The sequence below is a fragment of the Cryptomeria japonica genome, chromosome 7 (assembly GCF_030272615.1).
Source record: "Cryptomeria japonica chromosome 7, Sugi_1.0, whole genome shotgun sequence".
NCBI lineage: Eukaryota > Viridiplantae > Streptophyta > Pinopsida > Cupressales > Cupressaceae > Cryptomeria > Cryptomeria japonica.
In genome coordinates this window covers 457,707,527-457,779,615 of record NC_081411.1, presented here as the reverse complement: position 1 = coordinate 457,779,615, position 72,089 = coordinate 457,707,527, and positions in this window count along the sequence as shown.

Below are 72,089 nucleotides of genomic sequence, written 5' to 3'. Positions count from 1 at the left end.
ACTTGACAACAGTATATTTTGATTCTTTTTCTAGAAGTAACCTTTGGACAACTCCTTTAATTGGGATATGAGCCTCAGTCATATCCATGTTTAACTCACCCCCAACATCTCTACAAAAATTTCTTCCCAACAATAGCCCATAGAAGGTTGGTACATCGGCTACCAGTACTGTCATCTTGATTTTCTTTTCTGGGAATGAAGCAAAGGCAAATTGTGCATCCTTGATTTGACCAATTAAAGGAACTTGTTTGTTATCCATAGAGAAACACCTTCCAAATGTTTTGGTCAAAGTTAAACCAAGGGCATTGGCAACTTTTGACGGCATAACATTATCAGATGCCCCAGAATCAATTACACAATTACTAAGCTTGTAGCCATTTATTAACAAAGAAATGTAAAATGGTTCTATCTTCTTGATAGGAGAAGGGGAAGATACTAGATTGTTTTGAAGAAAGTTTGATTTTGGAATATTGCTAGGGGTAGTATCTTTTTCTTTAACAAATTTGACCAAACGGTCAAATTGATCTAGGTTAGATCTCAAAAATTCAACTTCAGACATTTGTATTTTGGTTTTCTTTGCATGATCTAAAATATCAAATGACTGAAAGGAATTCATCATCAAAGATGGGTTTGGATTCTCATTTTGAGAATTAAAAATATTTGGTACACTAGTCTTCGATGCATGTGTAGAAGAATTGAAAGGTACACAAAAATTGATAGCAGTCGAAGAATCACTTACATTTTTATCCTTCGCAGCGTCCATTGAGATAGTGTTGTCCTTTGTAGGATCTAGTATGGGAGTCCCACGCTAAGCAATAGAAATCGGCAAACATTGAGAGTCCTTTATTTGAGTAGAATCATCACTCTTTGCAAGGACAGGTGGTTGAGTTGCCTATGTTTGCGAACGGGTGAATAATGCAAAGACGTCTCCATCATGTGTGTCTGGCGTATCATATTCTTGATATTGCATAAACCTTATATTAGAGTTGCCAGCCAACTCTGCATCACATTATTGATGCGAATTAGCATCTTCTTCACCAAAAGGAGGAAGATCATTATGTTTAGCTTCATAATATCCAGTAGCTGAACTTTGGGGTGGTGCTTCAAATGCAAGCCTCTCTAGAGCAGGATGTAATTTGTTCTGATTACGCATGGCATAATTGGAAGCATTGTTTGGATATGTCCTTCTTGGAACATCACGATAAGAAGTATTTACTTGTGAGGAAATTTTCTTCTTAAGCACCAACAACTCATTTGCTAGCTTCTGTATCATAGGATCAGTAGAACTAGTTGAAGGGAGAGACGCATCAATAGCTTGATTACTCCTAACCTTGTTAGGGTCTCTCCTTATTTTTCCAGCAAGGATAAGATCATCTTCAACCGATATGGTCATTTGTTGAGCTACAACCAAATCTATAGGATTGTTCCTTCACAAAAGGAAACTCACCTTTGGCAATTGGGAGTTGATGAAAAAGCATTTCAATTTTCCAGCAGTGGATCTTGAAGCAACTGGAATACGATTATGTAACTTGTCAAATTTTTCTACAAACTCATGCATGGGTTCCTGAGGCTCTTTCTTCAACTGAGTTAATTGTGCCTGTAGGCTAGGAATCTGGAAATCATCAAAGTAAGTAGTATTAGTAATCTAGCTCAATCACGAAAGCTCAAATGCAATGATCAATCCTAAAAACACTCAATAAAGACATAAAAACAAGACATCAATTCAAATGCAAACCGTTGCAAACTTGGATGACTCCTTCATGTGGCTCCATTGTCCTTTTTTCTCCTTCAAATAGATTTGTTTGTGGGTCTCACCTACTAGTGCATAAGCATGATATGAAAGCAAGTAGACAAGATTGTAGCACAAGAATACTCGAAGCGTGATTGATTCGACCAGGTAGGGATTCAAAAAAGTGATTCATTCGATAATGTGATTAGTTGGGATTGAAGAAATTCATCCAATTTATAGACAAATTGGAGAAAAGACAAAATTAGCATGAATGTGATTTGAAAGGAAATTTCAAATCAAGAATGACAATAATGACAAATTATGACAAATTGACACTTTCTATGCAAAATTGATTGATTGATAATTATGACAAATTATGACAAATTGAAATGTCATTCCCATGAAATTAGGAGGAAAATAGGAGAGAATTGAAAAATAGATGAAATAGAAATTAGGAAATTAGGAATTAGAAATTGATGAAAATTAGGAAATTAGGAATTAAGTAAATTAATTAACAATTTTTCATTTATTAATTAATTCACAAAGAGAGGAATAATTAGTTAGCCAATTAAATAAACATTTAATTGTGACACAAAGACTTAGGATAAATAAATAATTTATTAATCCTAGAGGGGGAAATGACAAACAGGGTTAAATGAATAAAATCATGAAACCCTAAAAGATGAATTAAAAATGCAAGGATGACAATTAGGTCCTAATTGAAGATAATTGACGTCGATTCGATTTGATCATGATTCTGACTTGATAAAAGACCAATGTTGATAAATGATTTGATTGATAAATGCACCAATTGACGAGGAACAATGACTAATTGATCCAAATTGACATGATTGAGAAGGACGACGATCGATGACAAATTGATCGCAAAATGACAAGATTGAAAAGAGGACAAGGATCGATGACGAATCATGACTGAAAATTGCTATCGACAAGACCTAATTCGAAAGTGAGACAAATGAAGAATGCGGAAGAAGGACTTGATGCTCGCAAATGATAAACACCAAGTGTGAATCATAGGAGAAATGTTAATGCGACGCAAAAACCCTAAAATAAGGCAATGCGCAAATGTTAAAGCATGATTCCGCAAGCATTGACCATTTTTAGACGTCTACGTTCTAAGAGTTGCCCAATTTGTGATACAAGCATTAGTAAGATGATAGAACCAATCAGTAGTAGCTCCATGCAAAGTCTCAATGAATAATCTCACTGAAGCATCTTTGTGCTCAACACCTAGGTCTCCACATGCGATGTAGAAGGCAGCAATGTGTTTGTTTGGGTGCTGAGAACCATCCCCAAAAAATTTATGTAAATTTTTTCGCATACCTTTGGGAAGTTCATGCAAAGGTGCGGTCAGGTTTAGAGGACCAAAAGAAGTGCCCCAGTGGCCAGCAACGACCATCCTTAATGAATTATAAGATGGTATTTCAAAATGATTTGCAAGTGGAAAAACTGAAACTTGCAAATTCGACGCCTCACTTGGTATGGGAGATCGCCGTGCAGATGGAGGAAAACTTCATGTTCGCTGCAAGGGAGAAAGTGTCCATGGAGGTGTCACAAAGGGAAAATCAAACCACTGCAATACTTCAAAAGTGGGATCAACAATTCCTATTAATCGTTGCCCACGAGTGTAACTTTGATCAGCCAGATTATGATTTGAAGAAAAACAACAATATGGAAATTACAATGAAAGTGCACTGCAACCCAAAAGACAAACCGGTTGCACGTCGCTCCCCAGCATAGTTGCCAAAAAACTGTTGGGTGAATATTTTGTCACCAGCGTACTAATAAAAAAATATATAATTCACACAATGCTATGCTAAGAAATTAATCTCTCCTCTCATCAAGGGGAGGTTCCCTATGAAATTTCTCCTCTAATTAATAAGAAATTAAATTTGTGAGTTGGTGTTGGGCATATAACTCTCTTTTTTCAGAGTTTATGTATTCTCCCTTCACCTAGTTACAATTTCTCTACCTCTTCAGATACTTAAAGAAAAGAACTATTAATCTAACAAACTACACCAAGAGTTACTATTAAGTAGCACAAAGTCTCCTTTATGGTAACACTAACTCACACTGATCGTTACAAATTAAACAATTAGAAACTTAGCATAAAGCTCAAAGTCTTCAAGTATAGATTTCTAATCCATTAAACTACAAATAACCATAGCAATACAAAGCTTGCCACAAATTACTTAATTTATCAGCAGATTTCTCAAGTATGCTAAGAGCATAAAGTCTACTTTGCAAGATTTGAGAGCTCTCTAACCATGTAGCAATATCTTAAAGATCAAAGAAGTAAAGATAATATAGATTCAATGGACATAGGAACATCAAATTATATAAATGAGTTTCTTGATACAACACAAAGTTTGTAATCAACAAAACTATTTTCTTTATTCATTTGATAGGATTTTCACCACAAAAAGCCCAAAGTCTTAGTTGGGATAAAAAATCAGAAAAGTTTTGCTAAGCATGAAAAAGATAAAATATTTACAAAAAGGTCCTCCTTATATAGGAGAAGAAGTTGAGAAAAAGGTGGGCACAGTTGACTTGTTCAACCACACAGTCCCATTTACTACAACTACTACATAAAGAAAACGTGCAACTGCACAAAAATTGACAACATCTATCGGTGCAGCTGCATGAAGAAAGAGTGCCAAAAGAGGGTACTTCATTCTTGATTCTCTTCTTCATTGGATTTCTGGAAAACTTTGAATTTAGAAAGGATGGCTTTGACCTCTGCTTCATTCGGCATCAAGGTAGAACTTGTGATGATTTGGACATGGGACATTGTATCTTGAACCTTCACCTGTTTCTTTTTAACATCCTTCAACATGGATGTGAGGACTTCAAAGCTAACCTGAATTTCTAACAGTTTATCAAAGGTATCAAGCGAGAAATTTTGTCCTATGGATTAGTCCATCAAGGAAAGGAATTCCTGTGTGATGACTTCAGCAGTGATGAGATTTTGATCGCTATCATATAAATAGCAAGGGAGATCACCAACTTTAGAAAAAATAAGGTCAACCTCGTCGTCACCTTCTTTCTTCTCCTGGTCCAGCTCTGCAATCATTAACTTCATTGTCTCTTGTTTATGAGACAATAATGACAAGATCTGAATGTACTTCTCCCTTGTGGGAATTACCTAGTTCTCAACCTAAAATCCTCCATTTTTCTCCACAAGGTAGTGATTTTCACAACTTCCTCAATTTCCTGTGATAAAGAGGTTTTGAGTCTTTGCATTTGACTCTGGATCACTTCATAATCAGACAATAGTTCCACTGTTGAGCTCAGAAGATGAGAGCCTTTTGACCTTAGCCGCGAGATCCATTTGTCCATGACCTGACCTTTAGCTCCAACCTGTTCAATCTTTTTGAGAGATTTGGTGTCTATTGATGATCCTATAGGTTTAACCTCTTGAGAAGATTGTGTTACCTTTAAAATGACATTGGTCAGCTGTTCACACTTCTGCTACAAGACATTTTTCTCATCCTTCTCTTGACCCAATCTTCTCAATAAAGAATTAAGGGTTGTCTGAGAATCTAATTTCACACTCTCATGTGTTTCCACACTGAGCTCTACAAGGAGCATGGTATAATCTTCTGATTGTATGTTGCCTTTGTCCTTGTCTGATGATGGCACCATAACTTCAGCATATTTCCTCTTGGAAGCTAGGTCTACAACCACCTGAGATATTGTCTTTGGGTTTTTCACTCCCTTAGGCTTTGGAGGAACTAAAAGTTCAAAGTCAAATTCATCAGGAGATATTACCTATTTTTTCCTCTTAGGGGCCACTACTTCCATCCAAGGGGGTAGTTCTGGATTGGATGATGGAGTAGTAGCTCCATGCTGACTTGGGGTCGAAGATTCAGGGGCAGGTTGACTAGAACTTGGAGCAGTTGTGAGTGTTACTTATGGTGCTGATATTGAAGCATTTAGTGGAACATTTGTTCCTGCTACCTCTTCAATTATAGGTGGGAGAGTCGAGGGTGTTGTGAGTGTAACTTCAACACTTACCAATGGAGGAATTGCTGTGATGGTGGTAGTAGTGGTGGGTAAATCTACTGAAAACTGTTCTGCAAGTGCATCTTGTAAGGTTTCATTAAAATCCATCATGGTAGACTCAAAATTAGATGAAGGGATATCATCTAAATTAGAGAAGTTGGTTATTATAAAAAATTGACCAACAGTCTCTGATTGTGCGTCAAGCCCATACTTAGATCTCCATCCTGATGAAAATCTTCATCCTCTTGGTCAGAGTTAGACTTTGAGTCAATAGAATGGATGATTACCTGTGAGGTAATCGGGGCATCAACTTTAGCTGGGCATGATATTTTTTTTGCCTGTAGTATGTACCTCCTCTTGTTGAGGAATTTCACCTTCTTTGACCTCTTTTCCCTTTCTAGCTTCACTGGTAGGCGGTTGTTCTGACTCCTTTGTCACTACTTCCTATGGTGCAGATGATGATTCACCCTTCTTTGACCCTTTAACTGTAAATTTTATTTTGGGCTCTTTACCTTTTGATTGTATCATAGGAGCTAAGGATAGTGCTTGTGAGTCTGCCCTTCTCTTTGTTCTTGTTTCAACTATTCCTGTGGGAAGTTGTTTCATCCTGAGATTCTTTTTTAGCAACCAAGCATTGGTGTTTGCTAAGATGGGAGAGATCCTCTGATTAATGGACTTTCTTTCCTTCTTTGACTATTGCACAAGTGGAAGTGGGGAGTCTGCAATCTTCTTCTCATAATAAACAGGGTCCACTATGTCATCTATGTCTTCCATAGTTATTGGGATCTTAGCTAGATCCAGATTTTCAATTTGTTCTAGAGTAAGGCCGCTGAAATCCATCCTTCTTATATCTTCCTCATTCTGACAATCCGCCCGAACATCCTCAAACCTATAAACATAAGTGTGAGTCCTTTTGAGCTTGCTCTTTATACCCCAAAAATCAAAATCAGTTTGGGCCTTGAACCTTCTCATGGTATTCTACTACATTTCCTCCTCCATATTTTTGTCCTTGGGGTTGGTTAGCACTGAATACCTGCCAATTGACTCTCAGAATTTCAGCCTAGTCTTATTTTCTTGTGATTGTTTCACATGCACATTAATCAGTTGTCTGAATAGCTCCATAAGGATGAGTTTGTCTGAAGGGAACCTTGGAAGAATGAAGGGCTCACCTAAGAAACATTCAATTCGGATATAGGTGAATGTGGGAAACTGTAGAAATACACACCCAAAATGAGACACCCTACTGTAAGCGGCCTTTATTATTCTTCTCTTCTGCAGGCCTTTATAAAAAATGCACTTCCATACAACAAAGAAGGCGTCATTAACCCTCCTGTAATGATTATCTTGATTTTTGATAGTTAGCTAGTCATAGTACTCCCAAACGAGCACCACTCTTCTATCATCCTTGGTTGACAAGCCTAGATATTGCCTCATTGAAGAAGCTGCGTAAACCAAGTATGAGGTCATGTAAAACTTCAGTGTTACCTTGACCTCTTTCAATTGGGCGCAAAGCGCATCACTGATCTATTCTCCCCAATCAATTCTTTTAGCTCCCTTTCTAATTATATTTATGTAGTAAGTCATCCAGCTTTGGAAATAATGAGAGTCTTTTAATCCTCTCACTCTAGATAACATATTAACCATGTCATTATATTCTTCATTCAAATCACTCATGTGGAAGGACTTAGGCCATCGTGAGGTGAGGGAAGTTCTTGCAGCAGAGAGATAAATAGTATTGATCACTTTTTTTCATTTATCCTCATGTGTCTTGTAGTACTCTTGAGCACTCTCTTGAGAAATATCAGCTGCTTCTTCAACTGATGAACCTTTAAAGACACTATTGAAGAATACACTATCTAGAATCATGATGACATTTTGATCTTCATCTTTCACTTGCCTTGTGCTTGGATCAAAGTGATCAGCTACTGCCAGTACAAATTTAGGATCATGAGGCACAACTGGGAAAGATGCATACTTATACTACTCAGATTTGATTAAACTGGTTAGACTTGCAGGAGCCCTTTGAACTTGGCCAACAAATTCCTGCATATCAACATGCCCAATTTCGGTGTCTCTGATCTCTTGAATATTTGAGTCCACTCAACTCTCTCGATTCAGATTCAAGTACCTATCATACTTGTATTTCATCTTTTTTGATGATGCTTTACTTGGAGAAGGTTGTCCTGAGGAAGACTCGGGTTTGTTGTGAGAGAGATTTGACATTCGTGCACAATGACTGCATTCAACACTGATGATTAGCTATTCATCATTTATCAAAATTATTTTTTCTCAAACGGATCAAAAAACGGGACTCAAAATAGGCTTAGGAGTAAAACTTCCAAAAACAGCAGGTCGGGGAAAAAAGTCCGACCTGCTTCTTTACAAACAAAAATTTGCACATCAAACTTTAAAGTCCGATGTGTAGACTCGGGACAAGTTAACAACACATCTAAATTTAAGTCCGATGTGCAATCTGGAAAAAACAACCTACACACCAGAGTTTAAAGTCTGATGTGCAGACTTGGGAAAAACATCAGCACATCGGACTTTAAAGTCCGGTGTGCAGGAAAAACAAGCACATCAAACTTTAAAGTCCAATGTGCAATCTAGAAAGGATTAGAGGCACAACCGACTTTATCGGGTTTTAAAACCCGATATGCCAACCTATTCCCCTCCGCATATCGGATTTTAAAGTTTGATATTCGAAGGTTAAGATCCTGCATATTGGACTTTAAAATCCGATATGAGGAGGGACTAATATTCAGCTGCACACCGGACTTTAAAGTCCAGTATGCAACTTTAGAAAAGGGGATCCGAAGGACAATCAGATTTTAAAGTCTGATTGTTCTCCGGAACAAAGGAGGTAATCGGACTTCAAAATCTGATTGTCCTCCGGATACAAAACTGAAAAAGACAAACAAAAACAAAAAGAAAAGAAAAAACGAAAACAAACAAAGCGCAAACCTAAAGAAGAAACCCAAAAAAGATAAGATAAAACCTTACCTCTTCCAAAAGACAATCAAAAAATCTGACAAGGGGGCAATTTGATTGAGTCAAGGTGAGCAAAACCAAGTTGCAATGGAGAAAATGGAGGAGGGTGCGTGCAAGACAAACGAAAATGAAAACACGAAAACACGAAAATTAACTTAAAAAGCTTTTCTAAACAAACCCTAATTAGCAATAAATGTATCATTAATGCAACTCGCAGTCGTAGTTCGGACTTTAAAATCTGAACTGCAGGCAAAAAAGCCTACAAATACACACCGGACTTTAAAGTCCAAAGTGTATTTGGCCAATAGAACATTGCAGTTCAGACTTTAAAATCTGAACTGCAGGTAAAACTGCAAACTTAAGAAACAAGGAAAACAATAAAAATGAAAAGAAAAGAATGAAACGAACTAACCGACCAAGTCGATTAAGCTCTCCCAGAGGCCATAAGGTATGAAACGGACCAATTTCATAAGGTTGCCTCATGATTTTGGCTGTGCTGAAATCAAGGACAACAAGTTTTTCACCATTCAATGTCTCCACTTCTTCAATCAGTGCATCAATATTTGCCTCATCTAAAGAGCTGATGTTAGAGATCTTTAATAATTGCTCAGTCAGTTCTTTCCTTTTACCTTTCTTTAATAATCGCCAGTCAGTTCTAGCTTATCCCTTATTTTAGCAAGTTCTCTAGCCATCTCTCTATAACTCATATCCACCATAATGGCTTTAGGGTTTCCTTCTAAGCGGTTAAGCCTTAAGGAAGTTAGGCTCTGATACCAATTGATAAACTTATAAAGCACAGAGAGAGGGGGGTGAATCATTGAAAGCAAAAATAGTAACACTTTATTTTCAGACCGGTAAAAAATTTAACAATTTTACCAATGAATTTGCATATAATCCAAAGTATTATAAAGGAATTCACCACAATCAAAACATTCACCATAATACAAATATTTATACGTGGAAAACCCAATTGGGAAAAACCATGGTGAGATGGAACTGGCAAGTTAACTATTTGCAGAAATAGATAACTGATTGGTTAAGGTCTACAAATGCTCTGTTAGGAGCAGATCCTGTTAAAGATATCAAGCCTTGTTAGGAGCTATACCTGGTTAAAGGTAACCTCAGGGGAGGATTTAAATCCAAGTTAATGAATCAACTTGTTAGAGGATTTATACAATGAAGCTTTTTAGAGCTTACCTAGTTAAGGGATTTTACTATTGTAGTTAGAGAACAATAGCAGGAATGATCTAAGAATATCACCTTTTGCTAGTTTAGATCCTTTTCTTGCATACATTACTGCATCACCAACATACTATGCAATTCCTTCAACAAATCACATCTGCTCCAACTCATATCATAACTTGTATCTTTTATACGAAATAACTCATCACAATATCTTTTTATAGATATTATATTTCATGTCATCTTATGAACCTTGACACAATTTCCTAAGTTCAGTGAATGTAGACAATCTTCCTTAACACGACACAAATTACTGCCATAGTGTGAGTCGATGGTAACACATCACAATCGGTGATAACTCATCACAAAAACTAGGAAACCGGTTAGAACACCTATACCGGTTAAGTGTTGACCGCTCTGAACTCACAAACTAATTCACTTGAATTCATATTGGGTGATTGTCTCTATGCACCTCTTTGACTTTATCTACTGCATCTCAAAATCGATAACTTTGGAACTAATCAAAATTGATTGACTTAACTACATATATCAGTTATCTACATATACTAGTTTAAACATCTTCATACATATGATATTGATTAACAATACAATGACTCAATAGTACCGGTTTACCTTAACTAGTATACTAAGATGACTATTACAATTAGAACATATGTGTACCATCAATGGCAACACATGATGTCATCAAATACAAAAATCATCATCAAGCCAATAGATGACAGTATGGAATCAATGATGCCAAATATCTGGTCGTGCATTAACATGGGAAGGTGTGGCTTCATTGGTTAAAGAAGCTCATTGTAATGGAGATTCTAGTGTTACACAAAGAGAAATTGATTTAGCATATGGTTTAAGAGAAACATGTACGTATAAATATATTAATCACCCATATTATTTAATTTTCTTCCAATTGTAATGATGTACATATTATATATTTAACATTTTGCAGGTAAGACACCACAAGGCTATGTGGTGCAATGGTCATAAATTTCACATCAAAAAGTTGGATGACATGAAGAAAACTTATGATTCTGGAATAAGTGCAGTATTTCAGGTGACTAATGTTTCATCTAGAAGTGACATACATCCTCGAGTCTCAGAAAATTGATACTATGGGATTTTGGATGATATACTTGAGTGTGACTTTAAGTCCTTCAAATTAGTTCTTTTCATCGTTCAATGGTAGAGGCTATGATTGAATGAAAATGATCCTGACAGAAATTTTATTGAACATGATAATGGATTTACAATGGTTAATACAAGGTCATTTGAGCGAGCTGGAAATAAGCCCTATATTCTTCCAATCCAATGTGAGCAGCTATTTTACTCAGAGGTTCCTCATAAACTGGGTTGTTCATTTTTTGTTAGACATGATCCAAGAGGAAGGTCGGTAAAGTATAATGTGATGAAAGAAGAAGATACCGAAGAAGTAGAAGATGAAGTAGATGATGATCATGATCAACAGTTTGTTGATGATGTTCACGATCGACAGTTTGTTGATGATGTTCCTGACGGAAATGTTCATGAAGAAGAAAATGATGATGATGATGGTGATGATGATGATGATGATGATGATGATGATGATGATGATGATGATGATGTGATGATGATGGTGATGATGATGATGATGATGATGATGATGATGATGATGATGATGATGGTCATGATGATGAGTTGGATGAAGAAGAAGATCAATGACATGAATGAAATGTATTGGTATGTGATTAGAATATTATCTATTTGATATTGATTTCTTGATAGAAATTTATTTCACTTATATATATGGTCACATAATTAATTCATTGTGTTTTAAATTATAATGTCATTACATAATTTATTCATGATGTCCTAATAGTAGAACCATGCCACCCGTAGGAGATGGAGACAGATAGAGTGTCGACTAGCCCTCATTTTATTTTAGAGCATGTAGACTGTGGTGAGCAAGTTGAGCATGATCCAGGTAGACAATATCAAGAACATGATGGGGCCCCACCAAGTAAAGATGACCACTATTATTCCTTTAAACGAATTTAATTGCAATTGGTTTATTGATTAATGTAACCTTTCGTGTTTCAACTCCAGAGGATTTAGAGGGTGTTCAGAATGTTGAGGATGAGGCTAGACAAAATGATCAGGAAGATGATGTGGCCCCATCAGGTAAAGAGCACCCCTGTAATTTTCTTTTAATTAATGGAATACTTGTAATAATAATAATAAAACTCATGAATTTAACCCATTTCTTTATTATTGCAGCAGACCCCCTTTGCATATGTGTCCTCATTGTGAGTACAAGACTAGGCATACATTAACTAGATCATGAGCACATGGTAGAAGAACTGAAGAGGAGACAAATGATGATGACAATTATGGTCCAATAAGTCTTTACCTCCAAGCTTAAAAAAAAAATTAAAAAAAATGATTTAATCTTATTATATGTTAACAACTGGATTTTATGTGTTAATGAATTTTATTATGTGTCAATGAATGTTAATTAATGATATGTGTTAATGAATGTTGGTGAATGTTACTTGTTAGTGAATGTTAATGAATGATATGTGTTAATGAATGTTGATGAATGTTACGTGTTAATGAATGTTAATGAATGTTATGTGTTAATGAATGTTACATGATAATGTATGAATGTTATGTTTCATTAATGGATTAAAGAATGTTAGACGTTAACAGGGAATTTAGAGTGATATTAGGGGGTGAGGGGAGGGGCCAAATGAGCTTCCACCCTCACGTGGTTGGCCTTGTTAAATAGAGAATATTAAACTATTCTTGAAACAAAGAGAATATCAATAAAGTAACGCACTTTTCAATATTTCATTATGCTCCACTGTTAATCTTATTGATGCTAATAATCTTCTTTGCAGGTTAGATATTCAGTGTTGCAGGTTGTGAACATGCTTCTACAATACAGTTCCTCATTACAAGTGAATGTATGCCTCATTGGTTTTGTGAGTTTATTTTGTTCTAGAATATACATACTTTCTCTGTTCATTCCTTAACATTTGTTCATTTTGTTTTAGAATAGACACATTGCCTCATTTTTTTCATTCATTGTTCATTTTGAGTTTATTTTGGGTCGAATTTGAAGAAAGAGAATGGATAAAAGGAGGTGGAACTTCTTGAAACTGACTATTAAACTAAGTTATTGATTCTTCACTAAAACCCCTGGATCCTGATTCTGATTCTGCCTGGGTCCTGGTCCGAGCCTGATTCCCCTTGGATTCCTCCAAGGTCCTTCTTAGGTGGTTGGGTCCTTAGTGATTATTTATCATCTATTGTGCCTAATTTTGGGGCAAATTAATAAAGTAGTGTTGGCTGCAAAGTGTATAGTTTAAATTGATATCTCATATACGCTACAACCTTTTGTAAGGGGTGTGATCTGACCCAAACTGCTATTCAAATTGCAATTATCATAAATACACACATTGTCATCATTGGTGCAATCTTATCTTTATTTCTATTTTTGTTGATTTCTTCAAACTGCCATAAGGATGTGAAACTTCTATTAGTGATTTCTTATTGGTCAACTAATTATCATATTGATTAGTAATCAGCTCTGAGATCTTTCAATAGTTATAGTGATATTATTTATCACTAGATTTTGTCGTCCTACTATCTTGATAACTAGATCTGATATTGTCAATATTTTTTTGAGGGTTTCAAGACCTAATTGACCATCATTAATCAAATCAGTTTCTACATCTATGCAAATCACTGTATGAGTATTTACTTTGATTTCATTTCAGTCTGTCATAAACAAAATAAATTCAAGATTACATTTTCTCTTAGCTGCTTTTATATCATTGGAGTAGATTTTATATCATATATATATATATATGTGTGTGTGTGTGTATAGACGTACTCGTACCCATACCCAAGGATTTTTTTTCCAATTTCGTGAATCTGTACCCGATTTTGTATCCATATGCATACCCGAATCAGTTAGCTATTAAATTAAATAAAAACCATCTTATCTCATGTATGCCCTATGAGGGGCTTCTAACTGATGTAGAACTGATGAAATTGTCCTCAAAACTCCACCTTTTTAGGCCTCAAACCGATGATGAACCTAGAAATCCACATTTTCTCTAAAAACTAATGCCTGAACTGATGAATGATACTAAGAACTTGCATTCTAACTTGAAGTTCACTTAACTAAAACTCCCACCCTTTAGTTATTTTCATGTGCATGTTTATGGTAGTCCAATCTACTAAAAAATACTATCATGACTGCACTTTCATTTCTCATAGAAGGTGATCATATCTCCATGTTGCATTGTCTAATCTCAAACCTACTGTCACGTGCCTCTATATTTAGAAGCTGATTTCTATCACAATCCTTATTCTTCACTCCTCCTTACTGGTCTGCAACACTGTATCACCATTGTATTGAGCCTTTGTGCATGCCTTATGACTATTACATATTTGACTACCTTTGAGTTGTTTTTTTCTTTGATAGACTTGATCTTCTTATCTCTCTATGACTGTAATTTATCTTTGATTTGCTTTGTGACAAGGCTTTTATGGACTACAATTGGCATTGATGGAATCTCCTTGTATTTCCCTTAAGTTTGGGGCCTTGAAATGGAGTGTACGCCTTATGATGGCACTATCTACTTTGTGTTCTACAATATTCTCATGTCTCCAATTCAAATGATTATCTTTTATGACTAGATATATCTTTGTAAGTTCTTTCTTTGTTAATCATTATCTCCTCGATCTGTGTATGCCTAAGACTGAAATATTGTTCTTGATAGTCTTGTTGCTCACTATTTTGTAGAGTTTTCCTTAGGCACGTGCACTATCACATGTTTCCCTTTAAATGAGGTCTAGGACTATACCTAACCCTATGCTATTATCCATGACTGCATATTGAGTTCTAGGTATCTATCTTTATAATATCCTCATTTGCTAGTAGTTTTAAACAACAATATGCCTATCTATATGATTATTTATAAGTGCTTTATGTACTGGCTGCAAGACATTTTTGGCATTTACTATTATGATTCCTTATGATAAGTCTTCTCATGCATTCTTGTAGCTATTTCATCTTTATCTTCTTGATAATGAAGTACCTGTTGTGCTTAATCCTTTGTAAGCTCATTGATAATAATGTTGCTGATATTAATCCTTTGCAATCGGCAAAAGTGGTAACACCGACAAGTAGAAGCATGTGATCGAGATAGCATACATTGTTTAAGTCCATTGGTAGAACACACACTAGCAGCAATTGAGAAATCTTGTCTCATCGATAGCCGATGAGGCTATTGGTATGACTTATCCCAGTGGACAATGGCAAAAAGTAAAATGCATCAGCAAAGGTTACGACGATAAAGGTTCATCGGTGTAGACAAAAGCAGTCGGGATTTTTTTTTTAAATTGTTGGGGAAGGTTGAAATTCTGATGAGCACCACAAGAGAACCGACGATGTTGCCATACTTGCGATGACAAAAATGTTGCAGGATACAACCTCCTCTGTCATCTTAATCGTAGAAATTGTGACATCTCTTTCAAGATGGTCCATTGACAGAACACACTAGCGACTATCGTCCCTGTGAAGTGTGATACGTGCAGCTGCAACACAAAACACTCAATAGATCATTACAAGCATGGTTAGCAAGTTTAAAAAAAAGGAAGATAAAACCATGGCAAAGCAATCTATTTGTTGGCATTTCAATAGAAGGAGATTGTTGATATTCATTAAGGATATTGAGAAGGTTGTTGAAGATTATTTGATATAACTGAAAAAGGATGATAACTATCTTTATAACATTATTTTGTCATTGATGTCAAGAAATTGATTTTCTGATTCAGAATGATGTTGCCATATCTTGAGAAGATTGATTTGAAGAGAATTATTATGTCGGTAAAAGACACAGAAAGAATGTGATGAATAAGGGGAGAAATAAGATATTCAATGGGCAATTAATACCGAGTTAGACAATGATGAGATCATGATGTTTAGACTATTTTGATATCCTACATATGTTGTTGATTGTAAGATTAATACTATACTATGTCACTGAGCAAAGAACCTAGTCAGTAAACCCTAAGGAACCTAGTCGGTAAACCCTAAGGTTATCGATATCGGTTAATGAAGGCAGAATGTCTACCAAGTAAAGTTTAGTATTTAACGAGTTGCAACCCACTTATGACAGATCGCATTGGATGGATAAAAGAATTATTTAATGAAGGACAATGATTAGTTGGAGATGTATAAATTATTGGTATGTTGTGCATGAAGTTTGTTAAGGATCTATGGCAATAGAAGATTGGAGCAAGATCTACAATGCAGATTGAACCACAATAACCTTGTGCAAGTTCCAAGAAAGGAATGCAAGTCCCTAGGCAAGGTAAAATATTTTTAGATCGAAGAATACATTGAACCTGGTCAAGTTTGAAGATCTGATGGCTAAGATTGATCATGGGAAATGTGATCAAGGAGATTAAGTGGTTAGCAATTGTTTATAAATAAGAAATTATTGATAAACAATGTATGCGGGCAAGTGTAAGCACAGGGATGCTACATAGTGATTACCGAGCACAAAAGCTTGAAGACCTGTTTGAATAACAGAGTAGGGAACCCAACAAAGGGACAAGATAAGTCCTTTGACTAGATTGTTTTGAGGAAATAAGAATCTACTTTAGCATTTTAGATGTGAAGTTGCAGATATATTTTTATTACTGTTATTTTGTAAGTGACAGGAAATCTTTTAACCGCGTGGACTTAACAGTCTTATTTGTAAACCCTTTAGCAAGGTAATATTCTAGTTGAGTGTTTGAAATCCTTTGACAAGATCACTTCTAACAAAGTGAAGATCCTAACAGATCTGAGGGAAATACCTTAACCAGGTCACATCTAGCAATGTGTTTGTAATCTTTAACAGGATTTTCTTTTAACCGAGCATACTCTAGAAGAGTATATTTCTTAGTGGGTCTGAAATCCCACAGTGTTTTTTCCCTATTTGAGTTTCCACGTTAAATCTGGTGTTATATGTGTTATTGTGATTATGTGTTTATGAGTTAGCATGTTTAGCAGTTTTTGGTTATATTGCTGAAGTATAGGTTACCGAGGTTGAATCTGTTGATTTTATGGAAGATTAAGTTTGTATGATTCACCCCCCCCCTCTCATCTTGTTAGCTATTGGCATTTGTACTTTACATTTAGTATCAAAACATACAATTGGTATCAGACCTTTGGACTCCAGTAGAAAAAGTTTAAAGGTACTTGAGGCAAAGATCCGAAGATGTATAAAAGGGATGCACCAAAGCTGAACAAGTCAAGTTTCTCCACATGGCAGAAAAGGATGAAGTTGCATTTATCAGGAATTGGAGAATATGCAACATATTATTTGGAGAATGATTACACACCACCAAGCACCAATCCAATGACCTTGGAAGAGATTAAGGCAAATCAAGAACATATTCAAGCTATGATTGAAATAACATCAGCATTGACCGACTCAGTGTTTAATAACCTAGAAGGCTATAATGATGCAAAAGCAATGTGGACTAAGCTCATATCTGTGTATGGTGATGATGAACATGTTCAAAGAGAAAAAGTAGATAGTCTAAGAGGACAACTTGAATCCATGAGAATGAATGAAGGTGAGAATATAACCCAATACAATACAAGGTTAAAGGAGATTTTCAATCAAATTAAAGGAGCAGGAGGAACTATTGAAGAAAAGGATGTAACAAGTAAGTTGTTGAGAACCCTTCTACCTGATTATGCTATTCGAGTCTCTGCAATCAATGAATTGAGGTTTGTACCTAACATGCCAGTTTCTTTGGATGCTACTATTGGTAATATACATGCATTTGAGTTAAGTAATTTTGATAACAGTTCGTCTTCGATAAATAAAGTTTAATCTGCATTCAGTTCTTTTCATATTGGTGAATCTAATGATTACAGTGATAGAATGAGTAAGTACTCTGAAGGGAATCATAGTGGAGCAAGTGAAAAATTTTGTAAGAACATGGAAGAAGTACAAATACTATATGAGGAAATCAAGAAGCAAGAAGAGTTTGAAGAATTATTAGCCAGAAGGTTACCAAGAGGCAAAGGTAAGTATAAAGGAAAGCTACCTTTAAAATGTTTCAATTATGATAAAATAGGACATATGGATTCTAACTGTCTTGACAAAGAATTTAGTGAAAAGAGAGAATACCAAGATAACAGGTAGAAAGACAACCAATATAGAGGACATCGAGACTTCAGAAGAAGAGATAGAAAGACATGTCTAGTAGCTGATGAGGAATCCAATGATGATAAATCTGATGAAACTGATATAGAGGAAGTTGTTTATGTGGATATTAAAGATGGATCTGATGAAGAAAGGTATGAAGAAAAATCCCTAATATCTCACATAAATAATAATGATTCTTGGATCATAGACAATGGATTCTCACATCATATGAGAGGTGATAAACACAAGTTTGTTAAATTAGAAGACTATGATGGAGGCTATGTAAGATTTTGTCATAATGCACCATGTCTACCGAGTCTGGAAAAACCTGAGAATACTATGTGCTGAAGAGGCCAGATGGGTAAGATGACAAGATCAAGCTTTACAAGTAAGTCCTACACTTCTACAGGAATTTTAGATCTAGTACACACTGATCTTTGTGGTCCCATGAAAGTTCAAAGTTATTATGGTGATAAATATTTCATACTATTTGTGGATGATTACTCAAGGATGATGTCAGTTATGTTTTTAAAAGAAAAATTAAAATCTTTTCAAATGTTTAAATGGTACAAGGCAAGAGTTGAAAATGAAATAGGAAGACAATTGAAATGTCTTAGATCTAATAGAGGAGGAGAGTTCACTTCTGATGAATTTAACTTATTCTGCAATGATCATGGTATAAAAAGGCAAGTATCTGCACCGAGAACACCTCAGGAAAATGGGATAGCCAAGAGAAGAAATAGATCAATTGTGGACTGTGATAGAACCCTGATGATAGAAAAGAGGGTACCTCAAACATTTTGGAGAGAAGCAGTCAACACTGTAGTTTACACCCTGAACCGAGTACAGCTGAAGAAAGGAACTATGAAGACAGCATTTGAAATATGGTATGACAAGAAACCTAATGTAAGTTATTTTAAAATCTTTGGAAGTAGATGCTATATTCACAAAGATGACAGAAATGGAAAGTTTGATCAGAAAAGTGAAGAAGGAACATTTCTTGGTTATTCTTCTAGAAGTAAAGCATTTAAATGTCTGATCAAATCATCTAACAAAATAGTCGAAAGTTTAAATGTGAAAATTGATGAATTTGCAGAAAGAAATGATGAAAGAAATTCCGAAGAACCAGAAGATTATGAAGAATTTGTTTATGTTCAACCAAGAAGTCCTACCGAGAAAGTTGTTGAAGAAAATGAAGATAATGTCTAGTTACCGAGTGATGAAGAAGATCATATAGAGCCTACCAAACCTATATTAGCCAAATATGTTAGAAGACATCATGCATCAAGTCAGATTATTGGAGATAAGGATGATCCAGTGATGACAAGGAACAAACTAAGATAGAACACATATCTGATATCTGAATTTGAACCGAGAACAGTAAAAGAGGCATTTAATAGTGAAGATTGGGTAAATGCTATGACAGAAGAGATTGATCAAATCAAGAAGAATGACACATGGACACTGATCCCAAGACCAAAGGACAAAAATGTAATCGGTACAATGTGGATTTTCAGAAACAAGCTAAATGAAAAAGGTGAGGTCATTCGCAAAAAAGCAAGACTAGTTTGCAAAGGTTATGCTCAAGAAGAAGGAATAGATTATGGTGAGACTTTTTCTCTTGTGGCTAGACTTGAGGGAGTAAGAACATTGTTGGCATATGCTACTTTCAAAAACTTCAAAGTATATCAAATGGATGTTAAATTTGCATTTTTGAATGGTATACTAGAAAAAGAAGTTTACATTGAACAACCTAAAAGATTTGTTGAAGACAAGAGTAAAGATCAGGTATGTAAACTAAACAAAGCTTTATATGGTCTGAAACAAGCACCTAGAGCATGGTATGAGAGACCGCACTCTTACTTAATCAAGATTGGTTTTATAAGGACAAGTGAAAAAAGCAATATGTACATGAAGAATGATGAGGACAATGGAATACTGATCTCAGCCATATTTGTTGATGACATTATATTTTGTGGAAATGACTCTCTATGCAAAAACTTTGGAAATGAAATGTGCAAAGAATTTGAGATGTCACTAATTAGTGAGATAAAGTATTTTATAGGGTTACAGATACTGCAAATGAAAGATGAGATTTTCATTACTCAATCCAAGTACATAAAGGAAATCTTGAAGAAATTTGGAATGGAGGATTCTAAACATGTAAGTACTCCTATGACTACCAACTGCAAACTATCAAAGAATGATGAATCTGCATCTGTTGATGAGACACTTTACCGATCTATGATTGGAAAGTTGCAATATGTTGTGCATAGTAGACCAGATATATCACATGCAGTAGGTATTGTTGTAAGATTCTCTGCAGATCCCAAGGAAACCCATATGACAACAATCAAGAGAATTTTTCAAATACTTGAGAGGCACTGAAGATTATGGCTTAGTATATAAAAAGAGGAATGATTTTGATTTAAAAGTTTATACTGATGCTGATTGGGCAGGCAACATTGATGACAGGAAAATCACAAGTGGTGGAGATTTCTTTTTAGGAGAAAGACTAGTGAGTTGGCTTAGTAAGAAACAAGGATGTATTTCACAGTCAACAGCAGAAGCTGAATATGTTGTTGCAGCATTGAATTGTACCAATATAGCATGGATCAAACAACTATTGGAAGGTATAAATGAAAAGGTTACGGAGCCCATAACTATATTCTATGATAATACTAGTGCCATTAACATTTCAAAGAATCTGGTAATGCACTCTAAGACAAAGCATATATCTATAAAGTATCATTATCTCAGAGAAGAAGTTCAAGAGAAGAAAGTTGTGCTGGAATATATCAGTTCAAAGGAGCAATTAGCAAACATCTTCACAAAGCCACTACCAAGGGACACTTTTGAGTATCTCAGAAGCAAGTTAGGGGTCCTACCCCTATCTTCTCCTCACTGACAGAGTCCGATGAAAGCATCAATTCGATGAATCTACTAAATATTATGTGTGGATTGATGCTGCTTTACGTACTTTAGAAAGTTTTCTAAAGGTGTGCAGGAAATAGTGAATAGAGACAAGTTGCTCTGACCGAGACTGAGATGATACACAACAAGGCAAATCACTTCATAGAGGAAGAGTTCATGATTTAGTTCTTTTACTTTTTGGTATTGTTGTCAAAGGGGGAGAAGACTAAATGGTAAAATCCTAAATGATGAAAATAACAGAAGACTAATGACAGGGGGAGAAGATTACTGCAAAACGGAGAAGACTAAATGCAAGACAATAGCTCAGAAGCCTAATGAAAAAGGGAGAAGACTTCAGAAGATTTTAATAGCTCAAGGATAACAGGAGAAGTCTAATAGCAATCTGAATCCGAATCAATTTGAATATCTTGTTGGTATTACCATTTAAAAGTTGGTTTTGCCATCAATGCCAAAGGGGGAGATTGTTGGCATCTCAATAGAAGGAGATTGTTGATATTCATTAAGGATATTGAGTAGGGTTGTTGAATATTATTTGATATAACTGAAAAAGGATGATAACTATCTTTATAACATTATTTTTTCGTTGATGTCAATAAATTGATTTTCTGATCAGTATGATGTTGCCATATCTTGAGAAGATTGATTTGAAGAGAATTAAGATGTCGATAAAAGACACAAAAATAATGTGATGAATAAGGGGAGAAATAAGATATTCAATGGGAAACTATTACCGAGTTAGACAATGATGAGATCATGATGTTTAGATTATTTTGATATCCTACATATGTTGTTGATTCTAAGGTTAATACTATAATATGTCACCGAGCAAAGAACCTAGTCGGTAAACCCTAAGGTTATCGATATCGGTTAATGAAGGTGAAATGTCTACCGAGTAAAGTTTAGTATTTATCAAGTTGCAACCGAGTTATGACAAATCACATTCGATGGATAAAAGCATTATTTAATGAAGGACAATGATTAGCTAGAGATGTATAAATGATTGGTATGTCATGCATGAAGTTTGTTAAGGATCTATGGCAATAGAAGATCGGAGGAAGATCTACAGTGCAGATTGAACCGCAATAACCTTGTGCAAGTTCCAAGAAAGGAATGCAAGTCCCTAGGCAAGGTAAAACATTTTCAGATCGAAGGATACATTGAACCTGGTCAAGTTTGAAGATCTGATGGCTAAGATTGATCATGGGAAATGTGATCAAGGTGATTAAGCGGTTAGCAATTGTTTATAAATAAGAAATTATTGATAAACAATGTATGTGGGCAAGTGTAAGCACATGGATGCTACATAGTGATTACCAAGCATAGAAGCTTGAAGACCTGTTTGAATAATAGAGTAGAGAGCCCAGCAGAGGGACAAGATAAGTCCTTTGACTAGATTGTTTTGAGCAAATAAGAATCTGCTTTAGCATTTTAGATGTGAAGTTGCAGATATATTTTTATTACTGTTATTTTGTAAGTGACAGGAAATCTCTTAACTGAGTGGACTTAATAGTCTTATTTGTAAACCCTCGAGCAAGGTAACATTCTAGTTGAGTGTTTGAAATCCTTTGACAAAGTCACTTCTAACAAAGTGAAGATCCTAATAGATCTGAGGGAAATCCCTTAACTAGGTCACATCTAGCAATGTGTTTGTAATCTTTAACAGGATTTGCTTTTAACTAAGCATACTCTAGAAGAGTATATTTCTTAGTGGGTCCGAAATCCCACAGTGGTTTTTCCCTATTTGGGTTTCCACGTTAAATCTAGTGTTATATGTGTTATGATGATTATGTGTTTATGAGTTAGCATGTTTACCAGTTTTTGGTTATATTGCTGAAGTATAAGTTACCGAGGTTGAATCTGTTGATTTTATGGAAGATTAAGTTTGTATGATTCACCCCCCCCTCTCATCTTGTTAGCTATTGGCATCTATACTTTACATTTAGTATCAGAACTTACACTATCACCTCCTAAGAGATGCGAGTGTGGATTTGCTCTCAGATTTGGATAAGCAAATTCCAGTGACTTGACTACACCTACATGGAGGATTTGAAATGATAATGATGCAATTAAGCTAGAAAAGAGAATATTTAAGCTACATGATTCAACAATTATGCTAGAAAATGATCAAATTAAGCTAGATCTAAGATGCAATTGTCTATAATAACAATGCTCAAATGATATGCAAAGAGATATTATGCATATAGTAACAATGCCTAAAATGCAAATGAGATGGGATCATTATTGCTCCAAAATGGGGGATATTTATAGGATATTCAAGGCCAAGGGTGAGGTGGCAGGAATCAATGGTCAAGATTGAGTCTGAAGATATCAATGGTGAAATTGGAGGAGGTTGGAAAAGAGGTTGGAGGAAAGGGGACATTTGTCATCTCTATGGTGACAAGTGTTAAAGGGGCTTCCAAGAAAGGGGACATGTGGCCCAAGAATGCCATGTGTCTCAAGGGGAGAATATCCACACCATAGGAGGTTAGGATAAGGAGGTTAGGATGTGCAAGCTAAGATAGGTTTAATTAAACCCAGGGTTAGATGGAATGGGTTAGGTTTAGAAGTTAGGAGGCATGTGGGTAATTTGAATTTAAAAATTCAAATAATAGGAAAAGACTTATTAACTTTCAGCAACTCATAAATTGATTTGTTTTAGTTAATTAGAAGATTAGAAGAAATGAATTTAAACGGGAAAGGATTAATTAATTTGAATTAATTAATCAAAGGGGATTATTGAAATGAACCTTTTAAATAAATCCTTAGATTTATTAATAAGTAGATGAGTGGAAGAATTTAATCAAATTGCTAATGAATTAAATTAAATTGGGGAGGGGGATTAATTAAATAATTGCTTATTTAATTAACTATCTTCAGACCATTTTTAGGTGTATACATTTTGCCCCTCTTTGAAGCGAGGTGTGATGATGCATTGATTCAAAGAATAATCTCATTTTGATGATGATATTGGTCCGATAGGATGCCCCAGCTATTGATTGATAGATTGCGGTATGATGATGCTCCCTCGGGAGATCAATTGAGATAATTGACATGTGGAGTTTTGCGAATTTTTGGGAAATTGATATCCAGATTAGAAATGATTTGATGTCTGCAACTATGTTTGATCAAAATGCGAGTTCTACAATCATGGTGATGCGGTTCTTGATTGGTTAGATTGATAAGATCGAGATTCAATCTGGTTTCAAGAATGACACCTCATGTATAAGACAAAGATGATCAAAGCGTCTGGTTTCAGGAATGATATATCCTATATAAGACATGATCAGAACGTTTCGTTTCAGGAAAGATACATCATGTATATGACATGATAGAATCGATTAAATTTCATTGATTGATCAAATTGATAAGGTTGATTAGATAAAGAACTGACAGTTTGTTGATATCAAGTTGCAAGAAGATTTGGATATGTTGATGTTAGTTTTGTTGAGAGGGTAGCATAAGATTTTTGCTGGGTCGACAATATCTGGAGAGATATGAGTCATCAGTCTGATTGCATATAAACTTGTGATGATACCTTGATGATTCTTGTGATAGATTTAACCTTGGATAAAATGAGCATGCAGGTTCCCATGCAAGAATGAAATGCAAGCTTAAATGCAAATGAAAATGCAATGGTACGACCGGACCAGTCACTGGATTATTGCATTTTTGTCATCATTGAGCTTTTGAAATGTGGGAAGTGAGTGCAAACATTGATGGTATAATTAAACCATGATGACATCGATGGTATAATTAAACCATGATGACCTGAGTGCTTCCTTCCTGTATTTTGATATGGCAAGTTAGCACAAGCATTGAGGTATAATTGAACCAAGATGACCTGAGTGTTGCTTGCGTAAAACAAGCAGTATTAACCATTTTAATATGCAAATCAGAAATATCTTTGATGATACCCTGATTATCATGTCCCAAGACAAATTTTCACATATTAATGATTAATTTATAGATAGTAGACAAGAAAATATCATGTTCCTTCCTTGTTCCTCTATTCAAAGACATCTTGGAGTCACCCAAAAATCATGATAGCGAAAATCAAGATAAAAAAGTTGAACACTCATGTTAAAATCATTATTCAAAAGATATCATCCATGCGTTTAGACTGACTTTGTGATAGTCTGATGTTTGATAATTTTATCTCGTGTTCAACGTTAGATGTATTATGTTTTCGCTTGATAAGGGTTGTTTAACTATTGTCTACCTGTTTGATTAAGCTCAAAATGATCAAGAATTTTGCCCCCAGCTAGGTGTAGGATTTTGCCCCAACCCTAGAAACAAAGTCGTTATGATATACTCAATGATCCAAACCATGGTGAGAGATTAGCTAGGATGCCTACGTATGTACAAAGGCTTCATGATGGATATGGACAATGCTGATGGAAAATGAATGCAAGTGGAAAGATGCATGAACTAATAGATGGAAGAGCTAGTGGATAGATAGCGCCTGTTTGCCAGGTTTTCACCATCTATTTTTATTGTACTTTTTCTCATATTTGATTTTTTTTGGATTTTCTGGTTTTTTCACTTTTTCTTTTTTTTTTTCTGATTTTTTTCACTATTTTTTATTTTTCTGCTTTTTCACTGTTTTTGATTTTTTCTGCTTTTTCACAGTTTTTTATTTATCTGCCTTTTCACTATTTTTTTATTTTTCTGCTTTTTCACTATTTTTGATTTTTCTACTTTTTCAGACATAAATTTTTTTCAGATGCATGTTATTGATGGGTTCATCGAGCTGATCTTCATCCTATGTTGATAGCTAATATGCTCCTAATCCAAATACTGTTGTGACCACAAATGGACCTAACCAGTTTGGTTCAAACTTTCCTTTCTTTTCCTGATCTGCCTGGCTGCGTGGATTTTCTTTTAGTACTAGTTCCCCAACTTGAAATACTCATGGTTTGACCCTATGATTATAAATCTAACACATTCTTTGCTGATATACCTTTAAATGATCACAAACATTTTGTCTTCGTTCATGGATTAATTATAACTCTTGTAATCTAGATACTCGTTGTTCTTCATCTAGGATGAGACCTTTTAATGATACTTGTAGAGAAGGTATCTCTACTTCTATTGGCAGTATTGCTTCTAATTCCTAAACAAGAGAGAAAGGTGTGGCACCTGTTGGTGTGCAGATACTGGTACAGTAATCTCATAGAGCGGGGTTTAATTGAATATGCCAATCTCTTCCAGCATCATTCACTATCTTTTTGAGGATTTTCAGAATTATTTTGTTTGATGCTTCTTCTTGCCCATTTCCTTGTGGATAGTAGAGTGTGGAGAAGCTGTGTTGGATCTTGAATTTCTCACATAGTTCTTGTACATCCTGATTCTTGAACAGTTGCCCATTATCAATGATAATGGTCATTGGTATTCCATAGTGACAGATGATGTAATTCAAGATAAATGCAACAATTTGTTTTCCTATGATATTTGTGAGAGATACTGCCTCAGTCCATTTTGTGAAATATTCTATAGCTACAAGGATGAATTTGTGACCATTAGATGAAGAAGGATTTATCTTGCCTACTAGATCAAGACCCCATTAGTAGAAAGGCCAAGATGTTCCCAAAGCATGAAGTTCTTATGTTGGTGCATGAATTAAATTCCTATAGATCTAACATTGTTTGCATGTTCAAGCTATCTAAAAATAATCTCGTTCCATAGTCGGCCAATAATAGCCCAAGCGTATGAGTTTTTTCAAAAGGGTAAGACCACTTGAATGAGTGCCACAAATGTCATTATGGACTTCATGTAAGGCCTTCTCAGATTCTTCTTGTTTGAGACATCTTAAAAGAGTACCATCTAGACCTCGTTTAAATAGGGTATCCGCGATGAGAGTATAATGGGAGGATTGGCGAATAAAGTTTCTTTTTTTATTTTTCGATAAGTCAGGAGGTAAGGTGTTATTTTTCGGGTATGTGTAAGTTTGGCCATAACATGAGGAATCATGCCCAACAAGTTGATAGATAGTTTGCGAATCAGGACAATTATGAGCAGGGTAAAACAACTCTTCCACCAGGAATTAATAACGTTGTTGATTTTCCTATATCTGAAGGAGAGAAGCAAGTGTAGCCATGGTGTCTGCTACTTTGTTGTCATTCCTTGGAATCTACTAGAAGGTTATTTTTACAACTTATTTCTTGATATCATCAACCATCTTTTTATAAGGCATTAATTTTTCGTCCTTTGTTTGATAGTCATCATTGATTTGATTGATGATGATTTGAGAGTCTCCAAAGACTTCAAGTTGTGTAATGTTCCATTCTATAGCCATTTTGATACATGTTACCAAAGCTTCATATTCTGTTGTGTTGTTGGTGCATGGAAAGATTAATTTGTATGCTTTTGGAATTGTATGACCTTGTGGTGGGATGAATAGAATGCTTTCTCCTGATCCATGTTGTGTATATGAACCATCAAAGTATAATTGCCACATTTTTGTGATGACCGTTAGGATATTAGCATCGGGAAACTCAATCTGTAAAGGATGATCATCTTGAAGTGGTGCCTCTGCTAGTTGGTCTGCAATGACTTGTCCTTTTATAGCTTTTCTATCAACATACTCAATATCAAACTCACTCAGGATCATGATCCATTTTGCTATTTGTCTTGTTAATGTTGCCTTGCTGAGCAAATACTTCAATGGATCAATTTTAGCAATCAACTTGATGGAGTGAGATAGTAGATAGTGTCATAATTTTTGAGAAGAAATATTACTGCCAAGCATGCTTTTTCTATTAGTGAATAGTTGATCTCGTATCCTACTAATGTTCTACTGATGTAGTAGATGGCTCATTCTTTTCCTTCATTATCCTGTTGTGCGAGCAAAACTCCTAATGATGCTTCAGTGGTTGATACATAAAGTAACAATGGTTTTCCTGGAATTGGTGACATTAGGATGGGTGGTTACATGAGATATGCCTTGATCTTTTTGAATGCATCCTCACATTGATGGTTCCATTTGAAATGAACATTTTTATGCAATAGATGAGTAAATGGTTGACATTTATCTACTACTTGAGCAACAAATCTTCTGATTGACTGGAGTCTTCCTTAGAGTGATATGAGTTGATTTATATTCTTGGGAGATGCCATTTCCATGATTTCTCTGGCCTTAGCTAGATCTACTTCGATACCTCTAGCTGAAACAATGTATCCCAATAGCTTACCGAAAGTGACACCAAAGGTACATTTCTCAGGGTTTATTCGTAGCTTGTATTGTTCTAACTGGTCAAAGATCTTTTCCAGTATCCCTATATGTTCTTCTTTGTTGTATGATTTAGCTAATATGTCATCCACATAGTCTTCCATGAATGTATGCATCATGTCATGAAATATTGTTGTCATAGCTCTTTGATATGTAGCACCTGCGTTCTTTAATAAAAAAGGCATGAGGTTCTAGTAGAAATTACCCCATGGACATGTGAAAGCTATTTGTTCTTGATCTTTGGGTGTTATAATGATCTGATTGTATCTGGATAAACCATCCATTAAAGAAAACATGGAGTGTCCCGTAGTTAAATCCACAATGATGTCGATGTTAGGAAAAGGAAAGTCATCTTTTGGACATGCATTATTAAGATCTCTAAAGTCTGTGCATATTTTGATGCTTTTATCTAGTTTTGAAATAGGAATGATGTTGGATACCCATTGAGGGTAGGCAATAGGTCTGATGAATCTGACATCCAATAATTTTTTTAGTTCTACTTTGACTAGAATAGCGATATGTGGATGCATTTTCCTTAACTTTTGTTTGACTAGTTTGGCTCCTGGACTAACATTTAAGTGATGCATAATAAGCTCTGGATCAAACTCTGGCATGTCTACATAGGACTAAGCAAAATTTATTTGTCATCATTTGAAGAATTCCATATATTGTTGCATTTCTTGCTCAGACAGAGAAGTCGCTAGATGTAGGATCTTTGGTTGCTCTATTGTGCCAATGTTAACTGCCTTTGTTGGTTCGATCAAAATGGATGACCTTTCTTAACAGTGCTCAAGTAAAGTGTCAAATCTCCCATCTTCCGGCACCTCGAGGAGGTTTTCACCATTAGATGCGTCATTTATTTTTACTTTTTCCCGATCTAATGTTGCCAAGAAATGGTTTTCAGCATTAGATCTGATATTGTTTTTTTTATTTTCATTTTTGTGACTAGAAGATGCATTGTTGAAATTCCTGGTGAAAGTTGTTGCGGGTTTGATTGCATTAAGATCATTCAGAAAGGTATCAATGGCAGTATGTCCTTCATTTTCCCAGTCCATAGGTTCAGGGTAGATTAGGGATAAAGGATCCTCATGTTGAATTATGTCAAAGATATTAGGGGTCATGATAGAGATGTCAGAGCTTTCAATATGTATTTCCATGTCTAGAATGGTACTCTCATCAGAATGACCTCGCCCAAGGAGTTCCTAATCATCCTCAATTAAATCCAAGTCAACCAAATGTGATTCTAATTCAAGTAGGCTAGTTCCTAATGGTTTCCCTGCATATGCGTGAACTACATCGATATCTACATCTACTTCTTCCCTTTCAATTTCAAGTTGCTCTTGTTTGTTTTTCCATGATAGCAAATATTATCCATTCCCTTGATCTTTTAGCTGCATTTGTTTTTCCATGTTTGACAAAATTGATGCAAATGATTGTTCCTTGGATTGTGTGCTTGAAGATGCTGACTCTCTTTTATGTGAATCTATGACCTCTTGAGCTAATTTCATATTACTACAACATTGCAATGGATTTGAGTCTGCTGATATTGTGATTTCCTGACCATTGTATGGAAATTTTAGGCATTGATGACATGTTGATGTAATAGCTTGTATGTCCTATATCTAGGGTCTTCCCAAGAGTATGGTGTATGATAAGTCCAAGTCTAGAACTTGGCATTCTATGTCTTTCTACAAAGGTCCCACTCTGATGGGTAGCATCACAATTCCTTTAGAGGAATGCTCTTCTTCATCATATGCATTGAATGTGATCTTTTTTAAGGGATCAATTGCATCTTCTGAATAACCTAGAGCACAGACAAGACTCAAAGAGCAAATGTTTAAGCCAACTCCTCCCTCTATTAGGACACATTTAACTCACATCTTATGAATGATGACTTCGATATGCAAGGGAGAATTATCGAGATGTTGCAAGGACATTTCATCTTCTTCAGTGAATGATAAGCAATGAGGAGTTGTGAGGTGTCCCACCATGGTTTGGAATTGATCGATATCAAGATCTTTAGACACTGTTGTATCTACTAATGCTCGTTCAAGAATTTCTTTGTGTGCGGGTGAAAGCTTTAAAAGTTCTAAGATGGATATTTGTGTGGGTGTTTTTTGTAATTAATCCACTAGATTGTATTGTTTGGTAGTGGATGATGTGTTTGTCGTAGGACCCGAGAAAACAACTTTGGCTTTGCTTCTTGTGATAGCATGAGCAGGTTCTTGATTTTTCTTTTCTTTAACTACAATCATGTTTACCATATTATCATATGTATGAGCATAGTTTACCTTCGCTTTACCCTTATGATTATTTGTTATTGATGATTCACCCTTCTCATAGTTTGAAAGTGGATTTTTAAAAGCTATATGAGATCATTTGTTGTATGTCCATCCATAGTTATTACTTCATTATCAATTAAATCTTGGATGACATGTTTCAACCGCTGACAAGTATATGTGTGATGTCCCTTGTTTCGATGGAAATCGCAATAATGGTTATCATTCCACCAAAGTGGTTTTACTTGAGGTTTGTAGTTCCTTTCTTCTGGCAAAGTAATCAATTTTTTTGTGATAAGTCTCTTTAGTGCGGATCCAAGGGGTTCACCAATGTTTGTAAATTGTCTTCGAAAGAAATTTTTGATAGTTGCTTTTTGGTGATGATTGTTTTGCTGAGCCGTTGTTGAGTGAGTGGATAAATTAAAAACCGGTTGCTTTGGTTTCACATTGTTGTTATCCACTATTCCATCATTGACAACATTACGATTTCTATTCCAAAACTTTGGCTTATCATTGTGATTGTTGTTATTAGTGTTGTTAGGAGGATGAACTCTATCTTTGTATATTTTCAATTCACCTTTCTTTATCATGGCTTCCTCCATTTTGATTCCATTATCAATCATCTTTCTGAAACTTTGATTTCCTTGCATTTTTAGATAATAACTCATTTGGTCATTTAAGTTATCGATGAATATGTCCATTTTTTTGTACTCTGGCATTGTATGAGGATACCGCGAAGCTAACCGTCTCCATCACTATAAAAATGTCATGAAAGGTTCTCCAACCTTTTGTTCAACATTACATAGGTCTAGCATTGTTACTTCATTGTATGTTGTAAGACTATTGTGAAACAAACTTATCCACCAACTCTGAGAATGATTTGATTCTAGGTGGAAGTTTGGAGAACCATTCCATAGCTAGTCCAGTTAAGATTTTCAAAACTAATCTCATCAAGTAGGTATCCTCATGTGCAAACTCCATACTCATTGTGCAAAATTCTCGTATATGGCCTTGAGGGTCAGTGCTTCCATCATATTTTTCAAATCTAGGAGTTTCAAAACCTATAGGAAATGGTATCATGTTTAGATTTTTGTTGAATGGATAAGGATAGATTTCTTGAAGTGAGTATCTTCTAACATTTCCTCTTTGCATATCCTGAATTTGTGTTTGTAGTGTTTGTAGTTTTTGTGTGAGAGTTGTGATAGGATTATCAACATGATTTTCTCTTGCATAACCATGATTTTGTATTCTAGGAGGATCTGGATCTCTTGTTGTTTCATCTCTAGCCTTTCTTGTATCTTCATTGGATTGAATGTTATTCAAAATTTCTACTTCATCTCTTTTGGGAATGTAAGTTTCTTCATTGGTTCTGGTGTTACTAGGAATTGATGTGTCATTAATGTTAAGACCAAAAATATCCTCATATTGTTCGTTATTAGGAGGAGGATCACTTTTATTTTGTGTCAATTTGTTCACACCAAAATCTTGGGGGAGTGTAGCACTAGATTTTGCTAACATTAGGAAATATTTTTTTTTTTCTACCTCTAATACTTTCTACATAAATTTATCGAATTGGGAGTCTTTTTTGATGTCTCTGATATTTTGTTCTATTATTTCTCCTTGAACTTGTATTTCATCTTCATGTTCCATGGTTCTATGCTCTTCAGTTATTTCCAATGTTTCAATTTCCATCTCTGCAATTCTTCATCTCTGATCTCTAGTTAGAATGGGTATACACATGTGTTAGATATTTTTCTAGGATTCGATTGTCCAAAAGTTGCTTTGATAAGTGATCAACTATCAATGTAAATGTGATAGAGTGATATGACCCGAAAGGATGTTTCAAGTGTTTAAAAGTTTGCAAGTTTTTTTGATCTTTGGTTTTGGAGTGCAATGATGATGATTTGATAAAAACCAAGTCCAATAGGAATGATATATCCTACGATGTGGGACAAGATTATCCTGACCAAACATTGTAGTTTTGTGATAAAGGATGATAGATCTTAATGAGAAACTATGTTTTGGGTGATCAGTTTATCAAATAGGTTGATCATGCACTTTGAGATGTTTAGATCTTGAACTTGTTGAATGTGAGTACTTGAAATTCTTGAGGTGTTTATCTTCTATAGTCTAATTTTGACAGATGATAACTTGACCAAGCGAACAAAGAAGACAATCTAAGCACAAAGCGACAGATATTAGGTGTTTATGCTCACTGTAAATTGACCAAGAAAATATGACAGATCTGAAAAAGATGCACAAGAAGACAATTTTGGACCAATAAAGACATAAATTTGTATGAAAGTTTAAGCAGCCTCAGACGAAAATACATATAAGCCCATACGACAAATCAAAAATTTCATATGACAAAGCACAGGCTCGTATGAAAATTTCCCCTAAGCTAAACGATAAATAAAATGCCTCATACGACACAACTTAATAAGCCATACGACAAAAGATTTTATGCTAACAGGCTCGTACAAAAACTTTCACCGGCTCATACGACAAACTATATTCCTTGTATGACAAAGAACAGAACAGAGAAAAATATGTTTGTTTGGCCGAATTTTGATCAATGAAGCCTGATGTTTTGCTTCTATTTTCCAGTTTTAAATGTCTAATTTTTTAATTTAGGGGATGAATACATAGAAAACACACAATATGATTAGTGACCTTCAAGCACATCACACTACCTAAGGAAGTTAGCTGAGAGAGAAAACCTTTGCTTGCAAGCTTAGGTACACACCCAATAGCTAATCAAAATACAGCCGCTGAGTCTCGCGCAATGGATTCTCAACGCTGTATTATCCAACTCCAAATGCTAATGGTGGCACAATATGGCAAGTGTCTTGGGAGAGTTTCTATCTCTCTTGCACAAAGATTATCACCTTTTCAGAGGTGAATCGGGTAGCTTCTAATTTAACTGGAACTAGTAAGGGATCTGTTCGGCGCGTCGGGGTATAATACTCAATTAAGAGGTCTCCCAGCCTTGAAAACCAAGGTTTGATATACCCGAAGGTATGGAGGAGAGTTATTCCTGAGCACTACCATTGACTTGATTTTCATCAAATCACATTTATTTTATAGTGGGTTGGATTACTTGGCGTTAGCCATTCCCACTTAGGTCGTTCTCCTCTCACCGGCCTTAATGGCTAAGAGTTATTAGCTCCTCGGGAGGGCAGCCCCTCTAAACAAATGCACTCTTGAAAGAAAAGGATGATTCTAGCTTTCTGATCACCTAAGAAAGGTGAGAGCATACTCACCTATCATCAAAACACATAAAACATGATTGTTCATTTCCATTAGCAAAATCAAGTGTGCCTAGAAAAATTTAAGAAAATACACAAAGTTTTGTTGAATTCTTTTAGGCAACCTCCAAAATAGATATATTAGTAGTCATGATGTGTTTTTATGCAATGAGTCTTTGACAAGCATAATCTTCGACAATCGTCCTACAAAAACTAGTTAGGCTACCGAAACACTCACAAATAGACCAGGGTTAGCATTAGTAATAACCAAATTGAAGCATGAAACCCCAAAAATGCAGTCTATTTTAAAAACATAGAAGTAGAATGTCATATGATATGATTTACCTATTCATACAAGAATCTTTCTGAGATCGTAGGAGTGTAGAACAGAGCTCGTATGCCACTTCAATCTCCTTAAAAGACCGTATGAGTCAAGATGAAGTATCGTATCACTGCACCAAGGAGCTCATATGAAATTTTGATTCCAGCCCGGTAAAAAATGAAGGTTTAATGATGCTTGAGAGGCCAAAAATCAAATTTTGGGCCCTACGGTGGGCACCAAAATGTCGTGCCTATGAAGTGTGATACCTACACCTGCAACACAAAAAACTCAATAGATCATTACAAGCATGGTTAGCAAATTTAAAATAAAGGAAGATAAATCCATGGCAAAGCGATCTATCACCTCCTAAGAGATGCGAGTGTGGATTTTCTCTCAGATCTGGATAAGAAAATTCCAGTGACTATTAGTTAGATGAGAGGGGGGGGGGTGAATCAGATAAACTCACAATTCAAAATATTCATAAAATTCAACCTCGGTAGAACTTACTTGTTATACAACTATGACTATAAATCATTCAAACTCATAAACTAATAAACTTAAAACAATAAAACACATTTAACACCAGATTTAACGTGGAAACCCCAATAGGGAAAAACCACTATGGGATTTCGGACCCACTAAGAAAATATACTCTTCTAGAGTATGCTCGGTTAAAAGCCAATCATGTTAAAGATTACATAAAAACATTGCTAGATGTGACCCGCTCAAGGGATTTCCCTCAGATCTATCAGAATCTTGCACTTTGTTAGAAGTGACCTTGTCAAAGGATTTCAAACACTCATTCAGAATGTTACCTTGCTAGAGGATTTACAAATAAGACTTTTAGGTCCACTCGGTTAAGAGATTTCCTGTCACTTACAAAATAAATAACAGTAATAAAATATATTTGCAACTTCAGATCTGAAATGTTAAAGGAGACTCTATGCGCTCAAAATGTTCTTGTCATAAGACTTATCTTCCTCCTTGCTGGGCTTCTCAATCTATTTTTCAATCTCCTTAATCACATTTCCCATGATTAATCTTAGCCATTAGATCTTCAAACTTGACTAGGTTCAATGAATCCTTCTAACTGAAAAATGTTTTATATTGCCTTGGAACTTGTATACCTTCCTTGGTACTTGTGCTCGATTATGACTGTTCAATCTGCGCTGTAGATCCAACTCTTGAATTTTCATTGTCGTTGATCCTTAAAAAACTTTTTCCACGACATTCCAATCTCCTATAAATATCCAGCTCATTGGCATCCTTCATTTAATAATATATTAATTCATCCAATGCATTTTGTTACTGCTCGGTTGATACTCGATAAATAGTGAACTTTACTCGGTAGACATTCTTTCTACTTTAACCGACACTGATAACCTTGGTGTTTACCGACTAGCTCCTTACTCAGTAAAATAGAACAATATCAAACCTTTACTCATTCTGATGCATGAAATCTTTTCTCCTTCATATTCAGTCTTCGAATACACATATATATAGGATATCAAAATAATCAAAATAACATAATCTCATCACTGTCTAACTTGATAATAGTTTCCCATTGAATAACTTATTACTCCCCTTCATTTTCACATTCTTTCTGTGTCACTTACCGACATCTTTATATTCATCAAAACATACTTTTTAAGATATGGAAACATCATACTGAATCAAAAAATCAATTGCTTGACATCAATGACAAAATAAGATTATTAAGACAGTATTCATCCTTTATCAATTATATCAGCAATCTCCAACAACCTTCTCAATATCATCATACCAACAAACTTAATGTAACGCCAACAATCTCCCCCTTTGGCATTGATGGCAATACCAACTTGATTTATGCCAATTGAGTCAGACTGCTATTTTTTTCTTGTCATGTTATCCTTGAGCTATAAACTTCTCCTGTGATCTTCTCCCCCTGTCATTAGTCTTCTCCCCCTTTCATTAGTCTTCTCCCCCTTTGACAACAATGCCAAAAGTAAAACTAATTCATGATTACTTCCTCTTTTGAAGTAATATCCTTTCTTGTTAAAACATATACAAATGTATCATCTTAGTCTCGGTCAGGGCATCTTGTCTTCATTCACTGTTTCTTGCACAACTTTAGATGACCTTCTAAAGTGTGTAAATCAACATCAACTCGCAAATAGTATTCTGTAGAGTCATAGAATTGATGCTTTCACCAAACTCTGTCAGTGAGTACAAGATAGGGGTAGGACCCCTAACTTACTTCTGAGATACTCAAAAGTGTCCCTTGGCAGTGGCTTTGTGAAGATGTCTGCTATTTGTTCCTTTGTGCTAACATACTCTAGCACAACTTTCTTTTCTTGATCTTCTTCTCTTAGATAATGATACTTTATAGAGATATGCTTTGTCTTAGAGTGCATTACCAGATTCTTTGAAATGTTAATAGCACTTGTATTATCACAAAATATAGTTACTGGCTCAGTAACTGTCTCATTCATACCTTAAAATAGTTGTTTGATCCATTCTCTATTGGTACAATTCAATGCTGCAGGGACATATTCAGCTTTAGTTGTTGACTGTGAAATGCATCCTTGTTTCTTGCTAAGTCAACTCACTAGTCTTTCTCCCAAAAAGAAATCTCCACCGCTTGTGCTTTTACTGTCATCAATATTTCCTGCCCAGTCAGCATCTGTATAGACTTTTAAGTCAAAATCATTCCTCTTTTTATATAGTAAACCATAATATTTGGTGCCTCTCAAGTATCTGAAAATTCTCTTGATTGCTATCATATGGGTTTCTTTGGGATCTGAAGAAAATCTTGCAGCTATACCTACTGCATGTGCTATATCAGGCCTCCTGTGAACTAAATATTGCAAATTTCCAATCATAGATCGATAAAGTATCTCAGCAACAGATGCAAATTCATCATTCTTTGATAGTTTACAATTAGTAGTCATAGGAGTACTTACAGGTTCAGAATCCTCCACTCCAAATTTCTTCAAGATTTCCTTTATATACTTGGATTGAGTAATGAAAATCCCATTTTTCATTTGGAGTATCTGTAAACCTATAAAATACTTTATTTCACCAATTAATGACATCTCAAATTCTTTGCACATTTCATTTCCAAAGTTCTTGCATAAAGAATCATTACCACAAAAAATAATATCATCAACAAATATGGCTGAAATCAATATTCCATTATCCTCATCATTCTTCATATACATGTTGTTGTTTTCAGTAGTCCTCATAAATCCAATCTTGATTAAGTAAGAGTGCAACCTTTCATACCATGCTCTGGGTGCTTGCTTTAGGCCATATTAATATTTGCTCAACTTACATACCTGATTTTTATTCTTCTCTTCAATAAATCCTTTAGGCTATTCAATATAGACTTGTTCTTCTAGTACACCATTCAAAAATGCAGATTTAACATCCATTTGATATACCTTGAAATTTTTATAAGCAGCATATGCCAACAATGTTCTCACTCCTTCAAGTCTTACCACAGGTGCAAAAGTCTCACCATAGTCTATTCCTTCTTCTTGAGCATAACCTTTGCAAACTAGTATTGCTTTATTTTGAATGACCTCACCTTTTTCATTTAGCTTATTCCTAAAAATCCACTTTGTACCGATTACATTTTTCTCTTTTGGTCTTGGGACCTGTCATGCCCAACTTTTGGGCACGAAAAACGGAACAACAAATTTTTTTTGACATCATGAACTCGCAACATATACTACAATTATAATAACTTGATTAGAGATTTGACTTATCTAGGGTGAAAATAAAATTGTTTACTAAGGTTGGGTTAATTAACCAACTCGAACGAGCAACTTAATTTGGTGGGGATTAATCAGTGTCATAGATTAGTTAGCTAGCCCAATTACCTTAACTAAGTTGTCGTAATTTGAAACGAGGGATAAATGGATATCTTGACGTATTAATTCATCCCCAATCATATAATGATAATGTTATTAATTAATTGATGCACACGCGAATTTACTATTTATATTCCACCGATATTGTTTAAATTTTTATAACACCATTTCCCACTAAAACCGATATTAGGCTAAAGCCAATTCTAATTTTCCTAACCTCTTAATTTTGATGATTTAATTATTTTGGCCAAATCGGTCACAAGGCTTATGGGTCATAAAATTAATTTACAATTTCACCTTTTAAATTTTTTATTTTTTTTTTCCATTTACAATATAACCTAACGCCCAATGAGTTGAGGAAACTCTATTGGTTAATTAAGTAAATTAATTGATTTAATGTATGGTGCATCCAACTATAATAACTCCTCATGTTTTAACCCCTTTAATTTTACTATATTAAAAATTTAATCCCCTAAAGAATAAAAAAATCATATAATAATTCAATTATTAATTTAACCCCAAATATATATTCAAATCAAATTTTAAAATTCCAAATTAAATTTCCCATCCCTAATTAAAACTGGGATTATATATATATATATATATATATATATATATATATATATATATATATATAAACATATCCACCACTGTTATCCCTAAAATGCTAACCCTAATAACAGTGGTGGATATGTTTATATATATATATATATATATATATATATATATATATATATATATATATATATATATATATATATATATATATATATATATATATATATATATAAGATTAGGAAGTTTATTTGAAATTAAGTTTTAACACAGCAGCATGCAATGCTCTATATATTTTGTAACAGGGGTACACAAATTCAGAATATATCTCTTTTTGTTATTTGCAGGGGTATGCACATATAGCAGTTTATATATATATATATATATATATATATATAGGTATATATTTTTCAATATATATACTTATATATTTATAGATATATATATAATTGAATGTTAAAATAATAGGGCTGAAAACCCTTATATTGTTTTGAGATTTCAACAATTAAACATTCTGTTCTTAGTCTTCTATCAGCATTTAAAATAGGTCTTATTTTTCTTTTTTTTAACAGTCATACATCATGCTCTCTACAGCAATGTAAAAATACTAGTTTTTTTTGTAACAGTCATAAAATAATAGAAATTTAAGCTATGCAAGTAAATAATAAAATCTAATGCATTTTTTTTTTTCCTCTTCATTAATATTGCAGTAAGTAAACAAGTTAACAGACCAAATTTAGATGTAGTCTACAGCAACATAATAGACATCAAAATTTAAATAAAAAGTACATTGCTTTCAGAATAATAAGTTACAATAGCCCATATATAGAATGGGTGAATTATCTAATCAGTCTTCTCTCTCTTAATCTTTATACAGAAAATAAAAGAAATCAACCTAAAACTCCCTTTTCACATATATTCATTTTGCTACAATTCATAAAGATTACATTTTCCTTTTGCTTTTCTGCATTTAAATAGAAAATCTGTATCTGAATAACAATCTGCAACCAAGCAAATCTGCAACTCCTAGTCTTTTTCCCAAGCCACCTGCATGTAAGATTTAGGCCTGTGACCATGGGATGCTCACCTCCCAGCCTAGACTTACCAGAAGCCACCCCCGAGCTAGGAGAATCAAGACCTAGATGGGGTTACAACCAAGCAATACAACAAACAAGGGGAAAGAAAATAACACAACAGAGACACCCTTTCCCAAGCTGAAACTCCATCACAAAATGTGATGCCTTACTAGGGTGGAAGTGGACCAAGTACCCTAGGGGAGAAATCTGCTAAATAAAACTTATAGCCAACTCATGGCACCCATGAATGCATAACCAGAAATTCATCCTTAATCCCTACACCCTTATGACCCCCAGAAAGGCAACCATGCCATATTTGCACCCCTTATGACCCCCAAGTAGAAATAACACAAAAGAAAGCAGCAAGGGTCTCATGGATAGACCCTTGAGATCACTCTCAAAATGAGAGCCTCTCACCCTAAGGGCTGTCAAGCTCCTTCCACCCCCAAGACCAATCTTTCCTCCCAAGGAAAGGATGGTCTTGAAACACTCCTTAAACACAACATTACATAAAACAGATATAAACAAGAAACACATAAATTTTACAAATACAACACAATAAACAGTTACAACAATTTGCATTCAAACATTCTATAACATTTCTACATTTACATAAGAGGGGAAAGGATAACACCAACCTTGACCTGCCAAGGGAAATCTATGGGAAGGCTTGATGAAGAGCTGCCCAATCCTCAATCTTTTTCTGCAATTCCTTAGCCCCCCAAATCTGCTATCCTAAAACTGATTTTCTTTCCAAAATTTTCCAAAAATCTCCAGGGATGGAGAGTGGGTGATTAGCTCACTAAGCTTCCATTCTTAGCCTAAGAAGGCCTCTCTCACTCCTTCCAACCTCTTGGATAGAGTGAGGCATCCCCCATTGGGTTGGTCTTCCCTAGGTCTTACACACTCCCTAACCTAGGTGTCTAGAGAAGGGAAATGAAATGGGGAAGAGGGATTACTATCTCCAAGAAGGTTATCCTACCAAGGATGGCACTCCTATAGATGGAATTCGTCCATCTTGGGAAAACCACTTTTTTGGGTGGTTAAACAAGTCCTAAGGGAAAGACACATGGCCAATTTTGGCCTTCACCCATAGGTACCCCATGAGGCCTAATAGAAAAGCTCTAAAGTTGACTCTAGGAGTTGATTTGACCTTCAGAAAGTCCACCTGAAGTGAACCTACGGGTCAACTCTGAGTTGACCTTCCTTGTGGCTCACTAACCTAGATTTCTTGGTTCCTTCAAGGATAATTAGGAGATATAACAATTAACAAAAATAAAACTTTCCAAAAAGGTGACAAGACAATTTGCCAACACAACATACTACATAGGTGTCAAGTGACACTACAACATAATTCCACATCACAATTACATACATGGCAATTGTCCCTAAAACAATTTAAACAATTCCAATAAATACAAATTACACTCATGCAACATTTTACATTTACGAATAAAATACAGTACATACGGGGTGTTGTCTCTCCAAATAGACAACCCCTGGTTTTACTAACGCACATTGGCCTAGGCTTGATTCTCCATAATATTTCCATGGTCACATGGATAATTTCCTACACATCTCAATTAAAGCATTAGTACTTCCCAAATAACCTCATATAATATATAACACATAATCAGAATACAATACATTCATTCTGCAAAGGCTCGTCATTATAAAATACGATTTATCACAAATCAAAGCAATTTATTATAATCCTCAAAATTTGATCCATCTACAAGATATGCAAACATTTTTCTAACATTATAACAAATTCTGAAATTCAGATAATAACCTGCATCATCACAATATTACCCTAATCTAGAATCATATAATATTCTATAATCCACAAGGCATAGAAATGAAGCATCCATATATATCAATGTTACCAAAATCATGGGACCATGTAAAGTTCTCTATCCATAGTGTGTCAAAACTAGCATCTAAAATAGTTCCAAAATGAAAATAACTGAAGAGATAGGATGGGTCGGGGTAGGGCCTCACAGGACCAGTGTCCATGTTTCATTTTTCTTGATTTGTTCAATCTCTTCTGTCATAGCATTCACCCAATCTTCATTGCTTAATGCCTCTTTTACTATCCTTAGTTCAAACTAAGATATCAGACATGTGTTCTGTCTCAGTTTGTTCCTTGTCATCACTAGAGCATCCTTATCTCCTATAATCTGACTTGATTCATGATTTCTTTTGACATATTTTGCTAATATAGGCTCGGTAGGCTCTGTATGATCTTCTTCATCACTCGGTAACTGAGTATTTTCTTCATCGGCTTTCTCGGTTAGACTTCTTGATTGTACATATACAAACTCTTCATAATCTTCTAGTTCTTTGGAGTTTCCTTCATCATTCCTTTCTGCAAATTCATTAATTTTCACATTTGCACTTTCCACTATTTTGTTAGATGATTTGATCAGACATTTAAATGCTTTACTCCTAGAGGAATAACCAAGAAATGTTCCTTCCTCTCTTTTCTAATCAAATTTTCCATTTCTGTCATCTTTGTGAACATAACATCTACTTCCAAATATTTTAAAATAACTTACATTTCGTGTCTTGTCATACTAGATTTCATACGGTGTCTTCATAGTTTCTTTCTTTAGTTGTACTCAGTTCAGGGTGTAAACTGCAGTGCTTATTGCTTCTCTCCAAAATATTTGAGGTACTCTCTTTTCTATCATCAAGGTTCTGGCACAATCTACAATTGATCTATTTCTTCTTTCAGCTATCCCATTTTGTTGTGGTTTTCTCGATGTAGACACTTGTCTCTTTATACCATGATCATTGCAAAATAAGTTAAATTCATCTGAAATGAACTCTCTCCTCTATCAGATCTTAGACATTTCAACTGTCTTCCTATTTCATTTTCAACTCTTGCCTTATACAATTTGAACATTTGAAAGGCTTCTGGTTTCTCTTTTAAAAACATAACTGTTATCATCCTTGAGTAATCATCCACAAATAATATGAAGTATTTATCACCATAATAACTTTGAACTTTCATAGGACCACAAAGATTAGTGTGCACAGGATCTAAAATTCCTTTAGAAGTGTAAGACTTACTTATAAAGCTTGATTTTGTCATCTTACCCATCTAGCATCCTCGGCATATTGCATTCTTAGGTTTTTCCAAGCTCGGTAGACCTCTTACTCTGTGCTTCTTACTTATTTTGATCAGGTTATCAAAATTTACATGACAAAACCTTTTATGCCATAACCAGGTGCCTTCAATTTTTGCATACAGACAATTGTTCCGAGTTGAGTGAAGATGAAATGTATTACCTCTTGTTTGAGTCCCGATAGCTGCCAACTTTCCATGTTTGTCATGAACTTTGACAATTCCTTTCTGAAATTCTATTCGGTATCTAGTATTGTTTACTTGCACTACACTCAACAAATTGTATTTCAAACCTTCAACCCAATATACATCAAACATTTCACATTGTCAAGAAGTGTGATAGATCCTTTACCTTTCACAGGACATGGTGCATCATTACCAAATCTTACATAACCTCCATCATAATCTTCTAATTTAACAAACTTGTGTTTATCACATGTCATGTGATGTGAGCATCCACTATCTATGATCCAAGAATCATTATTATTTATGTGTGATATTAAGGCTTTTTCTTCATACCTTTCTTCATCTGATCCATCTTTAATAGCCACATATACAACTTCCTATATCTCAGTCCCATCAGATTTATCATCATTGGATTCCTCATCAGCTACTAGGCATGTCTTTCTATCTCTCCTTCTGAAGTCTCAGTGCCCTCTGTATTGGTAGTCTTTATGTCTGTCATCTCGGTATTCTCTCTTTTCACTAGATTCTTTGTTATGACAGTTTGAAGCCATATGTCCAATTTTATCACAGTTAAAACATTTCAAAGGTAACTTTCCTTTATACTTACCTTTGCTTCTCGATAACCTTCTAGCCAATAATGCTTCAAACTCTTCTTGCTTTCTAATTTCCTCATATAGTTTATGTACTTCTTCCATGTTTTTGCAAAATTTCTCACTTGCTCCACTGTAATTTCCTTTAGAATACTTATACATTCTATCATTGTAATCATTAGATTCATCAAGATGAAAAGAACTGAATGCAGATTCAACTTTGTTTACCAAAGACCCACTGTTATCAAAATTACTCAACTCAAAAGCATGTAGCTTACCGATAGTCGAATCCAAAGAGACTAGCATGTTTGGTACAAACCTTAATTCGTTAATTGCAGAGACTCGAATGGCATAAGCAGGTAGAAGTGTTCTCAACAACTTACTTGTTACATCCTTTTCTTCAATAGTTCCTCTTGCTCCTTTGATTTAATTGAGAGTTTCCTTTAACCTTGTACTATATTGGATTATATTCTCACCTTCATTCATTCTCATGGATTCAAGTTGTCCTCTTAGACTATCTACTTTTTCTCTTTGAACATGTTCATCACCACCATAAACAGATATAAGCTTATTCCACATTGCTTTGGCATCATTACAACCTTCTAGATCATTAAACTCTGAGTTGATCAATGCTGATGTTATTTCAATCATTGTTTGAATATGTTCTTGCTTTGCCTTTATCTCTTCCATTGTCATCAGGTAGGTGCTAGGTGTAGTGTAATCATTCTCTAGATAATATGTTGCATATTCTCCAATTCCTGATAAGTGCAACTTCATCCTTTTCTGCCATGTGGAGAAACTTGACTTGTTCAACTTTGGTGCATCCCTTTTATACATCTTCAGATCTTGCCTCAAGTTCCTTTAAACTTTTCTTTCGGAGTTCTAGCTCTGATACCAATTGTTAGTTAGATGAGAGGGGGGGGGCTGAATCAGATAAACTCACAATTCAAAATATTCATCAGATTCAACCCCAGTAGAACTTACTTGTTATGCAACTATGACTGTAAATCTTTCAAACTCATAAACTGATAAACTTAAAAAAACAAAACACATTTAAACCCAGATTTAACGTGGAAATCCAAATAGGGAAAAACCACTGTAGGATTTCAAACCCACTAAGAAAATATACTCTTCTAGAGTATGCTTGGTTAAAAGCCAATCCTATTAAATATTACATAAACACATTGCTAGATGTGACCCGGTCAAGAGATTTCCCTCAGATCTATCAGAATCTTGCACTTTGTTAGAAGTGACCTTGTCAAAGGATTTCAAACACTCATTCAGAATGTTACCTTGCTAGAGGATTTACAAATAAGACTATTAGGTCCACTCAGTTAAGAGATTTCCTGTCACTTAAAAAATAAATAATAGTAATTAAATATATCTACAACTTCACATCTAAAATGTTAAAGTAGACTCTATGTGCTCAAAATAATCTTGTCATAAGACTTATCTTCCTCCTTGCTGGGCTTCTCAATCTGTTTTTCAATCAGATCTCCAATATTCTGTACTCGGTAATCACCTCTGCAGTATCACTGCTTTGCTATTTGCCCGCATACTTTGTTCATCAATTTTTCCTTATTTATAAGCAATTCCAAACTACTTAATCTCCTTAATCACATTTCCCATGATTAATCTTAGCCATCAGATCTTCAAACTTGACTAGGTTCATTGAATCCTTTGAACTGAAAAAATGTTTTATCTTGCCTTGGAACTTGTATACCTTCCTTGGTACTTGTGCTCGGTTATGATCGTTCAATCTGTGTTGTAGATCCAACTCTTGAATTTTCATTGTCGTTGATCCTTAACAAACTTCTTGCACGACATTCCAATCTCCTATAAATCTCCAGCTCGTTGGCATCCTTCATTTAATAATGTATTTATTCATCCAATGCATTTTGTTACTGCTCGATTGATACTCGATAAATACTAAACTTTACTCAGTAGACATTCTTTCTACTTTAACCGACACTGATAACCTCGGTGTTTATTGTGTGTGTGAAAAAGTAAACTTGTAGCTGCAAGCACAACACTTCAATTAAGTCATTATATACATTGTTAGTAATCAATAATCAATAAAAATAAACCATAGCAAAGCGACCCATTTCCTTCTACAAGATGCAAGTATAGAATTGCTCTTAGTTTGTTATAAGCAATACCAGTGACTAGACTACACCAAGACGAAGGATTTAATCTATATGATATTAAGCTATATGGATGTAAAAAATGGATGAATAATTCAAACAAAAAATCACTTCAAGCAATAATGGGTGCAAGCAATAATGGATGTAAGATGGATGCAAATAATCTAAAAAAAGCAATAATAATCAATCAATGACTCCAGAGCAAAATCAGTATAATAATGACATATTCTCAAAAATCTTCAGGGTGAATTGGAATGAGAGTTGATGACTGAATTTATAGAGAATTATAGAAAGATGATAAAAAAGCTCAATTTAGGATTAATTGAAATAATTGAGAAATTGAGTTAACCTTGAGATAGATTCCAATTATAGTTCAATTAAAATGCATTCGAATAAGAAGTCCAAGTTGCATTTGGAAAACAATAATGCATTTGTGATAAAAATAGATAATTCTTCAATTTAATCAAGAAAAGAGTCTTTTTAATGCAACTGAACTTCTTTTTCTGAAAAGCTTTGAGTTCCAATTTAAGAGAATAATCAATAATTCAATTAATTGTTTTTCTGATTTCAAATTCTCAATTTAGAAAAAGAAATAATATCTCAAGTTTGATTTCTCTCTCAATTCAATTCTTTTATTTAATTTTCAATTCAACTCTTTGTTTTGTAATAAATTCTTCTTTTTGTAGAAAATTAATTCTTTTTTGCATGATTGAATGGCAAATTTATTAATTAATTATTTATGCAAAGATATTTAATAAATTAAAATAGGATAATTGATCAAAATGAATATTCTTGGAATGATTCAATTAATTAAATAAATATTTAATTAATATTGGGTAATTGATTTTGCCATGTGATATTTGATAATTAAAGAATTAATTATGTGCTCAACATTGATTTAATTGCCTTTTGGTTAGGACCTTGGTGATGTTGTCGAGATTAGGGGCCCATGGTTTAGATGACCATTTTTAGGGTATTACATTTGCCCCTCTTTGAATTAATGTACGAGCAGCGCATTGGTTCAAAGAATGTGTGATGTCTAGGAGATGTCAGTTCTGAACTTGATTGATCACGAACTAGATGAAAGCAAGGTGTTAGCTTGATTCGAAGTGACAAAGCTGAATGAAGTTTGATTAAAGCGATACCGATCCCGAACTTGATTGAACTGGGGAATGATAGAAACAAAGATACCGAACTTGAACTTGATTGATCAAGAAGTGGATCTTACTGATCTAGAACTTGATTGAACTTAGATGCAGTGAACGATGATAAAAAAGAATCGATCTTGAACTTGATTGATCAAGACACGATGAATGAAGATAAAACTTGTCTAGCTTGATCAAGAAACGAATACTGAACACCTGCTTAGATTGAGTGTGATCAAAGATACTCTTTAAACATTTGATTGAGTTTAAACAAATAATCAGCTTGATTTGAAGCGATGAAACTGATTAACGTTAAGAGATTAATTCAGATGAAGACAAATATCATCTTGATTTGAAGTGATGAAATTGATATGCCCCTAGCGATTGATTTGATTTCAGATGATCGAGAGATATCAACTTGATGTGAAGTGATGAAGCTAAGATGCCCCTTAACAATAAGAATTGATTTTATTTTAATTGAAAAGATTTTTGCTCAACTTTTGATGAAAATTTAAAAAAATTCTTGACATTTTGAAGAATGTGAAGTCATAAGGTCACAAGTATGCCCCCTTGGGAGCGAAATTGAAAGATAGTGAGGGTAGTTGATTTTAGGCAATTGTGCGATGAGTAGTCGTTTGAGCACAAATTGATTTTGAAGAATATTGAAGATGTGGCAATGATTGAATTGATTGCAAAGTTGTCTGGTAGAATTGAAATTGATATTCAGCGTTGATTATTGAGAAATTGAGCGCAACTTGAAGACAGGATAAGCATTTGATGAAAAGAGTGCTAAGTGGTCCAAATTGTGAAATTGACTAGCAAGATGATCTCGATTTTTTATTTTGAACCCGAAAATGGAATCAGAGCAGGCACATTAGCCAAAGGTACAATTTTTGTGTCCATCAGAGCAAGTTGAAAAATTAGGTTGTTGGCTATATATAGGACAAAAGTGTCATTTTCAATTCATTTTAACCCTCCAAGTTTGAAAACTTAAAAAACCCTTCTGCGAAGAAAATGGTGGTCCCTACTAGTCAGCATCAATTCGAGCACCAGAGAAGACATAATCAACCCCAAAACTATGAGCCAGCGGTAAGTGATCGATCTTAAGCCTGTTTATGTTTCCAATTTTGAATTTTTTTGTTTATTTTCCATGTTTTTGACAGGTTTTGGGTCGGGTGTCTCGGTTTATCATGCGAGACAGGATTCTGTCTCGTATGAGAAAATGACAATTTTTCTTTCATTGTTTATGACCATTAGATTTGTCATACGGGAGTAACCCTTGTGTCGTACGACAGGTCGGTTAGGAGACCATTTTGTCGTGCGATGTCCGATAAAGTGTTGTTTGAGGTTGTTTTCTCGTATGAGATCCATTCCTGACTTGTACGAGATTCTGTTTAACTGTGTTTTGTCGTTCGAAAAATAGTGACCATTTTTGAAAGTGTAAACATGAAATTTTGCTTTGGCATTTGACTTAGTTGGATTTGCATGATGTTTAACTTCTCTTGTAGGATTATTTGGAATGTTTTCTAATGTTTCATTGTTGGATTGTTGTAGGTTAGATTACCTCCTATTCTCTTTAGATGCGTATATCCTCCCACTATGGCATTAGTTCAAGATTTGTCTAAGGTTGAGCAGGCCCATATTGATATGTGTGGCTTTACCCACCTGATGCAGTTACCTGATATCCGTGTGAACCACGGGATGCTCACAACATTAGTAGAATGATTTCATTCAGAGCATAACACCTTTCATTTGCCAGTTGGGGAGTTGACTATTACTCCAAAGGATGTGTACAGGATCCTTCGTATCCCTTTTGTTGGGGATAAGGTGGACTATGATACCGCATTGTTACCTGGACTGCAGGCACTGAGGAACATATTCAGGGATCCTGATATCTTGACTCATTCTATGAGTTGGGATATACTGATGAGCAGGTACAGTGAGGAGTATCCTTTAGCATGTGTCCTAGTAGGTTTTATTGGGTGCTTTTTGATGCCAGACTGAGGGCAGCAGGGTTTTCAGAGTGGATGGAGCCGGATGCTCGAGCGATTGATAGAGTCCCCGTAGAGACTTGACTGGGGTTCTTGTTTACTATTCCACATGTATCGAGAGATGCATGAGATCATTTACAGAGAGGGGCGGAGCATGGCTGCTGGGGTATATATTTTGTAGGTGTGGGCTTGGGAGCACCTTCCCGTGTGTCGGCCGATAGTGACAGATAGCAGGGAGCCAGGATAGCCGATCATTTATAGATATGTTGGATATATCACGCAGCCCCATCTGGGCAAGATAGACTTCTGGAGATGGCAGCTCGATGACTTCATAGTTGTCGTATGGCGACCATATAGAGGGTTAGAGCCGTGGGATGACTGGCGGGCAGTGCGGAGAGATCTATTTGTCACACGCCCATTGATTGGGAGATCGCAGACTGTTGTGGAGCGATTCTTCATTTCACAAGTGATGAGGTAGTATGGCCAGCCTCAGGGGATCTCATAGGAGTTTACAACATATGCTCGATATGCTGACGAGGAGAGACAGGGATGGTCACCTAGGCTATCCTATGCTTTAGCGATGCAGGAGCTGATAGGTTTACACTAACAGAGGTGGGAATACTTGGATGATATAGCAGATGTGGGGGTATTGCCCCAATATAGAGATTACTTTCAGCGGCATCCTTTCCCATGGTTTATAGACCTAGGTGAGTAGGCTCCTCAAATTGAGGATGTTGAGGAAGATGCCCCCACACCGGCACAGGGACAGGGCCAAAGATAGGGCTAGAGGTAGGGTCAGGCACAAAGAGCTAAGGCTCCACGATGAGGTAGTGGTGATCTGGGTGCTAGCAATAGCAGGGTACCAACTCAGGGTAGGTAGCAGAGGAGTGAGGGTGGATCCCTAGGGGGAGTGGGTGAGGCGAAGGAGGAGAGAGTAGCTCCTAGACAGGTACGATAGTGGAAGGAGGAGCAGAGTGGAGGTGGTGGTGGCGGTGGAGATGGGGGTGGAGATGGGGGACCTACGAGAGAGCATGGACAAGATGCTGGTAGGTCGATGAGAGCACATCTTGTAGAGCTGCAGTCACAATTGATAGTGGCACAGACTCAGCTGGCAGAGCAAGACTGACAGCTAGCTGAGGTGAGGACTGAGCGTGATTGCCAGATTGTGGCTTTGAGAGTAGAGTTGAGAGCAGAGATAGAGTCTCTATGACAGGAGGTCCTTCTCCAGAGCAGTAGGGCATCTTATTACGTAGCAGCGTATAGTGCTGTAGTTCCTGTTGCACAGCAGGTGCAACCTTATTCGTAGTATATGGCCCGATCAGAGGGAGCATGAGCACCTCGATAGGATCTCAGGCATCAGGCTCCTCCTCCTCCACCAGGAAATGAGGTAGAGGGTGCCAGCTAGATGATTCTTTTTGTAGCTAGGATATTTTTTTGTAGACACACCCATATTTTTGTAGCCTATACGATTCTTGCTCTGATGGGAGTTTGTACATGTCATTGGACATCATTTTTTACTCTTAGACTTGAGATGATATATATATATATGATATCCGATTTGACTTCATTGTACTTGTGTCAATTGGTTATGAGATGTTTTTATATACTTTATTCTATATGTATGCATTTCTTTTTCAGCATGAATGTATGTATTGCAAATGATTATGGATGTCTATGTTTTTGTTCCTTTTCATATGCAAATAAATGAATGCAAATGAGTAATAATGAAATGAATGAATCTATATAAGATGTTTATGTATGCAGCTAACATCTCAAAACACAAGTACTCGATCGAAGAAATAATGAAGAAGAGACCACTTAGCGAAGAAATGGTGAAGCTTCTAGCTCTAATTCAGCAAATGAAGAGATCATTATTATTACACCAAAATCACTCTAAAGTCACAAAATGCAAAATGAAATGCAAAATGATATGCGAAATGCAACCTAAACCTAGTCACTGGATTTAAAATGCTTAAGATTCATCATTAAGCATAATGAACACAACAGGCAGGTTAGAGTTCCTTTCTTTTTCAATGTGCAATATTAATTATCTTGTCCGCAATGACCCTTTTTTCATTCATATCCTTGGATAGATTTCGCAGGGACCCGAATTGCATCATAAAGAAATTCCCTCAAAATAAACAAAGAAATGATATGGACCTCCCTGTAGCATACAAATAAGCAGAGTCGAGGTATGTGAGGCGATTTCACCTTAATGTGAAGGCTCTTATCACAGACACCCAGCTAATTTATATGTTTCCAGATCATTGGGATCATTCCTACAAGAAGAAAACAAAGAAAATATTATGCCCCCAATCCTTGCTCCCCTTAGTCACAATAGACTTCCTCGAGTTACTCAGAGGGACAATAATCAAAAATCAATATAAAAGATAGCATACAAAGAAAAATTTTCATGCAAAGCTCAAACTGTTCAGTGATCATTTTTTGTTATGTTGTTTTGCTTGTTAACTCAGTGATAAAACTCTGTAGTAGTCAAGAGACAGATGACTGACTCGGAGTGGACGACCGGTTTTCACTGACGGAAAAATGACTTGTTTGATACTGCTTAGGACATGGGATGTGCTTTGTCGATTTTCGTAAGACTAGGGCATTGATCAGTTTCAAGTCATGTGGGTTCCAACGAACTAGGGTGTCACAAAAGTGACTGAAAATATGTACAAGCGAAAGCAAAAAGATACTTGAAAGCAGGAAATGCCAACGTTGCGTTGATAGATGGAGCGCTTGAGTACAAGAGGCACCTGTTTGCCAGGTTTTCACCTGCTTGGCAGAGAATCATTTTTTTTTTTACCAAGGTGCATGTTTACTAGGGTTTCACCAGGGCATTTTCTCTTTTCTATTTTTTTTTTTTCACTTTTTTCAAGACTTTTCCAATTTTTAGGATTTTTTTCAAGACTTTTTCAGCTGTACAGTTTGCTGGAGCAGAGAATGCTAAGTAAAGAATCTTTTCAGGTGGATGGTGTTAATCAGTTCTCAGAGCTGTTCTCCTTCCGATGTTGAGAGCTGATAGGCACCAGAGCCGAAGACTGCAGTAACGATATAGGGACCCAGCCAGTTGGGTTCAAACTTCCCTTTGTTGTCTCGAAACTATTTATTTTTTGGATTTTCTCTTAGTACTAGGTCTCCAACCTGAAATTCTCTTTGTCTAGCCTTCTTGTTATATCCTCTGGACATTCTCTTTTGGTACACTCTAGGATGATCAAATGCCACTTGCCAATGTTCATCCAGCAATTCGAGTTCTTGCAATCTAGATATTCTGTGATCTTCATCAGTAACAAGACCTTGCAACAAAACTCTTAGAGATGGTATTTCTACTTCAATAGGTAATACTGCTTCGGACCCATACACCAAAGAGAAAGGTGTAGCCCCAATAGGTGTTCTGATACTTGTTCTGTAAGCCCATAGTGTAGGATTGAGCCGCAAATGTCAATCCTTCCCTGATTTGTTCACTGTTCTATGCAAGATAGTTAATAGGGTCTTATTAGACGCCTCGACTTGTCCATTACCTTGAGGGTAATATACTGATGACAAGTGTTGCTTTATTTTGAATTTCTCACAAAGTTCATCCAGGTCTTTATTCTTGAACTATCCTCCATTATCGGTCACAATGGATGAAGGTATCCCATACCTGTAAATTATATAGTTTAGGATGAATAAGGCGACTTGTTTACCAGTTGCTTTGATGAGCGGAACCGCCTCTACCCACTTGGTGAAATACTTAGTGGCAGTTATGATGAATTTATGTACATTGGATGATGCAAGATATATCTGACCAATGAGATCAAAGGCCCATTGCTAAAAAGGCCAGTGTGTAATGAATGGTATGAGATCCCTCGCCGGGGCGTGTATGAGATTTCCATGAAGCTAACATTTCTCACAAGTCTTAGCAAATTTTATGGCATCTTTTTCCATATCTGGCCAGTAGTAGCCAACCCGTAATAGTTTCCGAACTAAAGTAAAACCATTTGAATGAGATCCACAAATACCTTCATGGACTTCCGATAATGCACATTTAGACTCTTCATTTTCTAGACATCTAAGAAATGTACCATCCAAACCTCATATAAATAAATCATTAGCTATGATAACATACCACGAAGCATTTCAAGTTAGGTTTCTTTTCTCATTTCGGGTAAGATTTTCAGGAATAACTTGGTCACATAGATAGGAGTAGATGTGGCTATATCTAGATGAGTCGTGTCCAATAATAGAACAGACTATTTGGGTTTTAGGGGAATCATAAGCTGGGTAACGTAACTCTTCCACCAGGAACTCAAAGTGAGCATTGAATTCTTGTAACTCAGGTATGGATGCCAGAGTGGCCATAGCATCTACTGCTCTGTTAGCGGACCTTGGGATCTGCTGGAATGACACAAAAGCAAAGTACTTCTTGAGATTGTCCACCATTCTCTTGTAAGGCATCAACTTCTCATCTCGAGTCTGATATGTATCATTGATTTGATTGATGACCAGCTGAGAATCTCCATAAATATGTAATTTAGCAACCTTCCATTCAACGGCTAGCTTTATCCCATTTAGCAAGGCTTCATATTCTGCAATATTGTTTGTGTAGGGAAATAAAATCTTGTAAGATTTTGGGATGGAGTACTTTTGAGGAGTAATGAATAATATGCCAGCACCTGAACCATTTTTAGTAAAGGACCCATCAAAAAACATCTTCCAGGGTTGTTGAGTAAGATGCATTATTGATTCATCTGGGAACTCGATGTGTAGTGGTTGAGTATCCTCAAGTGGAGCTTCAGCAAGTTGATCAGCGATTACCTGTCCTTTTATGGATTTACGTTCCACATATTCAATGTCAAATTCTGTGAGAATCATGACCCATTTTGCCAATCTCCCTGTGAGTGTCACTTTATTAAGAAGATACTTGAGTGGATCAATTTTAGCCACCAACTTGACTGAATGTGCTAGCATGTAGTGTCTTAGTTTTTGTGATGCAAAGACCAATGCTAAGCATGATTTTTCTATTATAGTATAATTCATTTCATAAGACACCAATGTCCTACTGATGTAATAGATAGCTCTTTCCTTTTTGTCATCATCCTATTGCACCAAAAGTGCCCCCAGTGATGAATCTGTTGCTGATATATATAAGATTAGTCATTTACCTTGAATAGGTGGCATTAAGCTCAGTGGATTTGACAGATACTCTTTGATTTGCTGAAGATGGTGTTCACATTCTTGATCCCAATTGTATAATACGCCTTTCCTTAGTACCTTCGTGAAAGGTTGAGCCTTGTCTGCTAGCTGAGAAATGAACCTTCTGATAGATTGGAGACGTCCTTGTAGACTTCTCATTTGACTAATACTCTTTGGAGGCGGCATTTCCATTATTGCTTGGACTTTCTCAAGATCAACTTCGATTCCTTTTTTTGAAATAATGTATCCAAGTAGCTTACCGGATGTCACTCTGAATGCACACTTCTTTGGGTTTAACTGGAGTTTGAACTTTTCCATTCTGTCGAGGATAGGACCTAACTCTTGAATATGTGTTGATCTTTTCATAGTTTTCACTAAAGTATCATCAACGTAGTCTTCCATATTCTTATGCATCATATCATGAAAAATTGTAGTAACTGCTCTTTGATAGGTTGCTCCTGCGTTCTTTAGCCCAAATGGCATGACATTCCAGCAAAAGGTTCCCCATGCACAGGTAAAAGCTGTCTTTTCCTGATCTCCAGGAGCTATTTTGATTTGATTGTATCTGGAGAATCCATCCATTAGTGAGTACATTTCATACCCCACGGTCATGTCGACTATCATATCAATATTTGGTAATGGAAAATCATCCTTTGGACATGCTTTGTTAAGATCTCTGAAGTTAGTGCAAACTCTGATAGATTTGTCTGCCTTTGATACAGGTACTATGTTTGAAATCCATTTGGCATAATCTATAGCTCCAATGAATCCAACTTTGAGTAGTTTTTCTAGTTTAGCCTTGACCAGTAATGCTACATGCCGGTGCATCTTAAGGAGTTTTTTCTTAACTGGTTTTACTCCCAGTGTGATTGAAAGATGGTGCATAATGAGATCAGGATCCAAGCCCGGCATATCAGAGTACGTCCATGCAAAGTTTATTTTCTTTTCTAAGAATAGCTGGGTGAACTCTTTCAATTCTTCTGCTGATAGTGATTGAGCTACATGAATGATATGTGGTATCTCTTGACTCCCAATGTTCACTAGCTGAGTTGGCTCGATCAATATGGAAGACTGCTCCTAAAAATGACTTGGTAGTATATCAAGTATCTCACCTTTAGGCACCTCAGAGAGGTTTTCACCTTTAGGTACGTCCTTTATTTTCTCCTTTTTAGATTCTAACACCACCACAATGTGGTTTTCACCATCAGATCTTTTATTTTTATTTCGCCTATTTTTGTGACTAAGATACTTGACATCTGCTTCAGTCATATTTTCACTCTGTTCACTGGTGGAAGAGTCTATAGGTTTGACTGCATTGAGATAATAGGATAATGTATAGTCATTAGCGAAAGTAGGTATATTCATGGGTTGGTTCTGTAAAGTACAGTCAATCAATTCGGGATGTACTAAGGATAAATTTTTGATAGGTTTGAGAGCATTCATGGTATTGTTATCACAGTTGTGGATCGAGAAGTTGAGTTCTAGAAGTATACCTTGCATAAATGTCTCGAGACTAGGAAAAGTTAGATCATGATTATTAGAGTTCATGTTAATATTTAATTGATCTAATCCAATAGGCATACTTGTAACATCGTTTACTATGCTAGACTGGACTTTGTATCGTGGTTTAACAACAATAAGACTAGTAGGCAACTTTTCATTGTTTATATCAGATGATTCCAATTTTGAGTCTGAGTGAATATCATCATGAATAGGACTATCATCAGAGTCATCAAAGTCATCAGATAAGGTTTCCAAGCCTCGTTCAGGGGATTTAGTAAGCATATGTATGGTATCAATGCCGACATCTTTAATGCTACAAGTTCCTTCATGTTGTGGTTCATTTGTCATTTGTATCTAACACACTTGTTGACATGATCTCATTGTTTCTGTAATTTTTTGTCATCTACTCCATTCAGCTTCTTCTAGACTGATAACTGGTTCTTGTTCTACAGCTTCTAACTCTTCCTATGTAGTGCTATAACTAATTTGTTCTATTTTAGGATAAGGACACATAGATGAGAAGCTTTCTGGTATTCTTCCTTCTTTTAGTCCTTGTTCATAATTTGCTTGCCTCTTTTGTCTAATTTCTTGTATTTCCCTCTCTAGTTTTATGCGCATCAGCTCTTGAGTATCATCTATGACACCACTAGATTCTTCTGGAGTTTCCATAGCAGATGTGTCTGAACGATAGTTAGGACCCCATTCATACTCGTTTGAATTAGTCTCCGAATCATCTACTTGTTGCCTACCAGTATATGTGACTGGAACTTTAAATGGTGCAAACAATACTCTGACTCTTACAAATTCATCTCTCATATCCTCAGGAACCTCGACTTCTTGTATTATTGTAGTTGATACCGTCAAAGCGTGAGCACTCACTATTTCTTCTTTCTTGACTGTTGATTCCTCTTTCTCTTTTCTACACTCTTCTTTTGTTTGTTTAGTGTTTGCTTCATGTAATATTAAAGGCGATATCTTTTTCAAGCCTTTAGACTTAGAGACATGTTTTTGTTCTGATGTCTTTTTAAGATTGTATCCCAGTCCAGCCTTATCATGTGTGGATTTGGTTTGTAGCTGAATTGGTTTAGTAATACCTTCTTTTTGTTTGCCCAAAGGACCAATACCTGAGTACCCCATGCGCTGAATCATTTTGTAACCACGACCATATTGGTTTGAGGAAATCTCACAGTGTTGTACCTCCTCATTTGAACTATCTTCCTTAAAAAGCTAGTTAAGCATAGAGTCCTCTTCTATTTCATCGGCCAAGGAGGTAGAAGACTGTATGAAGAGACCATCATATATAGTATTCGGAGCTAAAGTTTGTATTCTCATAGCCTCTGATGGCTTGCCCAACTTTTTTGGTGATGGAGGGATAGAAACTAATGATAGTACCGGTTCTATCTTGTAGCCATCTATGTCGGTATCTGTAATCTTCAGTCTCTTTTCTAAGTCTTTCATCAATGTTTCTGGATCTTCATTTGGAGAGGTTGCCCTATTATGAGGCACAAAAGTATCTGCACCTTTTGTCAATGCATTACAGATGACATTTATATCAACAGGAATATTGACTTCAACTCTGTTATAAGGAAACTTTAAGCATTGGTGATATGTTGACGGTACTGCCTTCATTTCATGAATCCACGGCCTGCCCAATAAAATATTGTATGACAATGGAATATTGAGAACCTGGAAAAGGACATCTCTCTCTACTGGTCCCACTCTGATTGGTAATGATACCAGACCTTTGGAGTCCTTTCTTCCTCATCATAGGCTTTAATTGTTATTTTCTTGCCTGGATCAATGACATTTTTAGAGAATCCTAGTTGTGTAAGCAGATGGTAAGTACAGATATTCAACCCCGTGCCCCCATCTATCAAAACATGTGATCATGGCCTCAATATGCAATGGCTAGTTATGTGGATGTTTTAATGAATTGTCATCTTCTTCAGAGAAGGTCAAATAGTGAGGTGAAGTCAGATGACCCACCATAGACTGAAACCGATCAATGTCTAAATCTTTTGGAATGTTGGTAGTGAGAAATGCTTTGTCTAGGATTTCCTTGTGAGCAGATGAGAGTTGTAGCAATTCAAAGATTGAAATTTGAGCATTTGTCCTTTTTAACTATTCAACTACGTTGTATCCGGAGGATGATGATGAAGTTAACCTTTTAAATTTGTCCAAGGTCGATTCTTTTTGTTTGTTTGGTAAGGCTGTTGGGTTTGATGTTTCTTGAGCCGAAGTGGAAGAACTAGCCCCTGGGAGAGTGACTTTCTTTTGAGATCGGGTCAGAGCTCTTGCATATCATGATTCATCTGGTTTATCGTGAACTATAATCACATTGCAATATTCCAAGTGTGAAGGTTCAAGCATGTTAATAACGTTGTCCTGGCTGGCATAAGTATAGTTAACTTTAGCACCTCCTTTGGTTTTTGATGAATCACCTTGTTCGTAAATAGGTAAAGGATCTTTGAATGTGATTAGCGTTGGTTGGGTGATTTCCAACAATGATTTTACCAGTGTCTATGAGATCTTGAATCTCATGTTTTAGTTTCATGCAATTGTTTATGTTATGACCCTTATTCCGATGAAAGTCACAGTATTCATTTTCTCTCCACCATCTTGGTTTGACTTCTGGATCGTATGGTCTAGAGTTTTTTGGTAGCATTATCAGGTTGTTTGCCAACAGAGTCTTGAAAGCAGATTCATATGATTCTTTGAGAGAAGTGAAATCATTCTTAGGTTTAGAGAGCCAAGGTTTCTCTTTGAACCATTCTTTTTTGTTAGGAGTATTCTCTGTTGTAGTTTTAGCAGCTTTGAGTGCTTGTGTACCACTAGACATGTTGAATATTGTGGGTTGTGAGGTGGTTTTAACAATATCTACTACTCCATCATTAACAACATTCTTGTTTTTGTCCTTGCCAATTTCCAATACTTGCTCTTCTCTTTAGAGATAGATCCTAGTTGTGTTTCCTTCCAAGGTGAAATATCCCCTTTTTTGATGAGCACATCTTCCATTCGAATGGCATTGTCTACCATCCTATTAAATGATGGGTGTACTTGCATTTGGATACTATATTTCAGTTCTAGGACCAAGTTATTGACAAATATATCCATTTTCTCAGAGTCTGGGATAGGTTGTGGATACCTAGAGAACATCCTTCTCCAACGCTGGAGGAAAGTGAGAAAAGGTTCTCCCGTCTTCTGTTTAGTATTGCAAAGATCGATCATAGTCATAGGATGTCTAATGTTGTATGAGTATTGTTGCAAGAATAGTTGGACTAATTCTTCAAATGATTTTATTCCTTGAGGTAGACTTGAGAACCATTCCATGGCTTGTCCTCCCAGACTCCTCGAGAAAAGAAGCATGAGATAGGTGTGATCATGCATGAATTCCATACAGGCAGCACAAAACTCTCTGACATGATCTTGGGGATCTGAGATACCGTCATATTTGTCAAATTTTGGGATTTCAATTCATGAAGGAAATGGAGGCATGTATAGATTCTTGTCAAATGGAAATGGGAATATTGTCTCCAGGGAATATTGCTTTGGGGATTTATCCTTATTCTTCAATTCTGTGATCTTAGTTTTCAAGGCTAGTAGTTGTTTGTGTACTACGAGGATAGGTGAATCTTCCTTTTTGGTGACAAGTGTCTAAACATCATATCCAACAGGAATTTTGGCAACTTGTCTTGCTAATTTTAAGATATAGTCTTCCTTCTCTCTAGCTAGGATAGCATTCATCACTTTTCTAAAGTCTTTGTCCTTTTGCAAGTCAAGAATTTCTTTTTCAGAAGGTTCAGCGTCACTGGAGGAGGAATCATCACTCCCATGAACATTAGTATTGTCCTCATTTTTCCTGCCATATATCGTCTCATATACAGGAGGAGGTTGAGGTTCTTCAAAAATCGGTATTCCTGATGATGAAGGCATGTCAGTGAGTGGGTCTTCCTGATAAAATGGATTATGCTGGTATGTGAAGACCGGTTCCTTGCATTTGGCTTCTTTCTTACTGGAACTCCTAGTTTTTATAGGCATCTTTACAGATTAGAGTGATCCAAAGCTTGTTTTTGATGCAGAGGTCAAGATCAATTTCAGTGCTAGTTTGTTCGGTTTAAGTATTGTTTGAGAGAAACGACTGAGATTTAGCCTGGTTTCAGGAAAGATCTATCCTGTATATGACGTTTACCTGGGTTGATTCTAAAATAGTAACTAAGATTCAGTCTGACTTAGGAATGATATATCCTATGTAAGACGTTATCTAAGTGACTTGAGTTTGATAGGTAGTTTGATTGAACTACCTGAAGGGTGATCGACTAAATCATACAACAAAAAATGGCAGAGGTACACTATCTTGATCTGTTTTATGCTCTAAAAATTTGATAACCAGTACTATGTTCACGGTAGACTGTGTTTTTGGCAAGTTTGACTGTTCTGTCTGACAAAACTAGAGACTCGTACAACTGGGTTTTCTGAACCGGATGACAATTTGGCAGTTATAGGATGATAGAAGTTTTGTTTTGTATGAGTTTCTGTCTTATACTGTATGACTGATGGGCATGTGTAGGAAGACAAAAGACTGAGGTCGATTCTGCCTCGTACGAGATAGGATACAGTGCAGGATGATGAATGATTTAGACTCGTACGACAGAGAATATGCTATAGGATGACAATTGAGTAGATTTGTACAACACAGGACTGGTGTAGCACAATAATTTAGCAGACTTGTACAACTTTTCACAAGGCAAAGACTAAAAATTCTGAGTTTTCTGACTGCTGAGTATTGACAACTGAGTATGACAAATTCTGAGATGGCCTGATTTTTTTACTGGGATCGACTGATTTTGGACAGAATTTTGACTTGGTATAGAGTAGTTCTGACATGGACAAAGTTTCAAATCACTAAGTTGTTTCTTGTCTTCTCCAATTTTGGTATTCCAATTTTTGTTTCAGGGATGAAAACACTAAAAATAGGTAGTATGTATAGTAACTCCAATCACAGCATGCAAACCCTAAGGAATTTGGTGAGGTAAGAAAACCTTTGCTTGTAGACTCAGGTACACACCCAATAGCTAATCAGAATACGGCCGTTGAGTCTCATGCAATCGATTCTCAACGCCGTATTATCCAACTCCAAATGCTAATGGGGCATGAAATGACAAGTATCTTGGGAGAGTTACTATCTCTCTTGCACAAAGATTATCTCCTTTTCGGAGGTGAACCGGGTAGCTTCTAATTTTAATTGGATTTAGTTAGGGGTCCGTTCAGCACGTCGAGGTATAAAATCAATTAAGAGGTCTCCCAGCCTTGAAAACCAAGGTTTAATATACCCAAAGGTACGGAGGAGAGCTATTCCCGAGCATTGTTGTTGACTTGATTTTCATCAAATCACATTTATTTTATAGTGGGTTGGAGTACTTGGCATCTAGTCGTTCCCACTTAGGTCATTCCCCTCTCACCGGCCCTAAAGGCTATAGAGTTATTAGCTCCTTGGGAGGGTAGGCCTGCTAAAGATGTTGCAATCAATCTTAAGAAATCACTTCAAGGGTCTGGATTTTTGATTGTCTAAAAGAAGACAAGAGCATACTCTCCTACCTCTCAGATTTTTCTAAAACACGAAAGATAGATTTTGTTCATTAACCAGATAGCAAGTTAGGTCCCTAAAACTGAATTTAAAGAATACACAATGTTTAGTCGATTCTCCTTAGGCAACCTGCAAAGACAACAAATCAGTAGTCATATTGTCTTTGTGCGACAAGCATATTCTTTGACAAGCGTTCTGCAAAAACTAGTTGGGCTGTGAAAAATTCTGAGACAAATAGATAAACAATCAGGGTCGGTTGTCAGAATAATCAAAAAATGATAAAATCATGAAATTTGCCTTTTTACCAGAGAATACAGAATCGTATGATAGAGTCTCGACTCGTACGAGACAGGATGTAGTATGGTACGAAAGAAGATTGCTGATGATGTCTACTCATATGATAGAGGATCTATGCTCGTACGACAGAAGATATGCTAGTACGATAGGATATGGAAATTTGTGTGACACCTGCAATTTATCATTTGAGCCTGTGGGAATTGTCGTACGAGATGTATGGACAAGAAACCGAAAAAAATCAAAAAACCTGAAAAATAAAAAAATTAAAAATTAAAAAAAAAATCAATCTTGGAGGCCGAAAAAGAAGTAGTCTTCGGCCCCACGGTGGGTGCCAGAAATGTGTGTGTGAAAAAGTGAACTTGTAGCTACAAGCACAACACTTCAATTAAGTCATTATATGCATGGTTAGTAATCAATAATCAATAAAAATAAACTATAGCAAAGCGACCCATTGCCTTCTACAAGATGCGAGTATAGAATTGCTCTCAGTTTGTTATAAGCAATACCAGTGACTAGACTACACCAAGACGAAGGATTTAATCTATATGATATTAAGCTATATGGATTTAAAAAATGGATGAATAATTCAAACAAAAAATCACTTCAAGCAATAATGGGTGCAAGCAATAATGGATGTAAGATGGATGCAAATAATCTAAAAAAAGCAATAATAATCAATCAATGACTCCAGAGCAAAATCAGTATAATAATGACGTATTCTCAAAAATCTCTGGGGTGAATTGGAATGAGAGCTGATGACTGAATTTATAGAGAATTATAGAAAGATGATAAAAAAGCTAAATTTAGGATTAATTGAAATAATTGAGAAATTAAGTTGAGTTAACCTTGAGATAGATTCCAATTATAGTTCAATTAAAATGCATTTGAATTAGAAGTCCAAGTTGCATTTGGAAAACAATAATGCATTTGTGATAAAAATAGATAATTCTTCAATTTAATCAAGAAAAGAGTCTTTTTAATGCAACTGAACTTCTTTTTCTGAAAAGCTTTGAGTTCCAATTTAAGAGAATAATCAATAATTCAATTAATTGCTTTTCTGATTTCAAATTCTCAATTTAGAAAAAGAAATAATATCTCAAGTTTGATTTCTCTCTCAATTCAATTCTTTTATTTAATTTTCAATTCAACTCTTTGTTTTGTAATAAATTCTTCTTTTTGTAGCAAATTAATTCTTTTTTACATGATTGAATGGCAAATTTATTAATTAATTAAATATGCAAAGATATTTAATAAATTAAAATAGGATAATTGATCAAAATGAATATTCTTGGATTGATTCAATTAATTAAATAAATATTTAATTAATATTGGGTAATTGATTTTGCCATATGATATTTGATAATTAAAGAATTAATTATGTGCTCAAGATTGATTTAATTGCCTTTTGGTTAGGACCTTGGTGATGTTGTCGAGATTAGGGGCCCATGGTTTAGATGACCATTTTTAGGGTATTACATTTACCGACTAGCTCCTTGCTTGGTAAAATAGAACAATATCAAACCTTTACTCATTTTGATGCATGAAATCTTTTCTCCTTCATATTCAGTCTTCGAATACAACTATATATAGGATATCAAAACAATCAAAATAACATAATCTCATCATTGTCTAACTTGGTAATAGTTGCCCATTGAATAACTTATTACTCCCCTTCATTTTCACATTCTTTCTGTGTCACTTACCGACATCTTTATATTCATCAAAACATACTTTTTAAGATATGGCAACATCATACTGAATCAGAAAATCTATTGCTTGACATCAATGACAAAATAATATTATTAAGACAGTAATCATCCTTTATCAATTATATCAACAATCTCCAACAACCTTCTCAATATCATCATACCAATAAACTTAATGTAATGCCAACAGTGACTTGACTATACCTAGATGGAGGATTTGAAATGATAATGATGCAATTAATCTAGAAAAGAGAATGATTAAGCTACATTATACAATAATTATGCTAGAAAATGATCAAATTAAGCTAGATCTAAGATGCAATTGCCTATAATAACAATGCTCAAATGATATACTAAGAGATATTATGCCTATAGTAACAATGCCTAAAATGCAAATGAGATGGGATCATTATTGCTCCAAAATGGGGGATATTTATAGGATTTCCAGGGCCAGGGGTGAGGTGGCAGGAATCAACGGTCAAGATTGAGTCTGAAGATATCAATGGTGAAATTAGAGGAGGTTGGAAAAGAGGTTGGAGCAAAAGGGACATTTGTCATCTCTATGGTGACAAGTGTTAAAGGGGATTCCAAGAGAGGGGACATGTGGCCCAAGAATGCCATGTGTCTCAAGGGGAGAGTATCCACACCATAGGAGCTTAGGATGTGCAAGCTAAGATAGGTTTAATTAAACCTAGGGTTAGATGGAATGGGTTAAGTTTAGAAGTTAGGAGGCATGTGGGTAATTTGAATTTAAAAATTCAAATAATAGGAAAAGACTAATTAACTTTCAACAACTCATAAATTGATTTGTTTTAATTAATTAGAAGATTAGAAGAAATGAATTTAAATGGGAAGGGAGTAATATATTTGAATTAATTAATCAAAGGGGATTATTGAAATGAACATATTAAATAAATCCTTAGATTTATTAATAAGTAGATGAGTGGAAGAATTAATCAAATTGCTAATGAATTCAATTAAATTGGGGAGGGGGATTAATTAAATAATTGCTTATTTAATTAACTATCTTCAGACCATTTTTAGGTGTATACAGCGGCAATGAAGAAATCATGTCTTGTCAATAGCCGATGAGGCTATCGGTAAGACGTATCTCGATGGAAACTGGCAAAAGTAAAATGTATCGGTAAAGGTTACGATGTTAAAGGGTCATTGGCAATGGTTATGATGATAAAGGATGCAATGAGGTCAGAATTTTGACGTCTCCTTGTCAAACAAACATGCCACCTAGTGGCAATGGAGAAATATTGTCTTGTCGATAGCTGATGAGGCTATTGGTAAGACTTATCCTGATGGACACTGCCAAAGTAAAAATGCATCGGCAAAGGTTACGATGATATATAAAGGGTCATTGGTAGAGTTTACAATGATAAAGGATGCATCAAGGTCAGAATTTTGATGTCTCCTCGTCAAAAAAACATATTTCGGGTGCATCGAATTTTTCGACATGATGTTGTCTGAATTTCGACGTGAATCTCGTCATTGGAATCACCGATGAAAAAATAGCGATGAACAAATACGTCAGAATTCTGACTTTTAGTTGTCTGAGTTTTGACGAACGGTCATCGAAAAATTGCTCCAAGTGTACTAGTGATCCCTCAAAATATTCAATCTCCTCAGACTTTGACAGTTGACATGATTCCCTTTTCTCCTAAGCAAAATGTTCAACCTACATCTCCAAATCATAAGTTGCACAAAAAATGTGATGGTTTTACTCCTATTCATGTTCTTGGTCCTCTTTCTCAAAACTTTGATGAAGAAATGAGTGAAAATATTATTCATAATGGTAATACAACTCCTAATGCTTCTGATAGTGAGTATGAATATGTTGATGTGGACAAGCATTTATCAACTAAAATTTCACAAACCCTAATCCTAGCTCCTAGAATCAAACAAAGTGACTTACAACATGAGCATAGTCCTTGTTTGGATCTTGTGATAGATCCATCTGTTGTGCTCAATGTCACTCCTTTGGCGTGTTGTTCACCTTCCCAAAATAGTGATCAACAAGATTGGGAGGTGGATGTCGTGCTAGATTAGAAATATTAGCACTGTAGATCTTCTCTCTCTCTCTCTCTCTCTCTCTCTCACTCTCATTTCTTTCTCTTTTGTGAACATTCTTCTATGTGTGTCCTTGTTCTTCTATTGTTCCCTACATGTCTACTTGGGGACAATACAAAGCATTGAGATCTGTTCTTGGTCTCTTTCATGTTGACTCAAAAGACATCCTCTCTTCCCTTTCTTCTAAGGTATTTTCCTTTGGGGAATGACGATTATTATAAGCACATATGCATACATGATATACATAAGTTATCATACAACATAATGCCCCTGAGGAAAGTAAAACTACCTCGTACCTCGTGTTTTATGTCCATTATCCTTTGGTTTAGTCCTCAACTAGGGGATAAATCCTTGCGATAATATGCTCCCTCTCTTCTCTTGGGTGTATCCTATCTTACAGAAATCGCTCCCAATAAGGAATGTGTGATTGCTATAACGTGGGGGCATACACTTCGCTCATATTTTCCTTCTTGATACTTAGAATTACTTAGTGAACATTGTTTTGCTTTGTAATCTTTAGTATCCTTGCTTTCATGACTCATAGTGAGGGGAACTTTGCTACTTGCAGTCATGGTTCTTTCCTTCTCGATCTTCCCTTTTACTTTGTCAATCAAAATCGTAACATCCTAAGTCCACTGGGGGCTTGGTGCATCTTGCTTCCTTGACGTGGTAAAAGTCTTTCAATATTGTTTCCTTGTACTTTACCGGTAGTATTGGAGTACACTCATACTCCCGCTAAAGTGGGGGCTAAATGTAGTGTCATAAAATTGCAACCCTATCAATTTTCGACCGCATTAGGGTCCTCATGAATGCAAGATAGAATCCTCTAGCCTAACCGGAGATGTGAGACTGCTCAACCCTCAGAATCTGCTTCTTCCTTGGCCTCCGCATCACCTTGTCTGCACTCTGCCCTGGAGAAAGAGATAGGATAGTGACATGACACCCTTGTTCCCCCTAGGACAGCGCTGTAGTTCCCTTGTCCTCCCAAGATAGGGGCATGGCACCCCTGTCCCCTTAGGATAGGGGTGTGGCACCCTTGTCCTCCCAAAATAGGGGCATGGCACCCCTATCCCTGCCCTATTTTGGGTAGGACCTTTCCTCAAAATGCATTGTAGGTTGTGCAGTGAGTGGGAAAACTTCCCCAATGTCGGCCTATGATGAAAATATATTTCATTAACCCTAATTGACATGTATTTAAGTTGCATTTTCCCTCAAATTTGGAGAAGTTAAAAGGGGGAAGCTGGTCAAGTTGGATAAAATTATGATCAAGCGTTCAAGATCATTCAAGAATTCAAGCATTCCATTCCAGCATTGAGCATTCTCAAGTCTCCCTTCAAGGCTAGGTGTTGCATTCAAGTCAAGGATTTAACCATTGAACAAGAGATTGATTCCAACTATCAATTCCACACAATAATTTCTATCAACATTGCTATCACAACCTCCCTTGAGGTGATTTACATTTTAGTCTTTCATTTACATCTACTTGCAAGTACTTTGTTTCATTACTTGGTTAATTCCAAAACTGGGGTTTGACCTAAAGGCAAACCCCCAATCCCAACCCATTTTCCTCTCTTTTTTGTGTGTAGGTTGCAGGTGTGTAGCTATACTTTCAGATTCGAACTCCATTTGCAGAGGCAAAAAAACCCTTTTCATTTCGCAGATTTTTTAGAGGACCGTGTACATTCTCGCCACAGTCCGAGCAACTTTTCCTCAAATTCGCAGGACGACTTCCTCTCGACATATTACTGCCAGATCCAAGTGCACAGCTTCATCTCGTATTCCAATCTTAAGTTATAATTAGTTATTTGTCACTTTTGTACTACATAATTTAATCAATTCCTTTCCATTTCAAATAGGAAGAGGGGATTAGCTTATCATTCCCATTTCACTCAGAATTCTATCTTCTTCTTTGAAGGTTGAATCTAGTGAATTCTCCTATCCTCTTCTAATGTAATTGGGTGAAAAGTGTTTGAAGGGAAATCCGTAGTGAAACTCTCATCTCTCCTTAGAGGGAAAGGGTAGTTTTCCTCTTGATCTCTCATTCACACATGTTTCACCCACCAATACACATTGGCCCCATTACAAGATGTAATGGCCAATTTTGGTAATGGATGTTTCGTAGTGATAGTTAATTAGTAGTTTCACTGGAGTTTAAGGCAGAGACTTGCATGTCAACTGCGACTCCTTGCTTATGTAGCACTTAATTTAGATAGCTTTAATTCCTAGAATTTAAGACATGGAACTCTATAAATTAGATATTTTGATTCATTGTAAGGGTCCACGAATTGATGATTTGAGGTCCATTTTAGATATTCCATAAGAGATTTTACACAGATTTTTTATGAGTTTAGTATATTTTGTGATACGATTTGAAGTTTAATACAAAAGTGGCTTGTGGATTGCCTGATCTACTTGTCTGTTCTATATGGTTGTGTTCTTTGTGATCTGGTAACTTCTATCATTTGAATCAGCAACTAGTTCTTTTGGATTCTTTATTATTTTATGAATCATATTGCGCATGTAAATGGTATATGAGGATCTAATTTATAGCATGAATATTGGTTGAGTGATTCATTTTCGTTGGTGTGTGAAGTTGTCTAAATTTATATACTTTCTGGAGCTTGTTATTTGAATGCTAATTTAGTGGTATCGATAATATTTGGATAAAAAAATTCTAACCGTGTGGATCATACAGTTATTATTGTATCGATTTCATTGTTATTTCCTTTTTCCCCTGATCTATCTTTTGTTGTTTATTTTGAGAGAGTCTAAATCAGAAAATAAATAGGGTAGGTAATTCGAAGTTGTTTCAACCAGCAGGCCCCTTGACAGGCACAATCGCATCAGCCACTTAGTTGCCCATCACCGTCAAGACCCGACTATAGAGACCTTGGAGTAGTTAGTTTCCCAGAACTTACTACTTTTCAGGAGATGTGGTGAGTGTTCACATAAACTACCTAACTGTTGGTGAGTGTGTCAAAACACCCGTCAACAAAAAATAGCGCTAGAAGGAGGGCCTAGAACAATTTCTCCTAACTTTCAATTACGCAGTCATCATATGACCTGACATGGTACTCCCAGGAGACAGACTTTTACCATTCACACAACCCAACCTCAATTACGAACAAGATGAAATCATTTCCCAACTACACTCTCTTGCTTGGGAAAGTAGAAGGAATCCTAGTGATTGGTTATGAAAACAACAAGTCCTTTACAACGAAAGGTAGAAGGGTATATACATAGAAGCTAAGGAACAAAGGAAATTCCTTGCCCAAATACCCACTCAGCCACCTCATCAACAACCAAGAAATTGAGATACTAAGCTGGAGCGTATACTATATTTCTCTCTAAAATGGTTCCACAAAGTTCTTAGGAGTAATTTTTCCCCATCAGACTTAGTAGCTGCAACTAGGAAGAAGAGAAACAAAGCTAAAGGACTGTCTTCAATAGACCCACCAATGCAATCATTTGAATCCAAAGTAGAAGACTAGCAGATCCTTTCTCCTAAACTCATTGTTGCACCCTTCGTAACTCAATATCCACCACCACCTGCAATGGCCTACTTCAACCAAGATCATACACCATTGGGAAACATACCTGGAGGAACTCACAACCTACCTAGGAATCCAGATAAATTTTGTAGTAATTTTTACTTTCGGTGACCTAGGTCCATAGAAAAGCATATTAAAGCATTTAAGGATGCAGTGGTTTATAATAACATTCAACATCAAGATGTGGTATGTCGGCTTTTCCCATATTCACTTTGGAGAACGAGTATAATTGGTATTTGACTCTACCAACAAACTCCATTGATGGCTAGGACCTTTTATAGAAATCTTTCATCAATCAATTCTGGGTGTATGTCAATCCTGGAACCCTATACCATCAGTTTTCCTCCCTAAAAAAATTGCCTAACAAACCTTTGACAACTTTTAATACCAACTTTCAAAAGGCATACAAGAGATTATGGGCTCCTTACCAAGTGACACCAAACGTAGTCATCAATTCTTATTTGAGGGCCATTAACCCCTGGAGTGCGATGTTTATTAAGAAGAGCGTACCTAAAGACCAAAGGGATACCTTGGAAAAAGTTTATGCTTTGGAAATTAATAAGAATCAAGAATTAAATCAAACACTCAGGGGAATTGGATACAAATTTCTTATAGGAGTAAACCAACTCCTCGGTGTACCTTCATCCTTGTCGATAAGGGCCCCAAAGATGAACAAAGTCCCCCTTTATGTACCCCAACCACAAGCTAGCCAACAATTTGCTGCACAAGCTTTGCAATGGCAAAATAATGCCAACATTAGCCCTATCCAAACACAATGCATTTACCAAATACATTAGACAAGACAACAATATGGTAGCCTAAACACATCAAACCAAACCACAACTTTGGCACCTAAGATTCAAGGGTCACACATATCCTCTGAGGTAGAAGCTTTGAAATTACATCAGAGCTTAGGCAAATAAAAATAAATCCCCTAAGAGGATATAACCAATCCCAATCATATAATAATTATCGTGGTTATAATAATCAAAATCAAAACCAGAGATATAACTCCAAACCGTACAATAGACAATGGAACATGGGACCAAACAACGACGGAGTAAATCATGACCATCCTAATGCAAAAGATAACCAAAACAATGCGCATAGTGTCAATTTGGTAGACATGAATTTACTAACTAATTGGTGCAGGTTGCATGATACAACATCACATTCAGATGTCAATTGTTCTTAGTTCAAAAAAATTATTAGGATTGCTTAATCAGACTTGCAGCCGAAAGGGTGTTCTACTTAAGAACCAGAGAAGGTTAATACCACAATGTTGGTTGATAAATTGCTTTACAAATAGTTTCAAGCACAAGCCGAAAGTGAACCATGTGTTTACGATGCACAAGCCTTGCAAACTAGAAATAATTACAATCTTAGAAGTCAAGGCAAGACACCATTTACAGGAACCACCTCCCCCAAAAGGTGGATTTGAACCTCCTCATACAAATGCAAGCAACAATCCTCCTCCTCCTCCTCAATATTTTCAAGGGACATGTGCTGGACAAGTACAAGGCCAATAATATGTTGTAAAAGGATCGTATGACATTACCAAAGAGATGGAGACGACCGCAACAACTATGTCATTAATGGAAGTGTTAAGATATTATCTCGAATAGAAGAAGGCCCTTCTCAATAAATTAGAATAGTCAGAATCTTAGAGAAATGAGGTTAAGATGGCTGATTTAAATGAAGTCAATTCTAATCTCAACAATGATTCCATTGAGAACCCCCCATTCCTTCTTAGCCTAAAGCTATGTAGAAAGAATCTACATAGCTGTTTGGTAGACTTAGATGCTTCTAGAAACGTGATGCCTTATTCCATATGTCAGAAACTTGGTCTTAACCCAATGCAGACAAACAACAAAGTGGTACAACTAGACAAGACTGAGGTAAATATGATTGGGGAGCTGAAATGTGTGTATATTCAGTTAGGCGTTGATCTATGCATATCCTATTACATTGACATTCATGTACTTGATATTCTGGAAGTTTATGGGATGATTCTTAGCAGAGATTGGTCAAAGACTTTAGGAGGTTACTTTTCAACTTTCTTTACATACTTGTGGCTTTCATTGAAAGGTGTACTTAACTAGATAGAAAGTGATAGTGAGCCCAAGTTGAAGAAACTGGTTATAGATTATGAGGCTCCCAACGAGGTAGAATATGTTGAATTAAGCCCAGGAGTTTATAGAGAATGAGATTATGATGTAGTGCCCTCCTTGTTACCTACCAAACACCTCAAAATATATGACACTGACCCCCTAGCACATGAATGAGATCCTATTAAGGCAAGGCTCTACAACTTTAGTACAATCTTCTCACAATCTCCAAGACTCTTGCTTACTCAATTAGGGGTATCTTGTTACAACACACTCCATGATACCTCCAAGGGTTACAAATCATTTTCACACTAGTTTTGGATCATACAAAACTCCCTAAGTTTAGACAAAGCACTGGTGGCAAGAATACATGCTCATTCCTTAAGAAACTCACTGAATTAGGCCTAGTTGCTTGTAGCCCTATTTAGCGGGTAAAGGGACCTTAAGTTCAGATTTTCCAGAACACCTTGGAAAAAAAATTATGGATTCAAATACCCTTTTGGAAGCTATACAATTCCCCAAAAGGAAGGGTCAAGGTATGGAAAAAAAAGGTCTTTTCCGATAGGAAGTTAACTGTCCTAAAAGGGCTAATTAGGCCTCTTTTGTGAAGCAACTATGCTCAAATGAATGAACCAGTGGATTACAATCCCATGGGCATGTTGTGAAACATAAATAAATAGGGATTCTAGGGCTACACACTTGGAAGCAACACGATTTACACACAAGGTGCTTTTGTTTGTTCAAGGTCTAGGTAGCCACATAGAGATGTCTACCTAGGGTCGCTCCAAACACTTCTCTCCCTTGCTCCTCCTGAAAAAAAATCTTGGAAATATAAAATAAATTTACCATACTTGGCTTTCACCAAATCCCATGAGCCTCATATTGGTAAAGTGCAAGATATGGCCATGAAGGAGGAAAAACCCAAGGTAAACCCAGGTTTTCCGGGTACCTACAACAAAACTTCAATATCAGGAGAAACACACATAATAAAGACTCCAAACAAAAACCAAAATAGAATAAAATATCCTCTCAAATCAATTCACATCATTTTTAATGGATCCCAATATGTACATAACCATACCACGGACCAAAAACTCCAGAGTTGCAGGAAAACTCAGAATTCTATTAGTGTGTTTGCATCAAAACTCTTCTCTGTACAATCACCCCTTGGAAATTGGATCCATGAGGTGTATAAACCATTCCTCAACTTCTCTCAACCAAAAATAAAGAGGTTAGAGCCATTGGAGA